This window comes from Primulina eburnea, chromosome 1 (assembly GCF_022965805.1).
Source record: "Primulina eburnea isolate SZY01 chromosome 1, ASM2296580v1, whole genome shotgun sequence".
NCBI classification, from domain to species: Eukaryota; Viridiplantae; Streptophyta; class Magnoliopsida; order Lamiales; family Gesneriaceae; genus Primulina; species Primulina eburnea.
The window spans coordinates 52275340-52347428 of NC_133101.1; the positions used below are offsets into that span (position 1 = coordinate 52275340).

The following is a 72089-nucleotide window of genomic DNA, read 5'->3' on the forward strand; positions in this document are numbered from 1 at the left end:
CCGAGTCTACACGGACCCCTACACGGAGGTAGGCACGGGGTCCGTGTCCCTTCTTCTTTCCGAGTGTCACTGCACCGCACCTATACGGACCTGTACACGGACCCGGGGTAGGGGTCCGTGTACTCACTGTTTGGGAAAGAATTGTAAGTATATTTTGGGATTTGACGTCATGGTTTAGTGCAAGGATTTTCAAGGTCGTGTCATGGGAAATGTTAGAACGTCCTAAGTATTGATTGGACTTGAGAGTAAGTATGATTCCTACGTTTAAGTTATGCAAATTCATGTTAGTTGGTGCAGCAACGGCCCCGATCGAAGTCCAACGAATCCCTCAACGCCAAGTAAGTATGTTGACGTGCAAAGAAAATATGTCAAGTTTTTGAGGTATGCTAAATGTCTTGTGACCAAATTATGTTAGGATTGGAAAGCGTTAAATTATGAACGGGGACCAATCCGCCCGTTAAATTATGAACGGGTTAGATCATGGTTGGAAAGCGTTAAATTATGAACGGGGACCAACCAGCCCGTTAAATTATGAACGGGGATCTTATGTATGTGGCAGTGGATACGTCCCTGTCAGCCCAGTACTGTGGTGTGTCTGATCAGGCGTTTATTATGTTATGGGTCACTTGCTTTGAAACATGCCTCTACGCAAAATGATGAAGTTACGTATGTTTAAGTATGCAGTATGTTTATGAAAGTTTATGTTGATGGCACGTCTACTTTATGTACGTATGTATGTTCAAGTTTACTATAAGTTCAAGTTTCGAGTTATGTATGTCCTATTTTTAAAGTTGCATGTGATTTTATTACGTAGTACTCGTTATTCTAGTTTATACGTGTTGAGTCTTTAGACTCACTAGACTTGATCGATGCAGGTGAGTATGTTGATGAGGAGGCAGGAGGTGGTGACCAAGGGACAGGCTTGGAATGAGCGGCAGGCTAAACCCGAGGACCGCCCATGTTATTTTACGATTCTTTTTATGCAAGTTTAAAATACTCTGATGTTATGTTTCATTTCAAAACTTTTGGAACATTGTTTCCTTTTAGCAAATTTTATTGGTGATGCTGATTTCAAATATTTTTATTGATGAAGGATGTAGTGACGACCGTATTTGATTTCATTTCCGCATTTCATTTAGTTTAAAAGAAAATTTTTAATTTTTCCGCAAATTTTAAGTAGTAAAGAATACGGTTCGTTACACTTGTGCTCTCAACTAGCTGATTTCTTCATGCTAACTGCCCATACTTTGAATCATCTTCCAAAGCTCTTGTTTGATCTTCAATATGTTGTATTTATAAGCCCTAACAATGATATATACGTTAGATACAAGAATATGACCGTTGGAAAGTTTCTGTATTGTTTCTGGAATTGCAACGGTCAAATTCGTCTTGCTGGACATTTTCCCGACTGGTCAACTCTGGTCAACTGGTCAACTCTGGTCAACTCAACTGGTCGTTCCGTTCAGGTGGTCAGCAGCTGGTTCAGTTCAGCTGGTTCAGTTTCAGCTGATGTGCTGAAATCAGTCTAGCTGATTTCAGTTTGTGCAGAACCAGTAGCTTCATCGTCATTTATCAGAATCGTAAGCTTCGATTCAGACTTTGACTTCTCATAATGATTTGTAGATCTTTGTCTTATCTTTCCAACGCTTACTTAATCGCTTTGTTTCGATAAACGAGCTGAGAGATATGACCAAAATACGGCAGCTGCTCAAACACAACTGATTGCTGTTTTCGTGTGATCAGTTCGGTAATTGAGCGATCAGTTAGACCATGATAAATTCCGATTTTGCCCAACTGACGTGAAATACAACTTGTTCCAAATTGAGTTTTCTAATCAGTCCTATTGGAGGATTGTCATTGGGATAATCCAGTTGAGAGATATCATCAAAATACAAAAGGTCGCCAGAAATTCAGTTTGTGCAAAATTCAGTTTCAGCTAGCTTCTTGTGTTTGCAACTTCACACTTGAGTAAATATGTTAGAAACACAATAACAAGTTTTGTTAACATCAAAATCAAGATTGCGAACTTGAAAAGTTCCAACAAACCACACAACTCGCAAGCAACCCCTACATGAGCCCTAACGAATGCATGCAGCGTATGCGACTCCAGCCGGTTTGCCGTCAAACCAGGCCCTAACCTATACCAGGCTTACCCAGGGATCCTAAGACCTTGCCTAGATCCAAGCATGAGCCCTGATCCAGCCATGCAACCAAACATGATGGCCGAACCCTCGACAACCCAACACACATGCTCGCGCAGCCCTCGGCTTCTTGCTGTACCAGGAGCTTATCGACCTATCTCAGACCACCTAATAACATCTAATTACACTCCCTAACATGACCTTATGTAGCAGCAAGCCTACGGATCGGTCCAGCAAAGCCGAAATTAAAAAAATTGAGAAAACAGAGAAGTTCTTACTTATTATATATCGAAAAAAATTTCGGTAACAGTTTAGCATTCATAAAATCAAACCAATGAGTTTTCATACATAATTTTGCATCAAAATATAATAAGTAAGATGATCGATGCGTCAAAGAAGGGTTTAGACATGTCTTTGTGTTTTAAACGCACGAAATATCGAATATCGATGCGGGGGAAACGAAGGCCGAAAGGAGAACGGATTGCTGCATTTTCTTGCTTCAAAAAGGACTAAAATAATCTAGAAATGAAGGGTGATAATCGGCTATGGCTGCTGCCAGGAGAAGAGAAGCCAAAAATCCAAGCCCTAGTTTGGAGATTTCGGCCGAGTGTGTGTGTGTGTGTTTAGTGTGTGTTCTAGGTGTGTGTTGTGTGAGACGTGTGTTGTGTATGAATTTAGGGTAAGGACTCTCCCATATACTTAAAAATATTTATTAAGTGTTTTAGTTTAATTACCCAAAGTTTTAAATACTAACAATAATAATTAAGTTCTCCAACTTTTAAAATTTGACAATTTAAGAATACTTAAAATCCTAAATTCTACACATAAATTTAAATACTAATCAATTTACTTAATTAAGACATAACATAATTATTAAAAATATTGTATCTCGAGTTAAAAGATTTAAATCCCACTACTATTCGAAATTTATTAACTAAAATGCTTAATGTTTATTTCACTCGATAAATTAAATTTGACCCTTAAATGGAAAAAAAATAAAAAATTCTTTAAAATACCTAATTTCTCAGCTTAAAATAAAATATAACATTAAATTTTAACACATCAATCATCTCCGTTCTCTTTTCCCGGTTCGAAATCGAATATTCACTTGAAAAACTAAAACTGGAGAAAATATTTTAAATTTCATGCACATAAATATATACATTTAAATAAATTAACATATAGCATGCATCACCTATATTATTAATTAAATAAATAAAATATTTCAATCACATATTAGGTTACGTGTACTGATTTTTCAACATTACAACTAGTTTTGTAATTTGGGTAATTAGATTTTTTTAATCAACATCAAATTTGTTGTGTCAATAATTTTATGTATACTTACTACGTGTCCGTACTTTATTATTAAACTTAAAATCCATATATTAACAAATTTTAGTGTCATGGTTAGGGGCGGTACGGTACGGTATACGGTACCGTAGTTGGTACGGTATACCGTACCGAACTACGGTACCATATACCGTACCAAAAATATCGGTATGTAATTTTTTCATACCGATACCGAAAATTCGGTATACCGCACATTCGGTATGGAAAAAGTTCATACCGGTACTGTACCGACCCCGAAATTTTTTTCGGTATACCGAACTTAAATTTTAAAAAAATAATAATAAAAAATTATACCGAAATACCGAAAAAAAATATTCCATACCGATACCGAAAATTATACCGTACCGAAATGTTCGGTATACCGATTTTTTCGGTAAATTCGATATTTTTTTCGGTACGATTTTTCGATATTTCGGTATTTCTTCCGACTTCTAGTCATGGTCCATCACTTTGTTTAATGAATGACAATTTTATTCTTATTTGATTTAATATTAATTTTTGTTAAAAAATCGATTATCGTAAATTTATCAACACACGATAATAAAAAGCAAAAATTTTATAAAAAGTAATCTATACAAATATTTTATTTTAAATAAATATTTTATTTTTTTACACAACTTTTTTTTTTCCGCTATGCGTGCATCAAGTATAGATTTTATTAATTTTTATTTTTATGATATTTATAACAAATTCTCCATGCTATAACAAGAGACCGTTAATTCTACATCTCCCATTACCAAATTCAAATAACCGTTCACTCTCTGCATCCTCCCACCTCTCTCCCACACCCAGTAAGTTTCGAAAACTCGCCGCCGTCATCTCGCCTCGCCACCGTGAGTCAGAAATTTTACTTTCTTCCTACTTATCGTATTTGATTTTATTCTCTCTTTTTTCTACTTATTTGGGTTTCTTAATTCACTTGCTGTTACGACTTTCACCCAAGTTTAAACCCTAAACCCTAGAGTTTCTGCCGAAGCCTCAATGGACTATTTTTGAATGAGATCGAGAAGGTTTCTTTGTCAAAATTGTTTCAGTCCATTCTTATTTTCTGGGTTCTCTTTCCGCGTTTTCTTCAATGGCATTGGCTAAAGATTTAAACCTCCAGAGTCCCGCCCCTAAATTGTATGTGGAGACTTTCAAGTTTATTTCGATATTTAATGATTTGGCGTAAATTCAGAATTTGATTAATTTTTTCCCATATTTTTTAGCGGGTAATTATCCCTTTTAGAGTGTGTTAATTCGAAATGTGATTGAAAATAGTGTTTTCTTCTATTCGTTCTTGATATTTGATCTTGTTCCTTGTAACTTTTAGGGTCTCTGGTCTGTGTAGATAGAGATGAAAGAAACTTTTGTTTTATCAACGATGGGGTTTTATGGTAATTTGTGCCATAATTAGTAGGACACTAGTCATTCTTTGTACATGGTTAAAGGATTCATCTGGATGATTCTTCCCTCAGTTTGTGGGATTGCTTCTTGTGTTGTTCACTGTCAAGATGGTATGCGAATCTATTGATCTATTAGAATGTTTGTTAAACACTCTATTTACTTGATCCTAAATATAGTTATTAAAAGCCTACAAGGTATGTGCCTAGGCTAAAGGCAGAACAAGGCTTAACCTTTGGGCCAAGAAACATGACAAAGGTGCTGCACCTTGGGCATAAAGCACACATTATACTGTACCTTAAATCCCAATGCACAATAATTGTGTATTCTGAGTGAAATTTAATGTAAATTTATATTTTCTTGAGATAAAATGTATCTGGTTATTTTTGTTAAGCAGCTTATAAAACTTAATTCAAAAGCTATGTAAGTCAAATGCTATGATTGCGACGCTTTTGTAATGAAAATGCTAATTGTTTGTTGTTATGTTAAGAGGGACACTCTTTTGCTTGATGTGCCATTATGACACCTTTTGTTTTCCCTTTGACATGAACACCATTTCTAACTTTTGCAGAGAATAATCATCTGCTATTAAGTCAGTGGTCAAGGCCATGCCTGCAATGAAAAAGGTCTGACAAGAGATCTTGCATTTGTTCTTCTCTCTTTACTGCAACTCTAATTTTTCGAATTTTTATAGGTCGATTTACTTGCAGTTGCATCATGTTGTATTAGTTTTGTAGTTTTCTTAGGCTGCTATATGGGCATCGACGGTGTAACTAATACTGTAGAATCAAGATAGTGGGGCAGAAACGAGTTTGATTATTAGGAGAACTTATTTTTGCCTCTGACTATTTAAGATTTTACTCAGAATTTTTTCTCACATTTTCTGTACCATTACTATTAGTCATTATTTGGTGTGGCTGTATTACTTTAATAATAATACGTACTGTGATAAGGAACAACCATTTAATCTGCGCTGTTTTTTTATGTGCTTGAATTGTTATTCCCCTTTCACGTCACATTTCGAACTCATCTATTGTCTTTCAGTGAAGTTATACTCAGTACATTTGATTTGCACCAGGCTGTGTTTTCCTCCCATATTCATTATTTTTATCCATGGAACTCATGCAGGTGTGATTTATTTTTTTGTATACTTGTGATTTAGAGATATTATATATTTAGAGTACAAATTTTTCCTATCTCGTACACACTCTCTCTATGTGATTGTTTGTGTGTGCTTGTATTCATTCTTATTTTCTTACTTTTAATTTCTGTAATCAGAATGCTGAATGCGTCGGATTTGAGCAAGTATTCAGTAAATTGGTGGAGGAGATTGGAGGTCCAGTTGATTTTGAACTTCCTGAATGGTTAAATAAACGGAAACCAACATTCTCCTTTATCAGGCGTAGTATCCACGAGAAGTTTCTATTTTATTTTCTTAGTTCGTGTTTGCCATAATATTTGATATTAAGAGTTCTTGCATAGGTTGGTATTTTTATTCACCTATAAAGTTGGTGCCTTTCATTTTCTGTGGTTTGCTAAAACCTGCATTTCATTGTTTTTAATATGATCCCCTTCTGCTATCATGGCTGCCATTTTTGTTGCTCTTAACTACATTTAGATGTTTACCTGACTAAGAAGATAAAAAGGCGGGATGATGGCATCTTTTGCTCATGCAGCTCAACTCCTGGATCTTCTGGTGTTTGTGGTAGAGATTGCCTCTGCGGGTAAGTACTGGGAAATGGGAAGTAGTCTCTTTCAATTTAAGATGGTGAAATGTGTTTTAGCAAGGGGTGTGAGATCTATGACTCAATCGATTCCGAGAATACTACACTCGCACCTTCCCTCGAGTAGTTGTCCGTTCATTTCCTTTTTTTGATATTGTTATATGTTTATTATTTGTGAAGGATCAGTCTTTAATTGCATGTGCTCTCTTTTCATGCATTTTTTGCCGAACTCAAGAATGTCTCATGCTTTGAAAAAAAAATTTGGATTTATTTTGACGGATATTTTTGTTTTTATAACATTTTTTCATTCAAGGGATTTCCCTAATAATTCCTGTTTATGCCCAGTGAATGTGAGTCCTCTGTTTTAGGAAGTTTTTAATTATTCTCCTTGCTGCGTGATTTAATATTCTTGGTAAGTTGTTTGTGTTTTGATTGGTGCATAGAGTTTGCAAGTTCTCACATGGTATCAAGGAGTATGTGTGTCATGATCAGTATATTTTCTTTCACAGAATGCTAAGGTCTAGCTGCTCTTCAGGATGTAATTGTGGGAGCTCGTGTCTTAATAAGCCCTTTCATCAAAGGCCTGTGAAGAGGATGAAAAGTGTTCAGGTCATGCTTCTCTTTGATTATAACTAGAGAACCTGATGCATAGAAACGTTTTAGAGAAATTGTGAATCCTACTTCATTATTTATTCATTTTCTCATCACAATTTTCAGTGACTCGCTAGCTTTGCAGTTGTAGAGTTTAATAAAACCAAGAATATGTGCTAATACCATTGAGCTAAAAATGTTTATAACTTTTGGAGCTCAATATTGTTCTCAAAATTCTTGATACTTTCATGAATAACTGCTTTGGGAGGACCACCAGTTGGTACTGCTTGTTATAAATTTTTATTCCGTTTCCAATATTATGGCGAGGTACATTCATTGTGGATTTGAAAATACACTGTGTTGGAGACAAGGGGTGCAACCAAGAGTGGAGGTTTAGGGGTTACAATTTAGATGGGAAGAACCTTTATTTTGCATGTATTTTCTTGAGAATTTTTTTTTTATAGTTGAAGTGGGCCATTTAAACCTGCTCGAGCTTCAACCTTGCACAATACAATTGCTTCCTTGAACTTTAGAGGTTTATTGCATTTTTTTGAGTTGGCATTACTACTCCACTTGCAACTCATGTTCCTTTCGAACTTCTCTCTTTACACACTTCTGAAATCCCTCATCTTCCAGGAAGAAACTCTTAGCCTTTTATCTTCAAACGGCATTTGTTTGCATCCTACTTGGTCTCTTCCTTTAAGTTGAATTCTATTTCTAATATAGGTGTTGAATGACTCCAATTTTTGCTTCTTTTTAGTTATTTTTGATACAATCCATGGTGATTCATTTTTATGTTCACTTTATCAACAAGGGTTTGGAAAATATTTTTTATTTTAAAAGAAATTAGGCTACAAACTTGATTTTGGTGTGTAGTGTACACCTTAAACACTAAATCTTGATTATGTTAGAAATTAAGTCTTTAACAAGCTTCTCGCCTTATTTTATTCATGCATGGTTCAATTATTATTCTGTTTTTGATTTTTTTCATAATTATCATTTAAAGAATTTATTGTATAAACTTTAAATCAGGTTTGATCATATTTTCTGAGCATTCCTCTTTTGTCCAAAACGCTAACTATGCTGGCTGTCTCATTTTTTACTGTTTGATGGCAAATAGTCTATTCTCTTATATGTGTTCTGTACTTCCTGAACACAAAATGTTTGTGCAATTGCTCGATAACATGTTTGCTGGCATGGAATTAGAATAAGGTAATCAAGATTCATGGAATATCAAGTCAATTGTAGACCATTTTTTCTCGTTACGCTCTATTGATTTTCCTAATCTTTGTTTATTTTGGTCTATCTAGTGACAAAACTTTTAGTAATCATATTTAGGTTTTAGTTTATGAGATCAGGCCAGGGATCGAGTTATGGGTCGCATGAGTAGTTGATCGTTAAGATCAGTTAGGTGTTATTCTTCGGCATGCGTTGGACGAATTGACACATCGTTTGTGTAGGTTCGTGGGTAGGGGCTGGTTAAGAAGAGAACTCCACGACCTTGCACACTATATGTTTGAGAAGCAAATTCAAGTTGTTCTTTATTCCATCTAAATACAACCAAATGTCCAAATCCCTATCCAGAATATTCAAAAATCAAAAGATAAAACCACAAAGGATTATCACATGGGGGATAAGCTTTATTTATTTAAAAAATCCCTAACTGAAAGTAAGAAATAAAATCTGAAGCCCTATCTAATTTGAAGCACCCTTCTTCAACCTTCTGTGTGTGAATCTGTTGTAGACCACCGTATTTTTATTCTGCGGGCTGGCAGTAGATGCATTGGTGGTGGTGTTGAATGGAGCCCGTAAGATCACTTCCTCCTCGAACACGAAGGACGGGTATTGAGACGCAAAACTGGACGCACCTCTCTATAGAGATGGTTGAGTGACACTGAGGCAAGGGACCCAGAACTTCTTGAGACAAGACACAAGGAACACTGGCTGAAGACAAGAGTATGAAGGCAGCTCGAGCTTATACGCAGCCATTGTGTAAGTTTGAAAATTCGCTGGGCGTTAGTCGGGCGTCAGACCAGCGCCTAACATTTAGGCTGGAACTAGGCACAGCTTGTTGGATTCCACGGTATCAACGTAATAAGATGAATTTTGGTGTGTTAGGGCAAGCAAACAAATCACATATTTTGTTGGATTTTGGTTTATCGCCTATAAAAAAATTATTTCGTATTTTTTTAATAGGGCTTTTAATTCAGAAAACTTTTCAAAAATAAAAAATCCCTAAAAAAAATAATTTTTGGCCGCCTAAGTCCGCCTAGGCTAGCCGACCATCACTTTTTTGGTGCAGTCGGCGGGCTCCTAATGCCTAAACTGCATTTAGGCGGTCACTTAGACCAATTTTTAGAACACTGCGGTTTCGTGTATCATTAAAATGATCGGAGTAAGAACGGGAGAATGCGGCTGAAGGTAAATGCGTCCCTTGAAGAAAAGGACGTCATCTCGGTACTCCCACGAGGAAGTGGCGGTACCAATAAGAACTCACTGAATCGATTGCTGGATTGTGTCAGATGAGAGATGCTCTTGTTGGATGGCCTCCTGGAAATCTTTATGGGGTTGGGAATAGCATGGAGCAGTCCAAAATTCTCTCGTTGTCCGGAAAGTGCATCTGCTGCTACATTAGATTTTTCAGATTTATACTCCACCCGAAAATCATACACCCAGGAGTTTGCTGATCTATTGCTGCTGCGGGGACGTAGTGACACGTTCAAGCTGAAACTGGAGGCTATGGTGGTCCGTACGAACGATAAAGGGATGACCCCATAAATAAGCATGCCAACGACGAAAAGCTTTGGCCAAACCAATGAGTTCTTTTTTGTAGGCAGACAGATTCTTGTGTTGTTGGGCAAGGCCAAAGCTAAAAAAAATAATTGGGCGACCATTTTGTTGGAGCACCACGCCCAGCCCGACACCCGAGGCATCGCTTTCGATGATAAAAGCAATGAGAAATCGGCGAGAGCCAACACCGATGTTGACGTGAGAGCGTTTTCCGTCTCTATTTAGGATTTGCACTGAGATCAATAGACCGATTTGTCATTTTATAGAGGTTGTCGAGTTAGGAGTCAATCAAAATTATCGATGGGATGTGCGTTTTAGGAGACAACTGAATGATAACGAGATGGGGAGTTTGCTACTTTAGTGGGGGTCTTAGATATGGTCAGAGTAGAATTGGGTTCAGATGATTTCAGGGTGTGGTTGGGGGATTCTTTGGGGTTGTTCTCTGTCCGATATTTTTACGAGTCTTTCTTTCCATTACATAACTTCCCAGTTTTCATTCCTCATCATCGTATATAGAAAGTACCTATCCCGCAAAAGATTCAAATTTTCTCGTGGATCGTGGCTTTGGGGAAACTACCAACATCAGACATGGTGCAAAGAAGATGGCCGACTTGTGCTTTAAGTCCACATTGGTGCACATTATGTCATAAACACGAAGAAAATCAGGATCATTTACTGGTACATTGTTCTTTCTCTAGAGACATTTGGTCTAAGGTGATGCAAGAGCTGAGATTTTTTTGGATTTTTCCGAGTAGGGCACAAGATATGTTCATTATAGAGCTGGTATTTCACAAGGGGACAACAATCAACACATTCTGGTATATGATCGTTCACTTCACATTCTGGACATTATGGCTCGAGAGGAACGACAGAATATTCAACGACTATTCGGCTTCAATTGATAAAGTATGGGAGATGCTCAAATTCAGGGTTGCGGCGTCGATAAAAAGGCTCAAAGGTTTCAGTCATTTGGCTATATCAGATGTAGTTAGGGATTGGAAGTTTGTAATGTCTTGATGAAAGTTGTTTAGTGTCTTATCCTACGCGGATCACTCATCCGCTCTCTTTGTATAACTATCTATTTTTAATAAAATTCATGTTTCCTATAAAAAAAAAAGAAATACTTGCTGCTCCATGACGGTCGAGAGGACCAGTCGGAGGTGGTGTAGATGTCCATCCCAAGAGGTAGTGAGTTAAAATATCATCAACGAACACCAAGACGAACTTCTGTAAGAAATATTTGAAAATAGAGTTCCTTAGAGCCTGGAAAGTGGATGGGACGTTTGTTGAGCCCAAAAGGCATGACTACGAATTCAAAGTGCCCATGGTATATAATGAAAGCAGTCAAGGGAACACTATCATCGTCCATCAAAATCTGATGGTAACCAGCCCTCAAATTCAGTTTTGATAGGTAAAGAGAACCGTGCAACTCGTCCAACAATTCGTCAATAACCGGGAACGACAATTTGTCCTTTGACTGTCTTGGATTCAAGGAGCTATAATTGACACAGAAGCAGCATGTGTTGTCCGATTTTGTAACCAGCAGGATTGGTGAAGAGTAGGGGAGGCACTGTGGCGGATGATTCTCTTAGCAAGCATTTCAGAACAATATCGTTCAATTTCATCTTTCTATCCATTAGGTAACGGTAGGGTTGGACCACAATTGGGTTTGTTCCCTGTCTAGGACTATTCTATGGCAGAATTGTCGCGATGGTGGCAAGACAGAGGGATCGGCAAAAATAGGAGCGAACAGATCTAGTTGACATTGAAGATGGTGCTGCTGATCATCAAGTAAAAGAGTAGTCAAGAAATTGCATGTTAAAGGAGACCCATTCTGCAGTCCATTGAGGTTAACGTCAAGGCCCTTGTGAGGGAATGGCATTGTCATTGTGGTGAAATCCCAGTAAATGACACCAAGAGTTCAGAGCCAATTTAATCCTTGAACTGCCCCCATGCTGCCCAATTTGAGAAGGAAGAGATCCATGCTGAACGTAAAATCACTCATGCGAATTAGAACACCGGGGCAGACCCCCTCATACATTAAGTGTAGAGCATGGTTGAGGTCGTAAATCCATGTGTCGATGAAGAGGTGTCCAAGAAACAGTGAGTGATTCCCGAATCAGTCAAGATCAGAAAAGGCGAGTGATTGATTTCCGCAAGACCTTGCTTGATTTGAATATTACAAGAGCCCAAGATGGCATGCAGAGAGATTTCTGGGTTCTCGATGAATGGATCTAGATTGTCATTAGGTGGGTCATCACAACCTTCCAACCAAAAGAGTTTCTTGCATTTGATGATGGTGTTAGAATCGGTTAATGAGTGAAGTGTTTAGAAGGGGGTTGAATAAACAATTCGGCTTTTTGAAATCTTTTTCAAACCCCTTCTATCTCAAGGATAGAAATTCACTAAAAAACTTTGATTAATTACAATGAAATGTTATAACCCACTTCAGTTGGACTTAAACATAGTTGTCAAAAGCGCGAGGCGCAAAAAAGCGCTCACGTTTCTTGGGGCTTCAAGCGCAAAGCGAATCACATGCTTTACGGAAAAAAGCGCAACAAACAAATTATTATCCAAAAAATCAAAATAAAATAAAAAGTCTTTGAAAATGTGATAGATGAAATATCAAATGTCATTATAATCGTCATCTTCATCTTTCAAATCTATGTCACGCCACAATAAACAAAATATTATCAAAAAAATCAAACTAAAATAAAAAGTCTTTCAAAATGTGATAGAAGAAATATTAAATGTCATTTTAATCGTCGTCTTCATCTTCCAAATCTACGTCATCAGCCCCATCACTTGATTTGTATCCATCGATATCTTCTTCTTCAGTTTCATCATCAATGTTGATCTCTTCTTCATTCACTACTAAGATTGCTTTGTTTTTGCTGAAGTGGATGATGACGCTCCTTTTGAAGTAGATTCATTTCGAGATCGAAAGTCATATGCACTTTCACCAACCCCAACCGCTTGTGCTACATCACTCCAACGCAAATCATCATCTTCAAAGACCAAATCGTTATCATCATTCTCTTCATCACTATCATCCAACTTTCCCAACAACCATTCGTTTCTATCATCTATTTCTGACAAAGAAATAGGATCAATCTTATCTCGCATGGCATATCTTCGCCTCAACGCTCTGTTGTATTTGATATATACCAAATTATTCAATCGTTGTCCCTATTTCTTTTTTTAGAATGTATCTGTCAAACAATTAGAAAGTAATAAGTTAGGTTCATACTTCATACTTCATAATATAAAATTTAATATGTAAAAAAAACTTCTAACTTACATTTTCGAATACACTCCAATTACGTTCACAACCTGATGAAGAGCATGTGAGGTGCAAAATCTTCATTGCAAATGTTTTCAATTCAGGTGTTGATGCACCTTAAGAAGACCACCAATCAGCTTGAAAGTTGAAACACAAAAAAATATAAGATTAAATTTCTTATCATTCAAAGATACTATAAGTAATGTTTGAGAAATAAATTCATATTGCACTGAACATTATTTACCGGGTGATTTTGAAGCTCTTTGTCTAATAGCCATGGGTAAACCAAAAAGTCCTGCTTTTTTGTATTTATCCAATTGATTTGTAATCTTATCTTGTAAATCTTCACCTCGCACCAATCTAGCCATGCATTTGTACCGACCCTCCAACACTTTTTCATCATTTTCTATGTCATGATTTGAGTAAAAAAATTCAGGATTTAAGAAATATCCAGCCGCATGCAAAGGATGATGGAGTTGAACGTTCCATCTCTTGTCGATGATCTCAAAAATACCACGATATTTCTCTTCATTATTATTAAATGATGCAGCGATAGCTTCTTTGGCTCTGTCCATTGCCTCATAGATGTAACCCATTGGAGATCTTTTTTCACCGTCTACTAGCCGCAATACTTTCAGCAATGGGCCGCCAACTTTTAATGCAAAAACTGTAGTTTTCCAAAAAGAAGGCATCGATATCACTTTTGCAACACGTTTTCCAGCTGCCTCTCTAGAATATCTTCTTTTTGACCACTTTTCAGATGTAAACATCTTTCTCAGATTTGCTTGTTGAACATGAAACCGCTTTAAAGTCAAAAAAGCGGTTGCAAAACGAGTCTTTGCAGTTCTTACCATGTCTCTCTGTCCAGTAAACTCCCTCATCATGTTCAACAATTGTGGTCTATTGTAAATATAACCGTTCACCATCAATGCCCGTTCATGCAATTTTTTGAGGTTAGGAATTTTGAATATTTCCTCAAGCATCAAATCTAATCAATGAGCTGCACATGGAGTCCAATACAAGTGTGGAAAATTGTTTTCCAAAAGACGACCTGAAAAAATGAAGTAAATTTACTTTAAAAATTGAAAAATCAGAATTTTTAATTCAATTTGCAATTTAAAATATTACCTGCTCTAACATTACAGCTGGCATTATCTGTTACAACTTAAACCACATTCTGCTCTCCAATTCGATTCACAAATTTAGAAAGTAACTCATACATCTTATCAGCAGTGTGAGAATAACTTGAAGCATCCACCGATTCAACAAATATGCTTCCTTTAGGACCATTTACCAAAAAATTTATAAGAGTTCTACTATTTTTATCCGTCCACCCATCTGCCATGATTGTACAGCCATACCTAGCATGATCTTCTTCGTGGGATTTGAGAAGCAGGTTCGTATTTGCCAAACCCTTCTTCAAATACTTAACTCTTACTTCATGATATGATGGAGGTTTCATTCTCATTCCAAAAACCCCAATAGCATCAATACAAGGTTGCAAAGAATCATATTTAACAGCATTAAAAGGAATTCCGGCATCATACATCCACGTAGCAAATTTCTGAACCGCATCTTCTCTTAATTTCTTCTTATTTTCATCATATTGGCCTTTATTTTTCTCACGTCTCTGTCTGACAATTTCTTCTACATCTTTCGAAAAATAAAGATCAATAGGCCCTGCTTGTTTGCACCTTTTACCCTGCACCGTAGGGCCGGACATTGGTCGTTTCCATTTCATTTTAGTTTGAACATCATCCTCATCCTCGTCTTCTTCTAAATCAACAATATCATCTAAATGAGGAATATCATCCATTTGATTCTTCAAAACACTCTTTTTTTGCATGAAATTTTTAATTTCTTCTTTAACATGCTCCGGACACTTCGGACAAGCTTTCACATTTCTATTGCCCCCAATTAAATGCAGCTTGTGCCGATAAATCCCATAATTTGTTATTTTACCACAAAAAGAACAACATACAATATTTGGATTTTTAGGATCCGGAAGTGTGGCATAATTCCAAGCAATGTCCTTTCGATTTGATGGAATTGGTGTGTTTGACATGTTTAAATTCTGAAATATTAAAAACAATTCATCTATTATATTATTAAAAATAAAAAACACAATTTGTAATTGTAAACAAAAATTCCTAAAATTAGGGTTTAGTGGTTTACCAATTGGGTAGCAAATGAGAAGTGTCGGCGGCGGCAGGGTCGTCGGTGGCAGGGGCGGCGGCGGCGGAGGAGAAGTGGCGACAAGGCAGAGGCAGAGGAGATTCACGCACAAATGCAAAGGCAGTGGACTTGAGCAGAGGCAGAAACACTAATCGACAGAGATTTTAATATACATGGGCTGGGCTTTCATTTGGAGCTGGACTTGGGCTTGGACAGAATTAAAAAAACACATTTGGGCTGAAGCGCCTAGCGATATCGCTCAGAAATCCAGGCGAAGCGCACTAAAGCGTGGGCTTCATCAACCTGCTGCGCTTCGGGACAATCTGAAGCGCAAGCAGGCCGCCTCGCCTCGCCTCGCGCTTAAGCGAGCGAGGCGAGCGCTTTTAACAACTATGGACTTAAACAATGTCAAACTGAAACTCTTAGCCTTTCTTTTTACTTATCAATTGATAAATGAATAGCCCGAAAGAGTAGCCTGAATGCTACAAATATATCAATGAAGTATGAGCTAGAATTTGCGATTTACAAACTGAATAGAAACTTGAAAGTAAATCACAACTGACTGATTGTTTTCGTTGTTATTGTAGTTCGTGATTGTTCACATTGGTTTACACCTTTCACAACTGAACTCATCAGCTATATATAGTCTTCGATTCTAACGGTCACATGAAATGCATTTAATGATTAATATACGTTGAATCGTCTTTTAGTCCAGGTAGATGACTTTTTCTGATAGAGGTACGATGTATCAGACAGTTATGTTTCATCTGTTCTGCTTTGGTACGAATTGTCAGTTTGTCTGCTGAGATTCAAATTGTAACTGATCAGGAGTCAAACTGGTCGACTAATCAGTTCAGCTGGTCTATATCAGTTCTAACCGATGCATAGTTGTCAATCGCGCGTAGCGCCCCGTAGCGCAGAGGTTGCCAGTGGCTATATCGCATAGCGAAGCGCGTAGCGAGAGCTATTTGAAAGTAAAGCGCCACAAACATATAAATATATAATATATAGCATATACTAACATCAATTCAATCTTTCTTTCTTAAATAACAAATATATAAGTTCAAAGCATATAAACCTCAATTCTTAAACTAGAAAAACATAATTTAAAATTCATCTTCTTCATCAAGATCGAGACCATCTTCTTCATTTGAAATTGCATAACGTTCGGCGTCGTTCTCTTCTTCACTTTCTTCATCAAAGTCAAATTCATCATCATATATAAAATTATGTGTGGTAGATGTTTCTATTGGCCTTTTCCCTCTAGACTTAGATGTGGCCGCCTTCGAACTTCCTGTAGATGTAGGGGTCGCCTTCGAGGCTCCTTTGGATTTCCTCAATGTATAAGGAGCTTTATCTACTCCAACAACATTTGCAACATCTTGCCAAGTCAAATCATCACCATCATGAACAAAGTCAGGCTCTTCATCCTCCAGTCTCCCTAGCAACCATTCATTGCCATCATCCACTTCAGTCAATATGATAGGATCGATGGTATCACGACTATCGTATCTACGCCTCAGAGCTCTGTTGTATTTGATGAACACCAAATCATTCAGGAGTTTTTGCTCCAATCTATTCCTCTTCTTGGAATGGAGCTGCATTTATTTATATATGTTTATCAAGGCATGTGGCACGAGAACAAATTCTTAAAACTTCACAGTAATAGAAAATAAAAATTGTAATATTATAAAAACTTACATGTTCAAACACACTCCAATTGCGCTCGCAACCAGAGGAGCTACAAGTGAGACTGAGTATCTTTTGGGCAAGTTTTTGCAACTTTGGTGTCGAAGCTCCATATGAGTTCCACCATGCAGCTAGTTAATAACAATAGTTATATTAATATTTCTCATTGAATTTATTTCAAAAAAATAAGGAAAAACTTGATTTTCATACCTGGTGATACAACCATTCTCATTTGGATTGCAACTTCCTTCCCAAAAAGACCTTCGGCTTGTTTGTATTTTAACAGCTCTGTATGTATTTTCCTCTCTGTCTCACCATCAAAAGTCAATCTACTGATTGCATTGTACAACCCCGTAACTACTTCCTCATCTTGTTCTATCTCAAAATTTGAGTAAAAGAACTGAGGGTTCAAGAAATAACCCGCCGCATGCAAATCTTGATGGAGTTGCAACTGCCATCTATTGTCGATTATCTCAAAAACCTCTTTGTACCTATCTTCGTTATTACCAAAGGCTTTTGCTATTTTCTCCTTAGCCCTATCCATTGCCTCGTATATATAACCCATGGCAGGCTTCTTCTCCCCATCCACCAACCGAAGTACCTCCAATAATGGGCCACCAACTTTCATAGCATAAATGATAGAATTCCAAAATGAAGGCATCAAAATAATTTTCTGTGCTTGTTTACCAGTCTGTTCCTTGGCAAATTTGCTTTTACTCCAATTTTCTGAAGTAAACATCTTTCTCAAATGTTGCTTATGCTGCTGAAAGCTTCTCATAGTCAAGAAAGCGGTGGCAAAACGAGTTTTAGCTGGCCTGATAAGGTCTCTTTGGCCGGTGAACTCTCTCATCATGTTTAACACCATAGTTCGGTTGTAAATATATTCGTTAACATTAATTGCCCGCTCAAGTGCCCTCTTCAAATCTGGTATTTTGAATATGTCCTCAAACATCAAATCCAAACAATGTGCTGCACACGGGGTTCAATACAAGTTTGGATATTTATCCATCAACTTCTTTCCTGTAAAGAACAAGAGAATAAAATGATAGTTAATGAAAATGAAACTAATCAACGAAAGTTAAAAGACGTTGTAACTTAGTATATTAGATTTTCTAACCCGCATAAACATTATTTGATGCACTGTCGGTGACCACTTGAACAATATTATTCACCCCAACTTTTTGCACGAACTTGTCATGCAACTCAAACATCTTCTCACCCGTGTGAGAGTAGCTAGATGCATCAACTGATTCAATAAACATGCTGCCTTTTGGGGTATTCACCAAGAAATTGATAAGTGATCTCCCCTTTCTATCTCTCCACTCATCAGCCACCAAAGTACAACCATTCTTCGCCATCTCCTCTTCATTTTGTTTCAAAATCAGCTTTGTATGGTTGATCTCCTCCTTTAAAAGTGGTTCTCTCACCTCATGGTACCTAGGTGGTTTCATCCCAGGACCATATTGTCCAATAGCTTCGATCATTGGCTTCAAGCTGTCATATTTGACCACATTGAATGCGATCCCTGCATCATACATCCACCTTGCAAATTTTTGAACTGCATCAGACCTCAACTTTTTCTGAACTTCATTAAATTGTGGTGCTTTACCACCTTGATTCTTTGCGTCTAGCTTAAAGAAAGCATTTATAGGACCCAACGACCGTGGTTTTTTGGGCATTAACATTGACGAGTTGCCCGAGGAAGAAATAGATGCCGACCGCTTTCCATGAGAAGATGGATCCCCGTGTGGATGCGGGCCAATCTCAATGATATATTTTTCAACAAACTCAAATATATAAACCCCGGTGTGTGCCTCCATGGATTCTTCAATAGAACCAAGGAATGAAGTGCCTAGCTTGCAATTAACACATATATTCATAATGCTTCTCCTCTTGCGATCGGTCCATGCGTCGGTCATTATGGAACATCCATTTTTCATCCACTATTCTTCATGTTTTTTTAGAGAAAATTTGGTCATCTCAACTTCTTGTTTCAAAAGTGGCTCTCTTAAAAGATTTTGACTTGGAGGTTTGTAGCCCGGACCGAATTGGCCAATCGCCTCTACAAGTTGTCTAAAACTTTGATTGTCAATTGAATGAAAAGGAATCCCCGTTTCGTATATCCATCTAGCAACATACTCATGCACATCATTTGTAAACTTTAACTTCAAGGCATCATTTATGTTTTGTTGTCTTGCCTTCGTTGGATCGATTGCGGATGTCCACTTATCAATAGGACCGAGATTCTTTGGCTTTTTTTTTGAATTATCTCCCATCACTTCACAATCACCATCCTCTTCATCAACACATATATTTACCTCCGCCCTTTCTTCTTTTAATTCTTCCACCCTTTGACGCTTTTTATTCTTGCTATTTTCAAGATAGCCTCTCACTCTTTTTTTGTCCTCATCGGATGCTTTAGGACATGCTTCAACTTGTCCTACAATACCCGCAATATGATGCTTCATCCTATAAACTCCTCCTTTAATAAGCCTCTTACACAACTTGCATGTAATCCAATCCTTTTTCTCTTTATTATACAACACCCCATATTCCCAAACAATATCATTAGACTTTGGCTTAAATTCCAACTCCGGTTGTTTATCTTTTTCCGCCATTAATCTTCAACAATAAATCAATAATAAAATAATAAATTAATAATAGTAAAAAAATTGATTTTTGAAATCACAAAATCTGAAATCTTATAAAAAAAAGTATGCTAAACAATAAACATGCGATGTCTAACCTAAAATCTATATATTCTGACTTCCGGCGGCGGCGGGCGGGCGGTGGCAGATTGTGTGTGGACTATGGTAGTTGAGAGTTGAGAGTGGAGAGTTGTAGTGAAAACATAAAATAAAATAAAGAAAGAGGTGTGTTAGGGTTTTAGTTTTTAAAATTGTTGACTTTGACTTGGTTTTTAAAATTGTTGACTAAGTTTTAAAAATTGTTGACTAGGTTTTAAAATTGTTGACTAGGTTTTCAAACTGTTGACTACTGCCTCACCCGCCTCGATGCCGCCTCGACGCCGCCTCGCCCGCCTCAACCCGCCTCGGCACCCCTCGACCCGCCTCGACAGCCATCTCATGCTGAGGCGGTGCGGTCGAGGGCCGCCTACCGACTAGGCACCGCCTAGGTGGCCGCCTCGACCGCCATTTAGAACACTGAGATATAATCTTTTTGATAATAAACTTTGAGAAGTTATAACTTCTTTTCTGCTGAGTGTTACTATAAAAGTGAGTTATTTCAACACTTTTTGTTAATACTAGAAGATTTTCATAAAATACTCTTTTTTTGAAAGAACCATATACATATGATGTATTGGTCAAATATCTTCTATGGGAAGAATTAATTCGCAATATTTGTCTCTATGTAAAGAGCTGAATCACCTTCATCATCTTTAATGATTTTAGCATATGATGCTTGTTTCTCTGTTTCTGTTAAAAATATTAAACAAAATGTTAAAAATCTTCTTTGTCTTAAAGTTAGCAAATCCTCAATGGGATAAAATAGTTGAAACCGATGCTTCACATATATGTTTTGGAGGAATCTTAAAACAAATAAATCCTCAAATAAAATAGGAATATCTTATTAGATTTTATTCTGGAAAATAAAATAATTCACCGAAAAATTATTCTACAATAGCAAAAGAAATTCTAGCTATTGAAAGATGTATTTTAAAATTTCAAGATGATTTATATAATCAAAAGTTTATTATTGTAAATCTGCAAAATTTATGTTTAATAAATATTTTAAACTTGATGTTTCTAAGCAAATGTTTGCAAGACGGCAACCTCATTTAACTCCTTCTCGTCTGGATTAACCATCCTCCCATAGTTCCATCCAATATCTTTTTTTCTCAATTCTTCTTGTAGGTTTTCCATCTTATAAACTCTGAAATTAAGAAAAAAAATTGATTATACATTGAGGAAATCCAATAAGCAAATGGCAATAATCAAATGGCCAAATGTCCAAAAAAATCAAATGGCAGCAATCAATGTCCAAAAAGATCAAATGGCAGTAACTACCGAATGTCATTTTGGACAGTAATCAAATGTTCAAAAAAATCAAATGGCAGTAACATATAAGAGCAGTAACATATTACCGAATGTCCAAATGACAATAAACAAATGACAGTAATCAAATGCCCAAAAAAATCAAAAACCAGAAAAAAAGGAAAAAAGAAAAGAAAAGAGAAGAGCAGATTATTACCGAAGTGGGGCGATGCAAGCGGTGGCCTGAAGTCCGGCGGTCGGTGGTCGGTGTCCAGAAGTCCGGCGGTCGGTGGTCGGTGTCCAGAAGTCCGGCGGTCGGCGGTGCAAGGGAAGATTTCTTGAGCGTGTTGTTGATGCTTGGAGAAGGGGAGAAGATACGTGCTGTTTCTGCTTGTTAGGGTGTGCTGAATGGGCCGAAAATTGGGTGGAAAATGGGCCGAAATTTGGGTGCCCAAGCTTTTCTTCAACATAGCGCGCTATTTACTCGCTATAGCCATACAGAAATAGCGCCGATAGCGACGATAGCGCTCGCTATTTGAAAGTGGCTTGCACATAGCCCCCTGTAGCGACCGGGCGTCGCTACGCCTCGCTACACGCGATAGCGAGCGCTTCTATTAACAACTGTGAACTGATGTCCTTTCATTTTGAACACATCAGTTCAGTTTTCGGTTATGCTATACCAGTTCCGCGAGTAACACATTTAGTTCTTCAAATCTAGTGTCGGTTAGTTCGTCAATCTTCAATTCATCAGTTTGAGACTTTATTAATTCCTTTGAGAACTTTAGTTTGTTTTCTTCAGTTCTACTTGGTTCATTAAGTTTGATAAGTCTCCTTCAGTTCAATTGTGTTCTTCCAGTTCAGTTATAGGTTCAGTTCAGGTATTCTGATATGTTACTGGTCAGTTTATTAAACTCTGAAACTTATAAATTCCAACAGATGGGGTGCATATGCTTCGTCGCAATTAAAGCACAACCTATAGAGGCGGTGTTCCTCCATTTCAGCCCTATTTAAGAGCTTGAAAAATTGCTGCCGAGGGTTGGGTGAAGAGTTGGGGCGCAGAATCTCACTGCAGGAAGGGCCATCCATCCCTTCATACGGTCGGGCAAGGCACATAGCATTGGTCAAAGTGTCTGGTTGGTGGATTGAAATACCCATAGTAATGTAGTCTTGAAGCCCAAGGAGGAAAAGTTGGATCTCTGTTTGGTTGTCAAGGGATCCACGCGTGCCAGCAAATTTTCAAAGCGCTGTTGATATTCATTGACTGTGCCGGATTGACGAAGTTTGGACAATGCACCCAAGTGGTTGCAACTGAGTAGAGGGCCAAAGCGGGTCGGCACTGTTGTTTAAAATCATCCCATTTGAGATTAGGGCAGTCGGTAGTAAGTTTCAAGAACCAAAGTTGGGCATCGCCATCGAGGCGGAAGGAAGCTGCGCCAAGAAAATCAGAATCTGGAGTGTTATGATGGCAGAATAACTGCTCCCAGTGGGTGATTCAACTGGGTGGATCCGCGTTGTCTCTGAATCGCGGATGGTCCAGCCTCGTGGGTTTGGTTAAACATGTTTGGTCTCCCCTTTCACCACTAGAACGCAGTCCTGTCACTAGCGAGTCCATAGAGTAATGGCTATCATTATTGCTTCTGCCAGGAGCAGAATGTTCCGTGGAAACCTGTAAAGAAAGTTCGTCCAGGCCTGCTGTCAACACTTCTTTGTCGGCTTTGTATAACGCGATAAACTCGGACAGCTATTTTTGCACAGCTTGGAAATCTGCCGTAACTCGTCTCTGATACCAAAATGTTCACATGAATGGTTGGTTGTTAAGATCAGTGATGGTGTTCTTCTTCGGTGCGTCGGCCAAATTTACCTATCTTTTTGTGTAGGTTTGTGGGTAGGGGCTCGTTAAGAAGAGAACCCCACGATCTTGCTCACTATCGTGTTTGAGAAGAAAATTCAAATTGTTCTTTGTTCCATCGGATTGCCAAATAAATACAACCAAAGCCCTATCCGAAATATTCAAAAAGCTAAAGATAAAACCACCAAAGGATTATCACCTGTGGGATAAACCTCATTTATTTGAAAAATCCCTAACTGGAGATAAGAAATAAAATCTGAAGCCCTATCTAATTTGAAGCACCCTTCTTGAACCTTCCGTGTGTGAATCTGTTGTAGATCACCATATCTTTATTCTGTGGGCTGGCGGTAGGGACATTGGGCTAGTGTTGTTGCATAGCCCGCCCATAACATGATGCTTATATTCTGTTATTGATTTAATGTGCTTTCATGACAGACTGAGAAATGTGGAATGGGCATTGTGGCTGAAGAAGATATCAATCAAGGGGAGTTTGTGATAGAATATGTTGGAGAAGGTTAAACCATTTGTTGTTCTAGTTTATCTTTTATAGAAATTCTGAAATATGAATGTAGTTGATCTTTTTTGCAATATGTTTTGCCTTGCAGTTATTGATGATAAAACATGTGAGGAAAGATTATGGAAAATGAAACACCGTGGAGAAACAAATTTCTATCTGTGTGAAATCAATCGAGACATGGTGATTGATGCCACATATAAGGGAAACAAGTCAAGATACATAAATCATAGTTGCTGTCCCAATACCGAAATGCAGAAATGGTTGGACTGATTTTTCTTGTTTTAACTCCAATTTGCATGTCTTTGTAACTTCTTTCACAACTTTCTGTGTCAGGATGATTGATGGTGAAACAAGAATTGGTATATTTGCTACAAGTGATATTAAAATGGGCGAGCATCTGACCTATGACTACCAGTATGATCTTACCCTCTATATTCCTTGAGCTTATTGGACTATGAGTCTCTCAGAACGCTTTATGTCGATATTCCAGTCTAACAAGTATAGCAGATTTGTGCAATTTGGTGCAGATCAAGATTGCCACTGTGGTGCAGCAGACTGCCGGCGAAAACTGGGTGTTAAACCAAATAGAACAAAAATGACATCTTCAGATGCTGCATTTAAAATAGTGGCATGTCAAGTGGCTGGAAACTCTCCTAAGGTGAATACAGTTGAATCATACAAATTTGCTTGTTTCCTTGTTTTTATATTATACTCCTTCATAACTATCATTTGTATTTTGGTAATGCTTAATTTGTATTTTTCATGGTGCAACTAAGAGAAGGTATTGGTGTTTAATTTTGTGTGTTGAAAAGACACAAACACAACTTTATATATTCTCTTCTTCGATTCTCTTATTTAATTTGTTCTGAATAATTTATTAAGTGGGGACGTTGTTTTTGTATCAATTTTTTTGTAGGTGTATTCAAATGGGGTTCCGGATATAGGTGGGCTGACCTACTCAGTTTCTTATCTATCTTTTTAATGCATAATTTTCAAGAATGGAAGTTTGTGAGGTGCGTTTGGGTATAATGTGGTTGCTTTTTGTTTCTTTTTCAGGAGGTTTACTTGATACTTCCTCTCAGAGAAGGAAAAGGCACCGTAATTGCATTGGCTCAGTTATAAAAATATTTAATTTTTCTGATAAAAGGTGTGAGTTATTCCATTGCATCAGGCATTTTTTCGTCGAATAGAGTTCTGTGTGTCTCTTCTGCTGAAGTATTCTTTATTTTTTCATTGATCTCATGTGGGTGCTTATAACTCTGCACATTCCTATTTTTGAATGGTCTCGAGTATATTTAAGATGCCGAACTTAATTCAGCATCCTATAATTTTAGTGTATATGGTGAAACTAACTATTTGATACGTGGGGAATAGTCATTTTTGGTGAGAGTACAATTTAGACAAAATCATTTTAGTCCAGTGCCAATGGAAAAATGCCTCCCATGTACTCTCCGAATGATAGCTCTTAGTCAGCTCTCCTTTCTGTTCTTTTCGCTTCTCCTGTGTTCTTAATGTTTCTTCTTGCTCATTTTCATCTTTATCAGGTCATTTGGGATAATAAGACGTTTTGATAACACCACGAGAAAACATCTGGTGAGGCAGGAATGTTCTAATGTTGTAATATATTTTTTACAAAAGTTCTTTGCAAATTTACTCATTTTTGTTTACAGATCGTTTTTGAAGATGGAAATTCCGAGTTCCTGGACTTATCCAAAGAAGAATGGGAATTTTGTAAATGCTGAATGTACTTGTTTGGTAACTCAAAATTTCACTCCTTATCACTAAGGTACTCTAATGTTTTATGATTTTCTCCTTTCGTACAAGTATCACGTTCATAGCCAGTGAACTTTAGGGCATGCTTGAATTAATGGATTTGAAGACATTAATTTAAATTTATGATTCCAAATCTCTTTAATGTTTGGATGAATTGATGTCGTACGAATATTTCAAATCCATCAGTTCATTGATTTATGTGGATTTAATGGTGATTGTGATGAATTTGAAATATATCCTAGATGATTGTCATACAAAATCCACTCTTCAAATCCTTCCTACCAAATCGAATTCTTTCGTCCGAGTACGACCTCAGTGATGCAGAACTGAAATAAAAGGAGAAACAAAGTAGAGTGCCATTCATTGTTTTGCATGGTTTAAAATTTCAGCACTCCCCACTGAAGAACCAAGATGTGTGTGCTTTTACTAACTTTGCAAGGAGTTTTCTGCTTGCATCTTTTTTCCATTTTACTAAATTTCTATGAGTCATAGTTGAGATCGCGGAATTTCTTATTCCGTGCACTGTGTATCCAAGCTGCCTGTGTTTTTTCTGCAATACATTTTTACTTTTTGCAATGAGTTTGGGTCTATTTTTCTTTTTTTGTTGCAGGTGTAACAGAGCTGGTATAATGTAAATGACCATGCCTTTGTTCAATCAATTACACACAAGATATATACATTTTAAAGTTCTAACTCTGCTCTGTATAATTGTCAGAAGTGTAACATTAGTAGAGAATGTGTATGAATTCAAAAAATGTAAGGAAATGAATTCATTAGGAATACTGATAACGCTTATTTCTATTTGATAGTGTATCTTAATTTGTCTGTGTCAACTTTAGTGTCATTTTTTAAATTATAGTGTCATATTATTATTATCGAAGAATTTTGTTGCTGCCTCACTGACTATTTTTTTAAGATGATCTTACACTTGACACTGTCTTACAAATTTTATTTGGTAAATTCTCTTATTTGAACTCAAATTTGTATTAGATCTTAAATTTAATCGGGCTGGCTAAAGTTTGAATCTCATCGAGTTTTATAAAGTAAAAAATTGTATTAAACTTCTCCCAACAAGGAAAGTTATGAGTTTGAACCTGATTAAAAAATAAAATTCCCACCAAGAAAAATATAATAATTTTCAAAAAAGATTATAAGTTTGTATCTGTTGATTTTTTTTAAAATAAATTACTTTCTTTTTGATTTTTAAAATTCATGGATAATTTATGACCTATCGAACACGAAAATAAAATTAATATGATTAAAAACAATAACAATTTTCTTCCGTCAAATTTTTTTCCCAAAATAAATTTAAATATTATTTTTTGCCTTACAGATAAAAAAAATAATTTATGTTTTCTTAATAAATAAAATTTAGTGTATACTATTGGTTGAAACATGTGTAAAAATTAACAAAAAATTTAAGACCTAGAGACTTTAGGTAATGATTATTTTTATTTAGTTGGAAAATTGAAAAATGATTTGTAATTATTGTTGGAACAAACCGGTTGCCTATGCCAACCCCTCTCCCGCCAAATTGCCTGGGAATTTCCCTCTTCCCGTCTAGGGTTTGAAAGAACCAAAAATTCCAGGTAAACATCTGCAATTTAGAGCGAGTAGAAATGTCGGCGCTCAGCTGGAGACATCATACACTCGTACAAGCACTACTCTCGCGCGGCCCAATCAAGGAGGATGATTTTCGCTCCATCTTCTCTCACGTCAGCGGGAAATCTTCAGGTTTGTATAATTGCTTCTATAAGTGCTGGTGTTGCTGAAGCTTGTTTTGATTGCTTTGATCTGGTGGGGATTTGTGTGATTTTGTAATTTCGTAGGTAAAAACTATAATTTAGCAAATGGTTTGGCGATTGTTATATGTTCCATATCGAGAACGCGCTGTTTAAGTCTTATGTGTATTATATGTTGTTTTGCAGGTACACAGAAGCAGCAGCAGCAGCTATTTAATGAATATCTTCGAAAAATAAATGCGGAATTAAACTATGTTCAGTTTGAGTTACGAGCATGCAGAAACCAATATGATGGAAATGTTTACTATGGAGTTGTAAATAGTGTTTCAGATGATCAGTCCAAACTTGGAACAAAGTACACTGTGCCTCAGATTACTTTTTACAAAAGCATTGTAAGCTTCTTTTCTATTCCTGCCTGAGCATCTTTCTCTAGGATTAAATAAATAAAATAGTTATAATAATTATAGAAAAAACTGAGAATTGTCTTCCTTTGTCTTATTTTTTATGTTCAACAGTGAGCATAAATCTTGTTTTACCACAATGAAACAAAACAAACGGTGAAATAAAGTAGATAATGGTTAGAGGGAAAGAATTAGGAGCTATTATCTGTTTTTTCCTTTTGATAAGTTCCATTTTTTATAAGTCGCTTTTGCATGTCATCTGAATTTAATTTAGTCAATAGAGTATTGTTAATGTGAATGGTTTTGTTTGTAACACATTTGTCTCTCTTTCCTTATTGCTGGAGGAGTTCAATTATCTGCGCCATATTAACTCCCATGCGTCACAATATAGGAATTTCATTTTTATTGGAGTAGGTAAAATATTTTCAGTCTGTCTTGCAAGGCGTTGTCAATTAACTAAGGCGGACATTTCCTCGTTGTTTCACTGAGTGGATAAAGTCGTTTGCTACAGGTTTTGGGTAATTGGATGATATGTATTATTTAAACTTCTAAATCAATATTTAGCTTAGGCACTTTCTAATCTTGTGATTTAAGGTTCAGAAGCCGAAGAATGCTGCTCATCTTTGATAGAAATACTGCAAGGTCATTGTCTCGATGAGAGTGTATTTTTCAACATATTTGATGTGAATGAATATTATAGCTTTTGTGTACAATGTACCACTCTTTACCTACAGAATGGTTCGAGTCTTTTTACATCAATGATGATTTTTCTTTGCACTTTATGGTTAGTGATTACTTTGTGGTTGATATTCATTTTAGGTCGAAGCTATTATCCAAGATGCAGAAGCCACTGGAAGCATTTCCAATATCGATGCTCTGAACACACGGTTGGAGACGCAGGTTGCTTGTCTTCTTTGTAACCCACTATTTATTGCGGAAAGATATTTTATTTGTGTTTTCATAACTTTTTCGGGCAACCCACTTGGATATGCATACTAATAGAATTTGGTCCCTAGGTATCAGACATGAATTTGGCGCTCTTTTGGTTTCCTTTATGCAATATGTGATAGAGAAAAGAAGCAATTAATTGGGGTCGATAGTACCTTGTACTTCGTTAAAACAGTTGCTAGTCTCTGTACTATTTGGAACTTCTGTTCTTTGGATTGTTTGATTAACGGAGTCGCTGCCCTTCATTTTCTTGTCTCTATAATCAGTTCTTGCACCAGTCTGTTTTATTTGGAACTTTTGTTTTTTGAACGATGATTCATGGAGTTACTGATTCACAGTCACAGGGTGGTGCGGTCCAGATCCCTCCTGCCTTGAAGAATTTCTCTCTGTCACAAAAGGAAAAAACTCTGGAACAATTGGCGAAGGATCAGTGGCTTTGTTCCACAGCGGAAGGAAAAATTGGTCTCGGAGTAAGATCCTTTCTCGATCTTCGAAGCTGGTTCCGGAGTAACGAGGTTCCTGCATGTGAAGTTTGTAATGAAGCTGCGGTTAAGGTTTGTGTGTCCTGCTGAACTTTATTATTATTTAATATGTGTATTCATGCTGCTATTTGACAAAGCTTTGAACCATAAAAACCACCAAATTAACTCCTTGTGCTAAACTTCCGCCACATTAGCATTTGCAGTCCAGCTGATTTATTTTCTTCATTTACATTGATCAAACTAAAAGTTGCCTATTACATTATCCACTAGAGGTCTTAACGTGATAATTGAACCCACTTTTATTAGTTTTTTATTACATAATTATTCCACGATTTATATTCCCACTGACCTGTGCGTTAGACTTCTCAAATTCATTCTTTTGATTAGATACATGATGACATCAGAAAACTATTTGTGTGCTATCATTTTGAGCAGGCTGAACTCTGTCCGAATGAAGCTTGTAATGTCCGACTGCATCAATACTGCCTGCAAAAGAAATTCTCACAACAAAGGGTACTATTCACCTGCCATGGTTCCTTTATTCACTGTTTTGCACGAGGGCGTGGATTTATATAATTGTCTATGAAATGCAGATCGAAAAAGTATGCCCGGGTTGTGGTACGAAATGGCCCGGCTTTATCTCCAAATCAGAATCTGTAGAAGAAGAAGATCTTCCTCATGTTACCTCTCAGAACTCACAGCATCCTGAATCTTCCACGAGAAAGAGGAGTCGAAGAGTCCACCTAGAAGCCGATGCTGATGTCATAGGTTCCAGTTCTTGTCAAACCGTCTCAGGTCTTTCTGACACGAAGAGGATGACTCGAAGGTCTGCCCGACTAAGTGCCAGTTAACACGTGACACCTCCAGGCTATTTTCTGATTGCATGCCTTCATTTTTTGGAGAAACAATTTGGAGTTAGGTCTGGATTGCTGCATTGCCGTGTAACCGTGTTCAAGTTTGTGGGCTTAGTTTGAAATGTGTTTCAACTGTTTGCTGTAGATAACTGTGAACTTTATGTAGGTCAAACGTGCCTGTTATCTAAAGAGCACTGGTGTTTTTTTTTTATCGTATAACTAAATTTATTGATAAAAAGTAGATGCACACATTATGATGATATTATACAACATTTAAAAGTATCACTCAGGTAGATCCGTAGATAGATATATGGGGATCCATGAAGTGTGTGAATCATTTGTTGAAATCATAAATCCGACTATTTTCATGTAATAATACAAGTTTAAAAGCATTAGATTATTGGGGATGACTAAGCAAAAGGCAATTGGAGCATGAGAACTTAATGCGATATTTATTGATCACTATCGCTCACTCGGGATTTCACTGTATTCGGGTGGTGTTTGTAAATACTTAAAAAGTAATTATGGATTTTTTTTTACAGAGTTTTGCAAATTTGAATAGGAAACGTACATAATATTTTTTTTTAAATCATTTGTAAATACTATCTCAACATTTTCAAGAGAATAGATATCATGCTATCTGCATAATTCAAAGCACATTGTGTAAAGGATGTGAGCTCCTAAAGTAGTCAAAGAGACAGCTGAGTCGGCAATGCCACATGAATTCGAATCCATTACAGCTATCTGGCCATTTTTAACTTGAACTTTAGTGTTTTCTTACCCATGTTAGTTAAGGAAGACATGCCACACAGGTACAATGCTTGAAAAACACTGAGAATGAGCACATTGTGTAAAGGATGTGAGCTCCTAAAGTGCTCGAAGAGACAGCTGAGCCGGCAACGCCGCCTGATTTTGAATCCACAGCATCCGGCTTCCTCGACGCTCTGTCGACCGTTTCCAGAAACAAAATCAAATATGAAGAGGAGCAGCTATACTGTGTAACTAATCAATAGGTAGAATTCGTCAAATCCTTCTCAAAGGAAACTTTGAGAAGCTTCTCTCTCCCCGGTATTCACTCTTAATTATCGTCATTTATCACTATACGTGTTAAATGTCCCACATTGGTTGGATAATTAACCTGAGAGTTGTATATATTGGTTTGGACAATCCTCACCCCTTGAGCTAGCTTTTGGTGTTGAGTTAGGTCCAAGTTCCAATCTTAACAGGTATCAGAGCCCGAGTTCCACAGTTATGTGTTGGACTGCCTATAATTAAGCCACCCGTTCTACCTATAATTTGGTCATTTGTAAACTCCACGCTCCAGATGTTCATTCCTGGGCGTGAGAGGTGTGTGTTAAATGTCCCACAGCGGTTGGATAATTAACCTGAGAGTTGTATATATGGGCTTGGACAATCCTCATCCCTTGAGCTAGCTTTTGGGATTGAGTTAGGTCCAAGTTCCAATCTTAACAATACGCATTATATATTTGTGCTGATTCCGCCAGTGTGGGTATGGCGAGGGAAGTGTTGGTGACGATGAAAACTAAAGTGATCTGCGGAAGGATCTTTCTGATTGGCAAGAAACGCATGCAATGCTTATTTTTTCCAGAGTCAAGGTTTCTTTTCAATGTTAAGGTGATTTACAGGCATTTGATTTGTAGTTAAACTTGCTAACTGGATTTTCCACTGTTATCAGAACAATAATTAGCAGCGGAAGTATAATATAAAAATGCTTTTCAATCTATAATCATGGACGAACGATTGCACTGGATTTATATAAAAATGCTTGTATAATCGTGATAATCTTACATATCTCCCACATTGTTCACAGTCAGCATTAAGAGTTAAGGAAAATGAATTTCAGCCTTATCAGAATCAGGATAAAAAAAGGTGTTGAATTCACCACCAACTCCGTATTATTTCGAAATTTCTTTCATCCGAATGCTTAGTTGCTCTATCTGCCCGACCTGTAGCTTTGTTTCAAGATTGCTTCGACTTTTTGGGTTTATCTCCTACTATTGAATACTAATTTACTCTTATAGCAATAATTTTTTATAAGGGGTATCATCGACAAAGACGTGATTGTGAATAAGACGTAAATACACAAGGAAGTGGATAAATTTTGTTGGTTGATTGGTTAAAGATTAAGTGCTTTTACATTATGTTCAAATCATATAGTCGCAAACAATAATATACATGATACCCATGCGAATTGATATATAATTTTCAAGAAACAAAGTGTAAAGAGATTATTACAAGTTTCTACAATGAAGGAAATAAATGCCCTACGTGTTTATGGTTTGTACTCAAGTTCATTGAATTTGTATTTCATTTACTAATCATATGGCAGAAACATTTATGCTGCTTCTGCCATGGATGGAGAAGATTATTATATCCAAGATGCTTTTGTTTTATATCAAACGGTGATGTGCTCATTTGTGTTATTGAGTCTTGTATCATGGTATTACCAGAAGCGCATAGCACCACGTAAGCGTAGGTGTGTCCGAACAGATATTTCATACAATGTGGCAGAAAGAATATGTACTCAAGTAAACCACTTGCATATGATTATTGAAGCCAGTGATGTGCATTGTGTTGTCGACTTAAGGATGTGTCGAAACGTGTTCGGAAGGCTATGTTACTTGTAAGGCATGTCAGTGGGGTTTTAGATTCTCGATATATGAGAGTCGAGGAGAAGGTTGCGATGTTCTTGTCAATATTAGCGCATCATAAAAAGAATAGAATAATTAGACACGACTATTTACGAAGTGGCCACACTGTAAGCACTCACTTCCATGAAGTACTTAAAGCAATTATTATGCTACACACAATACTTCTTACGAAGCCGATTCCTGTGGATGAGACTTGCTCGCACGAACCATGGAAATGGTTTAAGGTATGTATGCTATTATTCAAAGACATTCTATATATGTTTTATATCGATACACCTTCGAGTGAATTTTATTTGCACTGTTAGCAGGGTTGTCTAGGCGCTCTGGATGGTACATTTATCAATGTTCACGTACCAATCATGGATAAGCCAAAATATAGAACAAGGAAAAGGACGATAGCAGTTAATGTTCTGGGTGTTTGTGATCGTGATATGAAGTTTGTGTATGCATTAACTGGATGGGAAGGTTCAGCAGCAGATGCGAGGGTTTTCCGAGATTCTATGAATCGACAAGATGGGTTGAAGATTCCGAGAGGTAATATTCAAAATTTTATCGTTGCTTCTACCATCAATACAAGCAATAATATTATGATAAAAATAATAATTATGAAATTATAAAATTTACAGTGAGCCCAATCTCATTGTTTACACTGATGACAGGTTGCTACTATCTATGTGACAATGGATACGGAAACGTAGAAGGATTCTTAACCCCATATAGAAGAACCCGTTATCATATTAATGATTGGGTGAATTCTAATAGTGGACCACAAAATTATAAGGAATATTTCAACTCCAAGCATTGTCGTGCATGCAATGTTATTGAGAGGCCTTTTGGTTCAATGAAAAAACGATGGGATGTTCTTCGGAGTCCCACGTTCTACCCTCTTCAGGTTCAAAACCATATGATCTTGGCCTGCATGCTTCTACATAATTTTATTCGATCTGAAATGCCCGACGATCCACTCGAAGAATTTGAAGATGCATCAGGAGCTTCTAATGAAGACATAAAAGATGATTTCATTGAAAACATGGAGTCTTCAGTAGCTTGGGATATGTGGTGAGATCACTTAGCGATGTCGATGTATCACAATTAACGAATGTCATAATTATGAACATGTTGTTTGTTTTCTTCTGTGAAGAATTTGATGAATGATTGTGAGATACTTTGTGGTTTGCTTTTTGTTATACAAGAATTGTTTGAATAATGGTTGTGAGAAACTTTGTGTTTTGGTTTTTGTTGTAGAAGACATAATCTGATTTTATTTGACATTATTCAATTTTCTATGTTATTTTTGTTATACTGAATATCATAATGCATAAGGCAGTATAATTTATTTCGAAAAAAAAATATGACCAGCATTTCTGTTCTCATTTCAGGGCATTGACTAATATTGTACAGAGTCATGGAGTTTGGAGCATCTAGCAACATTGGAGCTTGAAAAGTGAAGAAATCGGACAAAAGTAGGCGTGTGTGGAATAGCCGTGAAGAGGAATTCCTTATTCAATCTTTGAAAGATGCAATGAAAGGAGGATTTAAAAGTGAAAATGGTTTTTGAGCTGGGCACTTGGTTTTTCTTGAGGAAGCTATGAGAAAAGTGTTTCCCAACACTGATTTACGAGGCAACCCCCACATAAATTCTAAAATCCATGTGTGGAAAAAGACTTATGGTACTCTAGTGACTATGCTTAGCCGAAGTGGAGTTGGGTGGAATGAAACAGAAAAAACGATTGATGCGACTGATGAAGCATGGGACGTCTTGTCAAGGTTATTGTATATATGTAAATGTTAGTTTTATGTGTTTCTTTCCAATCAAATAACACTAGTTTTACAAACCCTTATATGCAAATTGTTTCTTACATAGTGCAATTGAAGAATACAAGTTTATTTAAGTTTACATATGATATTTTATGCCTCGTCATTTCATATATGAAATTTAGTTATTTGAACAGTAACATTTTGTTTTCCTTTTAGATACAGAGTGATAACAATGCCCGTACAATGCGATACAAGTCATGGCCTTATTTTAATGACTGGTGTGAAATTTTTGGTAATGATCGTGCCACTGGAGAGCGATCTGTGGGGTTCACAGCTGCTGTACAAGCTATTTTGAACATGAGTACCAATCCACCACTGCAAATTGACCCACCTCAAATAAATACTACCATGGAAAATATGTTACATGGGATTGAAGAAGCTGCAGAATCTATTTCTGCAACGAACCATCCATCGGTGAATGATTTTGGTAGCAAAAAGGTTAGCGGCAAGAAACGCAAGCGCCAATCACAAAGCGAAGATCAGTTTGTTGATGCCATTAATAATTTCACAGAGAAATTGGTTGAAAAACTATCAGAGTTAGGACAGCGAGGTGGCCGAGATGATGGGAAGTCAAATGGAAATAAGGAGGTGTTTGATGCCTTGGGGAGGAATCCCGAACTCGCAATGAACGAAAGAGTTGTAGCTGCAGCAATGCTAGTTGACAGACCAAACTACTTAGAGTTATTCTTTAGTCTTCCAGATGAGGCCAAAATTTCTTTGGTGTGTTGGCTTCTCAACACTGTCTGAATTGTAATTGCTCAAGACAACCTTTTGGTAGCTACTCTTCCACCATGCAATGATATTCTCGAAGTTTGTCGCGGCTTAGTATGACATGGTATTTTGGTAAGGTTTGCATGCAGTAATGTTTTGAAACTGCACAATATTGTGATTGTGAATGTATTATGTTGAACAAACCATGTAGTTTTGGAAATACTAGATATTGTATTTTTGTGGCACTCTTAAAAGTAAGTATTTTGTTTGCAATTTGTTGTTTTCTTGTGTCTTCATTTAACCATATTTATATCTACATATGTATATATATATACACACACACACACACATATATTTGTTTGCGGGAATGAAGGGCTTGTTTTTGTTGGCCGCTTCATCCTGTTTAACTTCAGTCTGCATCTCATTTCTGATAACAGCTTCCAGGCTCTAGCCAAGAATATTTTAACTATGATTACTGCGGTCGTAAGATCTCATATTTAACTCTCTCTTTCAAGTGTGCATCTGTCTGAATGAGTGGGCATACTAAGACTTCTTTTAGCAATGAACCAATTACTTTCTTGATGAACTTATCTTCTTAATGCCCTGGTTGGAGCAAGCATATAAACGCGATCTTTGAGTATGGTTAACCACTAGTTATTACAACAAATTCAAGTTAAAGGTTTTCTTTGATCGATGAAATTTAAATTTTTTGACGTATTTGAATTTTCAAAGTTCATGGAATGCCACTGGAAAGATGGATCAAGAGAATCGAATGCCACCGGGTAACTTAAATTGTGTTAAAAATATGTCTAGGATTTTATTATATTCCATAATATTTATTTTGATATTCATCTCTCTGTATCTTTTATGCAATATTTGAAGAATGGGGGATCATTCAAGAACAAGAACGCAATGAAGGAATCAAGGCACAATAGCAATGCTTCCACCATAGGTTCATTCAAGAACAAAAGTTTCAATAGCTATGTGACAGAGTCGGGTTGAGATAGCTAATAAAAAACCCATAACGATTTCACTGCAATAGTAGGTGAACCATTCCACTTTTGTTTCGAACCACTTACAGGGGCAGTAGCTTCTTATGAACTAAGGCATACAAAAACAACAAACATATATTACAAACCTATCCACACATCCAAATTACATAGATAGGGTTACATTACAAAGCCATATGAAAGCCAAAAGCAAGGTTCGAAACACTAATTACATACTTAGTTCATGTTAACTTTTGCCTACGAAAATTAGGGTTACATTACAAAGCCATATCTGAACAAATCTTAAACAAAAAACGGTTACTCCCAAAAATAATATTTCACGTCAGAGAAGAATTTTTTTCGTTGGTGAAAAGATAGATTTGGTGGTGGTGTGCCTGTGACAAGAAAGTTAGCAAAATTTGCATACCACGGACAATGTTTCATCTCAAACAGTTGCTCGTCAGGAAACCAATCATTAATAGCCTTATCTACACAGTCATTACTAACAAGCTCTAGTCTAGACAAATGATCCGCCACCACATTCTCAACACCTTTCTTATCTTTTATTTCCAAATCAAACTCTCGCAACAATAAAATCCACCGAAGTAGGCGTGGCTTTGCATCTTTTTTAGCAAGTAAATATTTCAGTGCCAAGTGATCTGTGTAAATAATGACTTTGGACAAAACAAGATATGCATGAAATTTTTCAAGCGCAAATACTACTGCAAGTAATTCTTTTTCAGTTGTCGCATAATTCAATTGAGCCTCGTCTAAGGTTTTACTTGCGTAGTAAATTGTATGAAATACCTTGTTTTGCCGCTGGCCATGCACAGCTCCCACCGCAGTGTCACTGGCATTGCACATGATTTCGAAGGGCAAATCCCAATCTGGTGCCACAAAGACAGGAGCCGTCACCAAGCGCTCCTTCAGATTCTCGTATGCCTGTAAACAATCAGTATTGAAATCAAAGGGCACATCTTTCATAAGTAAGGAAGATAGAGGTTTGGCAATTTTAGAAAAATCTTTGATAAAACGCCGATAAAAATCGGCATGACCTAGAAAACTTCTAACTCCCTTAATGGATGCCGGAGGTGGTAAGTTCTTGATAACTTCAACTTTCGCCTTATCCACCTCCATTCCATGCCCTGATATCTTGTGCCCCAATACGATTCTTTCTTGTACAATAAAATGGCATTTTTCCCAATTCAGCACCAAATTCGTCTCCTCACATCTCATCAATACCACCTTCAAATTCTGCAAACAGTCATCAAAAGAAGAACCAAAAATCGAGAAGTCATCCATAAAAATCTCAAGAAAGGTTTCTATCATGTCATGAAATATAGCGGTCATGCATCGTTGAAAAGTGGCAGTGGCATTACTCAAACCAAAGGGCATCCGTCTAAAAGCAAAAGTGCCATAAGGACAAGTGAAAGTGGTTTTCTCTTGGTCCTCGGGCACAATCATGATTTGGTTATACCCAGAATCCCCATCCAAAAAGCAATAAAACTCATGACCCGCTAGCCTCTCAAGCATTTGATCAATAAAGGGAAGGGGAAAGTGGTCTTTACGTGTGGCATCATTTAATTTCCTATAATCAATGCATACACGCCATCCCGTAACAGTCCTAGTGGGTATTAATTCATTATTTTCATTTGTGATCACAGTAATCCCACCTTTTTTCGGCACACACTGAACAGGGCTTACCCATGCACTATCAGATATAGGATAGATAATACCTGCATCAAGGAGTTTGATAGTTTCTGTCTTTACTACCTCTTGCATCTTTGGATTCAATCTTCACTGAGGTTGCACGAGAGGTGAGTACTTTTCTTCCATCAATATCTTGTGCATGCAGACTGATGGATTGATCCCTTTAATATCCGCCACTTTCCACGCAAATGCACTCTTTTGCGCTTTCAAGACTTTCAACAGTTTTTCTTCCATCACGTCTGTCAAAGTAGCAGAAATAATGACAGGTAAAGTGTTATCCTCACCTAGGTACACGTACTTTAGGTGCGGAGACAATGGTTTGAGCTCAAGCGTCGGTGGTTCCTCCAGGCTTGAATTCTGAGGGAGCAAGTCTCTTCGATCTCCCAAATCTTCTAATCTCATCCTTATTGGCCTCTTCCATGGCTGGTTGGCATTGAGGTATGCCACTATTTCGGCTTTCTCTGCATCCAATTCATCTTCTCTCATTTCAGTAGTGAGAGTGGCCTCCAAAGGGTCCCTAAGAGCATCCTGCACATAGTTAGACACAAAGGCATCAAAAACATCAATTCTATAACAACTATCAGAATGCAGTGTGTGCTTAAGTGCATTAAAAACATCAAAAGTAATCTCTTCCTCGCCCACACTCAATCTCAACTTCCCTTCTTGAACGTCAATCAGGGCCTTGCCAGTCGCAAGGAACGGTCTCCCCAAAATCAAGGGCATCTCCATATCCTCCTCCATGTCGAGCACCACGAAATCAGCAGGAAAAATAAACTTGTCTACTTTCACTAGCACATCCTCAATAAATCCCCGTGGATACTTGACAGATCAGTCTGCCAGCTGTAAAGACATCCTCGTTGGCTTAGGTTCCCCCAAAACAAATTTTCTAAACACAGACAAAGGCATAAGATTAATACTTGCACCAAAATCACATAGAGCTTTGTGAAAAACAATATCACCAATCATGAAAGGAAATGAAAAAACTCCCTGGATCCTTAAGTTTCGGTGGGATCTTGTTTTGCACTAAAGCGGAGCAATTTTCAGTAAGATTCACCGTCATGTCACCCTCCAACTTTCTCTTGTTTGCTAAAATATCCTTCAAAAATTTAGCATAACTAGGCATTTGCATTAAAGCATCGGCGAAGGGAATATTGATATGCAATTTTTTAAATACCTAAAGAAACTTACCGAATTGTGCATCTAGTTTTGCTTTTTTCAATGCTGCAGGGAAAGGTGGAGGAATAACAATTTTTGATTGTGCAGTGGGTGCTGGTGCAGTGTTAGAAGACTTACCTTTAGATGTCTCAGTCAGGTCATCCGGCACTTGATTTTTTCCTTTTTCTCTCGACTCTAAAATTTTCCCGCTCTTCAACTCGATGGCCTTCACTTGCTCTTTTGGATTTGTCTCTGTGTTACTTGGCAAGGTGCCTGGCTCTCTACTTGCTATCATCTTTGCTAACTGCCTAATCTGATTTTCAAGCCCCTTTATCTATGCATCCTGATTCTGTAGTCTAGTCTCGGTAGACGAGATGAACTTAGACATCATCTGCTCCAAATTGGACTTCTCTTCTCTAGGAGGATCAGATCTGTACATCAGTTGTTTCCCATATGATTGTCCTCCTTGTGGTCGATTCTGGCTGTTTTGACCATCCCATGAGAAGTTTGGATGTTGTCTCCACCCCGGATTGTATGTGTTCGAATAAGGGTCATTCCTTGGGCGGTTTTGGACTCCCACTTGATTTATTGGTGCCCCTTCTTGCACATAAAATGGATTGTCATCTCGACAGTCCTTCACATAGTGTTCCCCTCCACACTTTTCACAAAATATATCTTGAAGACGCATAGCTGTGCCACCCATGTTCAAGCTGTCCAGTTTCCTGTTCAACACATCAAGTTGTGCAGTAATAGCAGAAAGATCAGTTACCTGGTGAACTCCTGCGCTTCTCCGCTGGTTGTTCCTGTCAGATTGAGGATGATAACTGCTAGCAGTCATCTCCTCCAACAACTCATACCCTTCTTCTGCAGTTTTTCTCAATAGATTTCCACAAGCAGCAGCATCTATCATAGTACGGTTAGGAGTAAGCAAGCCATAATAAAATGTTTGAACGACTAACCCAAGTGGTAATTCGTGATGTGGGCATCTTTGTAGTAGATCCTTGAAGCGTTCCCATGCCTCATATAAAGACTCCTGATCGAATTGAGCAAATGTTGTAATGTCTACCCGCAGCTTCATGGTCTTTGATGGAGGAAAGTATTTAATGAGAAATGCTTTCGCCATGTCTTCCCATGTAGTGATCGAACCTACAGGCAAACAATTTAACCATGCTTTAGCACGTAAAGAGAAAGGAAACAAACGCAACCTAACAGCATCATCAAAAACTCCATTGAATTTAAAAGTATCGCAAATTTCAAGAAAATCTGCGATGTGCATGTTTGGGTCATCTATTGCAGATCCTCCAAACTGGACTGTGTTCTGAATCATCTGAATTATAGCTGGTTTGATTTCGAACTGGTTTGCTCGCACCATAGGCCTCACAATGCTGGGGCGTGCTCCATCCAAAGAAAGTTGGGCATACTCCAGCATCGGTATGCGGCGTGGCATCTCAACACGTCTAGCCTCATGGTGTTCCTCATCTTGATCATTCAACTGCCTCTCCATCAGTTCTTTTAGTCTCTGCTGCTGTCTTCTCCTGCGGAAAGTTCTTTCAATTTCAGGATCAAACTCAAGCTCAACCTCCACGTCAAGTGACTTTGGCATGCATTGGACGAGATATCTCTGAAGAAATCGAAGGTGTCAAACAAAGTAAAATAGAGAATATTAAAGGAAACAACTAAAAATAAAATTGTGAATTAACAATCCCCGGCAACGGCGCCAAAAACTTGATCGAGCAAAACTTGCACTGTGAAATCCTTAATAAAAATATGTTTTATATGTTCAAAATTAATCGCAAGTGCACGATGTCAAGTAATAGTATAATGTACCGGAGTAAGAGTATCGTTCCACTGAAAACTGTATTTAACAATTATTATTTTCAGTTATTAGATCTTTAGCAAGGAAAAGTGATTGGGTGTTGTATTACTACTAAAATCAAATAAACATGCAAAAAAAATTATTCGAAATCAAGTAATGAAATATAATGTCTAAAATGGTTGAGTAAAATTCAATAAGAAATGAATTTGTTGGGAATATCGGTTCACCTACCCCTCGTTAATTAATTAATTTATTTGATAATGATCAAATGCTTCCGACAGGATCACCTATTCAATTGAACACACTCTCTCGAGCTATGCCAAAATAATTCTACTCAATGAAGTAATTAAATGTCTTTAATTATTTATCAAGAGTGAATCGCATTTCGATTTGTGAAATCCCCTAATTTTCGACCCTTAGGACTATGACTATCGGCGCGTATCAAATATCATATATCTATGTAAATTGTAGATCCACGGATTATACTACTCGTTCCTATCACAAGTTATTCTCTCGAAGTCACTCGCAATATAAAAACGTTGTTAAAGTTAGCTACGCTCTAACAACACGATAAAACAATAGTATAATCAAGAACAAATCAAAAATTGATACGTAAATTAATTTAAATCAAATTTTGGGGTAGGATCCCCTTAAATCCCAACAAACTTGTAGAGTTTAGCTACTAAAATTCATAGCGAAAATAAACAAAACTAAGTTCAAATGATAAAAACTAAATAAGAAATACTAGAGTTGACAAAAAACACGAAGAGCGATGCCCGAAAATCCTCAAATCTTCAATCCAAGCGCGAAAATCTCTCCAAAGCTTGTGGCGGCTCTCAATAGTGGTCCCGAAAGTCTGATTTTCGTGCCTCTTCCCCCTACCATATCTTCCCTTTTTAGAATTAAGGGAAGAAATCGTCCATTATTTTTTTTCCAAAAATACGAATGCGCCCGGGCGGATGGTCTTCGCAAATTCAGCATTTCAGTTTTCCTTTGGCGCGCCCGGGCGGATGTAAGTTTCCGCCCGGGCGGATGACTCTCGGAGATCTTGAATTTCTAACGCCTTGGATGCGCTCGGGCGGACATAAATGTGCGCCCGGGCGGAGGTCTCTCGAATTTCCCTCCTTAAATCTTCAGTTTCTTTCACGAATCTCCTGCATTTTTGCCAACTAAACACATGAGCAACACGAAGATATAAATTATTCTAAAATAACACAAAATGCACGAAATCTAAATGATAAATGTAACACAATGCGACATAATATGACACGCAAAACACGTAAAATCCACCTCTATCAGATGAAAATGACTGGGAGCTACACTGCTGAATCGATGGGTTGTTACCGTCTGGAATTTCAAGCTGCTTCTTTTTGTTGGTCAGTAAACCATTCAAATTGCATTTCAGTGTCTTCGAAGAGTGAAGATTCATATTTATCTTCCCTTGTGCCAAGTTTATATCCACCTTCCCTATACCATCACCTAACATATTAGGGCCAGAATGATGAGATGCACAAGCAAATACATTACCTTTCCCAAGAGAGCTTACTGCCGCGTTTATTTTCACCTCACACTCAGCCTCTTCATCGTCCGATGTAAGGTCTATGATTTTGTTATGATCCGATGTGAGGTCTATCACTTTGTTATTGGCCTCGCTGTCACTTAGAACAACATAATACTTGCTTGTAACAGTAGCCTCAGAGAAAGTATCCAGGTTCATAGACATTTTCGAACCATAAACAGCTGAGTACAATTCTTTGCTCTTTGTCGAGGGATATGATATGTATGGTATCAGTAAAGATAATGCAACATGGTCTTTAAATAGAGAAATTTTCTAACAGAAAAAAATTGTATCGGTGTGAGCATTCATGTCTAATACACCAACCACATTTATGCACAAAATATACTTTTTTATCTACAAATATGTCAAATTGCAAATAATTGATCATGATAGAGGTCACACATCTACAGTGTAGGTCATGTCGACATAAATTTCAATAAGAGATTTTAATGTAGACTCTTACCTCTTCAGAATGAGTACAATGAAGGGTATGCATATTAAACAAATTAAACTAATTGAATCACATATCATTCGGGAGTAGTAAAAAGTAGATAGCAAACCAAATTTATATTAAAATTATGTCTCATACAAGCAACATAAATAAAAAACTTACATAATACCCAAATTATACAACATACCATGTACATTACAACAAAGAATATCATACCCCAACTGATGGTCATATGACATAGAAACACCTGATATGCATGTTTTTATTTTGACACAACAAGGCACAAAATTAAAAATAATAATACGCAGAGAAAGAAACATGTACAACCAAAGCAGCAACAAATTTGTTCTGTGGAAAGCCTTTGGGAATTGGGGACAGTAAAGGGTAAGTTTGATGACGAGAGTGATGTGTGTTTGTTGTTAGATGTATTAGTGTCGACCGTGGATGACGAGTACTGCGTGGGCCGTTTGGAACTAAATCCAGCTTTATTCATGCATGTTTTGGTGGTATGACCGCTTGTTTGACTCATGTTTTGCACCTGTGTCTGCATGTTATCATTGTCACAGATTGTATGATATTCATCGTACCAAATAAATTTGTTAGGTTGCTTCAAAGAGGCCGGGCAAATGTAGTAATGCTTCCCTGGACGAGTAGCAAATTCACCTGACTGGTGCAAAAGCATGACACCATCAGTCATTGTGGTGGCCTTCTGAATTCCATTACAACTACAATATCAAACATGACGAAGGTGTCATTCATCATGGGCAATAACCTTATACACAATAATTAATTCTTACCAACACAACATAATATATTGTTATGCTAACATCATTTCACATAATTCACATTACTGAGATATTGAAACAAAACAAAAATCGGATTTTAATTTTTTATATTTACAGGGAAACACTACTTCATTTCAATGATTAGGTGAAAAGAAAATCAAACAAAAGAAAAATAACAATCATTTAGTTCCAGTTACAAGATATTATTTCTAATACACAAGAGTTATGCCTCTAGATTAACATTATTTGGTAAATAACACGAGCAGTGAAAATTTTGCGGAAATCGGTATCCAACAACAAACAACAAACGTATTGCAAATGAGGAAATAAATTAAGTTATCGAAAATCAAGGATTTGCAGTTAAAAAAGAAGGCAAAAATAAGGAAAAAATAGACCGTGAAATCGGATGACGTTGGTGAAGTCGGAAACCGTCTCCAAATGAGTAGATGTTCTGCAGAAATTGAAAACCGTGAAATCGGATAAAGTTGATGAACTCGGCTATCGTCTCCGAATGAGAAGATTTTTTGCACAAAATCAATTTTTTATGCGAAGCTTCTTGAAGAGGCAGTGAAGTTTGTTTTGGAATTGGAGAAACGTGAAGGGTTAGGCAGTTTCTTGTGGGTAGATATGGGAAGAAGCCATAAATGAGGGCATTTTTGGAAACTAAGCCATATTTGTAAATTTTTTACTTTTATAATCAATCACAACAAACACTAAATTATTTATCCTAATTTTGTAATTATTCGTACCAAGCACTGTATATTTAATCACATTATATCAACAATCTTTATATTTTTATAAAGAATCATTTATATATTTTTTTACTCAGTTATCCCATCACACAAACCAAACGAAGCCTTATTGTATTCTGCTGGATGATATCTTTGATTTAATTAATCATTATCTTTTATTCTACTTTAGTTTGAAAAAATGGAATGATTCTCAAAATTTTATAACTTTAAGATATGTGATCTTTTTATGTTAGGTTAGGATATAATTATATGTAGAATGATATGGAAAAGATTATGTAAATATTTTATCAACTAGTTTTGATTTGATAGGATTGTCAAATATGGTAGATATGATAGGATAATATTTGGATTTTGGTATGATGATATTTAGTCTTTTGATTTAGTGATGTAATTGTATCCATGAAAGAATACAAAACAATTATACAAAATAGTTATCTCCAAAAACTTTATTTATTTCTGCATGGTATCACAAGCCCTAGGGTTTGAAATTCCCTTCACCGTCTAACATCTTGTATGCAAGCTTCATTTTAAAAAATTTCATCGAACTCATCCAAAACTTCATCCTTCTCCAACGCATCCATTGTTGAGAAATCGTCAACTACCTTTGATCCTATTTACGAGAGCGATATGTTGTCTCTCGAAATCAATGCCCACGCACAAACTTGACGGACACAATTATTTACAATGGGCACAATTTGTCCAGATTGGAATATGTGGTCATGGTAAAATGTGCTATTTCAATAGAAAACTTGCATAACCAAATAATTCGGACCCTTATACCAAACTTGGGTTGCTGAAAATTCAATTATCCTCGCATGGCTCATCGAGTCCATGGAGAAAAAAACTCAGCCATTGCTATTTGTGGTTTCAAAAAGCAAAAGAAGTCTGGGACATTGTCCGTCGTATGTATTCCGACTTTGGAAATGCCTCACAGATTTTGAGCTTCGATCAAAACTTAAGGACTAGGCAACATGGTTCTAATTCCATGACACATTACTTCATGGGCATTCAAAACTTGTGGCAAGAGTTGGATCTTAATTTTTGTGGACAACACTCAAACTTTTGCTAAGTGCAGTGTCAAAATTAGTCAAAATCTCGAAAAAGAAAGTGTCTTTGATTTTCTGACAGAACTGAATCAGGAACTCGATGGTGTTTTGGGAATTGTGGTTGCGCGAGACCTATTTTCATCTTTTGAGGATGAGTTTGAAGAATTTTAACGTGAAGAAATGTGCCACAAGTCACGCTTCCTTTACCAGCCACACATGCTGCATCTGAGTCTTTTTCCTTGATATCCAATCGGCCTAATAGCCAGGTTCCGCGTCGAGTCAAACCCCCTGGTGCGAACATTGCCAACGTCTCATACATACAAAAGACAAGTGTTGGGAGAACCATGGCAAACCAGCAGACCAGCAGCCACGAAAATGTCCCAATGATCGTGGCTTCCAAGCCCAAACAGCCCATTAAAAGCCTCTTCCTCTGACATCAATACACCTTTCACAAAGGAACAAATAGAGCAAATTGAAAAATATTGTTGTCTTCTGCGTCAGTCCTCCATCAACCCATCTCCAAGCTTGCTTGTTGCGTCACGCTTGGTCACCAAATTTTGTAATACCGTTCGGCCCAAAATTCTTGTGTTACAAAATCTTGGATTTTCGATTATGGTGCCTCTGATCATATAACAAGAGACTCTAATATTTTTTTGCACCTATATTACAAGCCCTAAACATAACACAATTAAAATAGTTTATGGTTCCCTAACTCATGTTGCATACATGGGTGACATTCAATTGTGTAGTGATATTATCGTTAAATCCTTATTTCATGTTTCCTTATTGACTTGTAATCTAATTTCTGTCATTAAGCTGACTAAGGATAATAATTGTGTTGCTAGATTCTTACCCTTCTCTTACCTTTTTCAGAACCTGCTATCGGAGATGATGATTCGCATTGCTATGATTCGACATAGTCTTTACAACTTTGAGTAGAATGTTTCGTCCATTAGCAAGAAGTCTTTTACATCAAGTGTCAATTTTGTGTCTGTTTCGAATATTTCAAAAATCATGGTACGACATAATAGGCTAGGTTATCCCAGTTTTTTTTTATATTTGCAATGTTTGCTTCCTTTATTATTCAAGGATAATAAAGATATTGATTTGCTTTTATGTGACATTTGTCATATTGCTAAGCATACACGCATTAGTAACTCTCCCAAGCCGTATACATTGTCGTCACTATTTTTTTTTTAATTAACGTACGGTGACATCTGGGGACCCTTACCGGCTACTACACACCTATGGAAATGTTGGTTTGTAATATCTATTGATGATCACACATGGGCAACATTGGATTACCTCTTCAGAAACAAATCCGACATATCCACAACCTTCAAAATCTTTAATCAAATAACTCAAACCTAATTTAATATTTGCATCTTCAACCTACGAACCGATAATAGTACAAAATACTTAAATACAACACCCTAAGTGACTATTTGAAAGCTTGTGGTATTATCTTCTAGAGCTCCTATATATAAACTAAATAGTCCCAGAAAAACGGGTATCCGAAAGCAAGAATTGTCATCTTCTAGAAATTGGCTGCGCCTTTATGTTCACTATGAATGTTCCTAAATACCTACGGGGGGATGTTGCACTCACCGCTGAATTTATCATTAATTGTTTACCTAATCGTCCACTTAATTTTCAGACTCCATTGTCTGTCCTCATTAAACAATTTCCCCACGTCCATCTCTCAACTCACCTACCACGTAAGACATTTGGGTGCCTAGCAATTGTGCATGTCCATAATCATAATCGCAATACACTTGATTTTTGAGCTAAAACTGTATTTCTGAGTTATTCTCCTTCCCAAAAAGGTTACAGATTGTCCCAGCACTCGAAAGATGTATATCTCGTGTGATGTCACATTCTTTGAGCACACATTTTTTCTCACAATCTTCACTTTAGGGAGAGACATCTAGTGAAGCTGATTGGGACACTCCTCTTCTCCTTGGTATACCCTTTTACACTGTTTTTTTCCTGACTTATCCCTCGCCAACCTTTCCATACATGGAACCAACACTTTTGTGTTAGAAGCAGAAACAAACCAGCACCACAAAAAAAACTATATGTCTACTCACGACGGGACAAGTCTCAGGTAACTAAAGATGTCGTAAATCATAGCCATAGTCAAGAGCATGAACCGACAGCAGATACTCACCCGTTAGGTACGTCCACTCATGATCTTAATGTACCTATAGCATTTAGAAAAGGTGTAAGATCTTGTACTCAACACCCTATTTCAAATTTTGTCTCTTGCTCGAATCTTTCCTCTTCATTTAGTTCCCTTACTTCTAAATTGTGTAGAGTCACTGTTCCCAGGTCAGTTCAAGAAGCTTTAAATGTTCCTGAATGGTAGCCAAGTGATTTACACAAATTTATGATTTAGAATACATGAGTATGTGTAAAAAATTGACACTGTAAGAATACTTGTGTACTTAACAGCCAATCATGATTGGCCATTAATTACATCGTTTGGACATTAAAACTGTTTTCCTTAATGGTGAACTAGTCGAAGTTTACATGAGTCAACCCCCTGATTTTGAGGAAAAATTAAGAATCCAGATTGTATGCGAACTCAACAAATCTCTTTATTGGATCAAACGATTCTCACGTGCCTGGTTTGACAAATTTTCCAAAGTCATCAAGAAGTTTGGATATAGTCAAAGTCAAACAGACCATACACTTTTTGTTAAACACTGGAGAAAAAGAAGATAATAGTTCTCTAGTGTACGTCGATGATATAATTGTCACAGGAGACGACGGTCAAGAAATGAAGAATTTTAAGCTAATGATGGCTAAGGAGTTCAAAGTTAAAGACCTTGGGACAATGAGATATTTATTGGGAATGGAAATTGCTAGGAGTAAGAAAGGGATTTCCATTTCTCAAATAAAGTACACATTGGACCTATTGGAGGAAACTGGTGTGTTAGGGTGCAGGCTGAGCCAAACACCGATTGAGTTGGGGAATAAAAGACATGTTTGAGGGGAAGCTTGTAGATAAAGGAAGTTGTCAACGACTCGTTGAGAAGCTCATCAATATCTCACATTCACGTTCTGAAATTTCATTTGCAGTTAGCCTCGTAAGTCAGTACATGCATTCACATAGTCATAAAATAATACACAACAAAAGTCTTGTTTATTTCTGAATTATTTTTATTTTAAATCATTGTACTCTCGTAAATATCGATGGATTGAATCATTAAAGAATATCAGAAAAATTGTTCACAAACTTGTGTCAAGAGATATATGGTTATCTTCCAACGGACCTTAAAACCAAGATATCGAGATATTCTCTATAACAAACCTCAAATTCACAATAGTCCGTACTCCAGACGAGATCCATAATGTGGGACCATGACAATTTAGTATCAGAGCCGGTCATCATAGAGAATTTCAAGGTATTGCAGCAACAATCGAAAGCATTTATTGAAAAAATATCAAGAGGACATGGCAGCCGTAGAGAAACGAAAACAAGCCATTTATGATAAGTTTGATAAGATATATAAATGTCTTATCAACCATGTGCTTGCAACAACAAGATGAGAGTAACGAAAACAACAATAAAAGAGCACCGCCAACCAACATTTCAAAGGACATCAAGGGAATGATTATGGCTATTCATATAAAAATAAGAAACATCATTTCCCAATTACAACAGCCATTCATATATGTAACGTCCGAAAATCAGTTCACTTAGATCGCATGTATGAAAATTATTAAATTGATAAATATTTTAATTAAATGAATTTGGATGCATAAATGTTATATTTTGAGTGACAAAATGATTAATTGTGTAATTTTGCACGATTTCATAATTTAAATATTTTCAGACGAATATCGGATGCTGGCCCCGGGGACGGAGGACTGGAGACAATTAAGGTGTTAAAGATTTAAAAGCTTAACTTTTATTTTTAGTTAAGAAAATATTTATTTTAAATAATTTAAGAATTTTCACATTTTTAATGTCAAATTTAAATTAATTAGTGGGAGAAAGGAAATTATGTATTTTATAAGGGATTTTTTAGGAAATAGATATTTTAAAATCTTTTAATTTGAGGCCTAATAATTTTATTGATCTTAATGGACCTAATATATTAATTAAAAACTAGTTAATTTAGCACATTAATTAAGTAATTAGAAAGTATTTTTGTTTTTTATATATGATAAAAAGAGTCCTAGCCCTAAACACACACACACACACACCTAAACACCTACACACACACACACACACACACACACAATTCACGTGAATTGAAGGAGGAAGTGGCCGAAACTTGAGTTCCTTGGCTTTTGAGATTTGGAATTTTTTTTCTCCTTCGTTCTTCGATTTTCTTCATCATTCTTTCTTCCAACAACGACACCCGACTCCCTTGCATCATAAGGTGAGTTTTTGACGAGAAAAAAAGGGTAGAAATAATCGTCCGTTCGTCACCGATGTTCCATCATTTCGGTATTCGTGTTTCGAGCGTTTTAAACGCAAATGCCTGTTTCCAAACATTTCTTTATGCACCATTCAATCCATAATATTGCATGTATTTGATTTTATGTGAAAAGTTCATAAGGATGATGATTTTAAGTTTTATACATATGCATCACATTTTTTCAAAAAGAAATTATTGACGTTTTTTAGAATTGTTGAAGGATGAATGCAAACCATGGGATTCAAGTGGAGATTTAAATATTTACGCAACGTTTGATTGAAATGATTAATACCTAAATGATTAAGTATATGATATACCGATATTTGTATTGTATGGTTTGCTTATATCACCTGTTGTGTTTAGTGAGATTTTTAAGGGTGTGAATGAAAAAAATAAATTAAATGTGTACTACCAAAAATACAATTTTCTTTATTATTATAATTTTTTAATTTCATACCTAATGTTTTCATCTACCCCAACATTTCATCCGCACAGTCTCGCATGAAAACCCTAGCCGTCAACACAGTGCATTGAACTTCGAATTTCTGTCAAAAATGTGTGGATCTTGATGTGTTTAGTTGATACATCATAAGGCACGCCACGTACTTTTATTTCTGCATCATATACGTTATATATATGCTGTTAAATGTTGCTTTGTGTCTGAAAATCTCGATCTAACTCCATGCTTGAAGATTTAACGGGTTGGCTGCATTTTTCCATTTTCTGAACTATAATGTTGATCCCACGTGCGGAATTTGAGATAATAAAACACGAAAATAAACAATAAACTGGACACCGAGATTTACGTGGAAAACCCCTAAAAATTATTAAGGTAAAAACCACGGGCAAGATGAAAAGAATTCCACTATAATATTTTGTGGTGTACAACTCACTCACTGTGTTTCCAAAGAGAACACACACTCTCTTAATACAGGAGAACAAAACACCTCACAAATATTATAGAATTAAGCACTTAAATGCTTATAAGATGAGAAACAACTCGAAGAAGGGATGATTTGAAATGAAATAATGAAGCACCTATTTATAGTAGAATTCCGAGGTGTGAAACCGCGTATAAAACGCGTTCAGTCTAAACACACAATTTCATTTCAAAATTCTCGACATTCATATTTAATGTGCAGCAGGCCACCGGCCAACTTGCATTAAATAAATGTCTTGCCGACATTTCTCCCACTTGAAGATTTGATTGAGAATCAAGCACATCTTCACACATCCTTTCAATCTTGCCATTACCTGCTGCTTACGTCTCTGCTAGACCACTTGAGAATCTGCACCACTCAAACTTATCAGTGTTCACTGGCTTGGTCAGAAAATCAGCTATGTTATCCTTTGTATGGATCTTCTGCATATCCACACTTCCTTCTTCTACTACTTCTCGCACTAAATGAAATTGTACTCCAATGTGTTTCGTCCTGGAATGAAAGGCTGGATTCCTTGCGATGTGCAAGGCACTCTGACTGTCACAAAACAAAGAAACAATTTCTTGTTTGTGCCCGAACTCCTCCAATAAGCTTTTTATCCATATTGCCTCCTTGCAAGCTTGAGTAGCTGCCATATATTCTGCCTCCGTTGTAGATAACGCCACAACTGTCTGCAGTTTTGAAACCCAGCTTACTGCTCCCGCTGCAAGTGTAAACACATAACCAGTAGTAGATTTCCTCTTATCAGGATCACCTGCATAATCTGAATCGACATAGCCCTTGAGTGTAAAATCCGATCCTCCATAACATAATGCATCATTCGAGGTACCCTTAATGTATCGAAGGATCCTCTTAACAGTGCTCCAATGCTCTCGTCCAGGATTCGCCATATACCGACTAACTGCTCCCACTGCTTGAGCAATGTCCGGTCTTGTACATATCATAGCGAACATCAAACTTCCCACTGCTGATGCATATGGTACTCGAGACGTCTCCATCCTCTCCGCTTCACTGCTAGGACACATCTTGGAGGATAACTTGAAGTTAACAGGAAGAGGGGTCGATATTGGCTTACTATCTTGCATGTTGAAGCGTTGCAAGTCTTTCTTCAAATAATTTTTCTGGGAAAGCCAAATCTTTCTGTTACTTCTTTCTCGGTGAACTTGCATCCCTAGAATCTTGTTTACTGGTCCCAAGTCCTTCATATCAAATTCCTTAGTCAACTGTGCCTTCAATCCTTGAACCTGATCTTTGTTGGGGCCTGCTACCAACATGTCGTCCACATACAACAGCAAAATGATATAATCATCACCAGACCTCTTGAAATACGTACAAGGGTCTGCACTCAGTCTGTTGTATCCAAGGCTCATGATATAGGAATCAAATCTCTTGTACCAACACCTCGGCGCCTGTTTGAGACCGTACAGAGATTTCTTCAACCTGCAAACCAAGTTCTCTTTGCCTTTTTCCGCAAAACCTTCTGGCTGGAGAATATAAATTTCTTCTTCAAGATCTCCATGACGAAACGCTGTTTTCACATCTAGCTGTTCTAGATGTAGGTCAAACACTGCACACAATGCCAACACTACTCTGACTGTTGTAAGCCGAAACACAGGAGAAAATATCTCATTGAAGTCAATGCCTTCTTTCTGAGCATATCCTTTTACCACCAATCTAGCACGATACCGCTCCACTTGGTTATTGCCATCACGCTTGATCTTATAGATCCATCTGTTTCCAATGGCTTTTCTCCCTCGTGGTAGTGTAACAAGATCCCAAGTTTTATTTATGTCTAATGCCTCCAACTCTTCTTGCATTGCTATCATCCACAAGGATACATCCAAGCTTTGAATAGCCTCGTGGAAACTCGATGGCTCACCATCCTCTGATAATAGACAATATGCAATGTTGCTTTCAGTGACATAATCTGAAAGCCAACCTGGTGGTCTTCTGTCTCGAGTTAACTGCCTCACATTGGAAACCTCAGACTCAACATGTTCTTGTTCTTCGTGCTCTGGTACTGCTTCACAAGAAACTTGACCTTCGTCTGTCTTATTTTCCACCTGAAAAATAGTAGTTTCTGAATTCAGTGTGCCTTTGTCTCCCTTTACTTTATCTTCCTCGAAGATAACATCCCTACTGATGACAAGCTTGTGAACAGTAGGATCCCACAAGCGAAACCCCTTTACTCCATCAGCATAACCCAAGAAGATATATTTTCTGGATTTCGAATCCAACTTCGATCTTTCTTGCTCATTGTACAGAACGTACACAGGACTTCCAAATGTATGCAAATGAGAATAATCTGTCGGCTTCCCGGTCCACATCTCCATCGGAGTCTTCAGATTAATCGCCACTGAAGGAGAACGATTGATAATATAACAAGCGGTTTTAACTGCTTCCGCCCAAAATGACTTTTCTAGACCCGCAGTCCTCAACATAGCTCTTGTTCTGTCCAACAAGGTTCTATTCATCCGCTCCGCCACTCCATTCTGTTGAGGTGTGTAAGCCGTCGTGAACTGTCTCTTGATGCCCTCATGTTAACAATATGCATCAAACTCGTCACTGGTATATTCTCCTCCATTGTCAGTCCTCAGACACTTAATTTTCTTTTCTGAATCAAGTTCAACCCGCGCTTTGAAATCTTTGAAGACCTGGAAAACATCTGATTTCTTCTTGATTGGATACACCCAACATCTCCTAGAGAAATCATCAATGAACGAGACAAAGTATCTCGCTCCTCCTAGGGACACAACCGGTGCTTGCCAAACATCCGAATGAATCAGCTCCAATATGCTTTTGCTCCTGGCAGTAGAAATGCCAAACTTTAATCTGTGTTTTTTACTGGTAACACAGCGCTCACAAAAGGGTAGTGACACTTTTGTAAGTCCCGGCAGCAGCTTCCGTTCTGAGAGAATTTTCAAACCCCGTTCTGACATATGCCCGAGCTTTCTATGCCATAACACTGTTAATTCTTCTCCTGAACCATTTGATGCAACAGCTAGCTCCGCCTCTTTTTGTGTTTCTCCCAAAAGTACATACAGATTGGCAGCAACCTTTTCCGCCTTCATAACCACAAGCGCGCCTTTCACAATTTTCATTATCCCGTTCTCGATCCGAGTTTTGCACCCGATGTCATCCAATTGCCCCAAGGACAAAAGATTTTTCGTCTGTCCTTTCACATGTCGTACCTCCTGTATGGTGCGAATGGCTCCATCAAACATTTTTATTTTGATAGTACCGACCCCAGCGATTTCCAAGACATGATCATTTCCCATGAATACAGATCCTCTTGAGACTGGTTCATAATGATCAAACCATTCTCTACGAGACGTCATGTGCCACGTCGCTCCTGAATCCATAATCCATGTGTCACAAAATTTGTGTCTGCCTTCTGCAACAGTTGCTGCTTCGCTGAATAATATTTCACCACTGTCTGAAGTACTGGCCACATTTCTTTGAGAACTTTTATCAATACTCGTACACTCTTTCTTGAAGTGCCCTTTACCGCCACATTTAAAGCAGTAAATATTTTTCTTCTTACTTCTTGACTTTGATCTACCTCGTCTTTGGCTCCCACTGGAGTCACAGTCCATGAATCTTCCTCTTATCATCGGCAAAGCCTCTGCCTGCTTCGAAGTTACCAACCTGTCTTCCTTATTCTTGCGCCGACTTTCTTCTCTGAGAACCGCAGTTAAGACATCGTCGAATCTTAGAAAGCCCATAAGAATATTGTTGGTAATGTTGATGATAAGTTGATCGTATGAATCTGGTAGACTTTGAAGTAGAAGCTCCGCACGTTCATTTTCCCCTATTTTATGCCCCATGGAAGTGAGTTGGCCAAATAGAGTATTTAGTGTATTTATATGGTCGGTCATCGACGAAGATTCCGCCATCCGAAGAGTATAAAGCCTTCTCTTTAGGAAAATCATGTTGTGTAGCGACTTGACCTCGTACATCTTTGTCAGAGTATCCCAGATAACTTTGGCTGTTTTTATCTCAGAGATACTTGACAAAACTTCGTCGGCTATAGCCAAGTGTAAATTGGCAACAACATTATCATTCATCTCATTCCACTTTCCATCATCTGTGATCTCCACGGGTCTATCTCCAATAGCCGCCAAGCAATTCTCCTTTCTTAAAACTGCTTGTATCTTTATTTTCCACAGCATAAAATTGCTTCCGTTGAACTTTGTTATCTCGTACCTTCCCGCCATTTTGTCTACAATAATTTTAGTAGACTGGACAAAATAATCCCGCCTTATAAAAAATCTCAAAAAATCTTTTCTGATGTGGAAGATCAGTCTAGGCTGCAACCACAGAGCATACTCAGAATTTTAGGAAATTTTAAACAAACGCTCTGATACCACTTGTTGGTCCCACGTGCGGAATTTGAGATAATAAAACACGAAAATAAAGAATAAACTAGACACAGAGATTTACGTGGAAAACCCCTAAAAATTATTAGGGTAAAAACCACGCGCAAGATGAAAAGAATTCCACTATAATATTTTGTGGTGTACAACTCACTCACTGTGTTTCCAAAGAGAACACACACTCTCTTAATACAGGAGAACAAAACACCTCACAAATATTATAGAATTAAGCACTTAAATGCTTATAAGATGAGAAACAACTCGAAGAAGGGATGATTTGAAATGAAAGAATGAAGCACCTATTTATAGTAGAATTCCGAGGTGTGAAACCGCGTATAAAACGCGTTCAGTCTGAACACACAATTTCATTTCAAAATTCTCGACATTCATATTTAATGTGCAGCAGGCCACCAGCCAACTTGCATTAAATAAATGTCTTGCCGACATATAACTCACGCTTTGTTTTCTGTGGTGCAAGGGGCTGCTGTTTTTAGTTGTTTAAGGGCTGTAATTGGTTTCAAGGTGGTGTTTTGGGGTTTAGAATTGTTGCTGGTGGTTGCAAGATGATTAGCCGAGATGAGTGCTTCAAGGGGATAGCTCGTTTCTTGGGTTATTTAGCGTGCAGAGGTAACTAGCAACACCAGGACCTAGCCGAGCCTTAGACCAGATCCTGGTGGGTCCGAGACAAGGCTTGAAAGGGTTCAACACGTGCTGGAACCATCTTTAGGCGCGGTGTGCGAGAAGGTAGGAAATAGGCTACGGGTTAGACGCTTTGGGAAGACTAGCGGTTGTCGTGAGTTGCTGCTTACATGGGAGGTTAGCCGTGAGTTCATGGGGTCCAGTAGGGTCCTAGAGTGGCCTTAGTGTGGTCGAGTCATGGCTGGTCGTAGGTGGTGCGGTCTAGGTTGGTGAATAGCTCGAGTAGGTGCATAAGCTTTAAGTTGGGTGGCTTGATGAATTTTTCCAGCAGCTGTTCCAGGAGGGTTCAGGTGTTTAAGAGCTCGGTTTTAGGGTTGTTAGGACCTTTTAAGTGTTTTTAAGATATGCTAAAAAGTTGGGAGAAATTTGGTTGAGTTTAGAGTCGATTCGGGTTAAAATCGGGACCCCGCTCCAAGTTTTAAAATGAATCGGTTAAGTTGTAAAGTGGGCTCGGGTTTACATCTAAGAATGTTTTAAATATGTTTTGGGACATTTTAAGGAGTTTGGTAAGCGTCAGATCAAAATAATGAGTTTTGGATTTATCCTGGATTTAATCGCCGCACGAAACGTTAATTAAAGGATTAATGGAAACATCTAGATTTAAGCTTAATAAAATTATGGGAAATTTTATTTAAGCTCAAATAATAATTAGAAGTCTAAGTTTTTAATTTGGGAATTTTATGCTAAGTTTTGGTTTAATTCGAGAATAAAATGCATTGATATATTATATCTAAAGATTAATTTAAAGGTCATCGATTTAAGTCAAATAAAAATATGAGAAAATTCATGTAGGCTTAAATAATTATTTGGGACATGTTAGTGTCAATGGAATTAAGAAAATGTCAAAAACATGGAATTTTACGTATAGGGGCAAAATGGTAATTTTTGGGTTTCCAGGGGGCAAAATGGTCATTTTGCACTTAGGGTGAGATTTTGGTCCTGGCAGCACCCTGAGCACAAATTTATGATATTTTAAATGTTCATGTATCATGATCACGATTTTAAGATTTTATAAAGATATACGTCGCATGCTTGGATTTAAGAAAAATTGCATAAATTCAAGATTTTTATAAGTGATGAAAATGATAATGTTTTGAATGATGGGAATTAGTTGTGGCTATCGAAGTATATGTAAATGGTTAAGACGTATATGTAAATGCTGATGATGATGCCTAGGCACAGTGGATGGGTGAGCATGTCACTGATGTCTGACAGCCGCCGGGTACCGCGGTTCTATGTATGATGGATCCATCGTAAATGATGAATGATGTACAATAGTCACCTCTAATGAACTGAATTCACCAATGATAAATGATGAAAGATGAATGATGAACGATGAATGATGAACGATAAATGAATGATGAATGATGAACGATGAATGATGAACGATAAATAAACGATGAATGATGAATGATGATTAATGATGACATGCTTTGGCACGACATGATTTTACACGAGACGTTGATGTTCATGCTTTTAAAGTTCATGAAAGATATGTTTACGTATATGATGATATGAGATGACATTCTTTGACATGACATGATTTTACACAACACGTTTACATTATGCTTTTAAGTTAATGAAAGATATGTTGAGTATGATATTTTTCACTGTTGTGTGCTAGATATATGTACTTGTTATTAACGGTACAGGTGTGTTGAGTCTTTAGACTCACTAGGCGTGTGTGATGCAGGTGAGCTTCATGATGAGGAGACTGGAGGTGCCGAACTCTGAGTAGGCAGAACTGGTGCGGTGACACGACCTGATGACCGCATGTTTTCCGCATTATGATTTATGAGATTTGAGAAGAGATGAAATTTTTTATACGTTGACGATTTTAAGATTTTTATTCGTTTACGTTTGATTTTGGAGGAGTTTGGAAATTTTAAAACTGCGCTATTTTTATTGTCAAATATTTAAGATCATTTTTAAATGTTATATTTTTCTGTGCAGCGCATGCATGCAAAACGTTTAAATGATATTTCGACAAATGCGAGCTTTTATTCTAGAAAAAAAAATGTCCAGTAGAATTTTAAAAAAAAAGTGAGACGTTACAGAGCACATATTGCGTTGAAGGAAAATCGATATACAACCATCTTACTGCACTGAACGTGAGTAATTCTGAAAAAAATTTAAGAGTTTTTTATGTACGAACATGTGATGATTTTCGTTAACTTTTTTTAGAAATATGTTGAGAAATACTTTTTCCAGTATACAACAACGTAGATGGGTTGCAAGTTGTATGGGTGTACATTGTACATGTTAATCAACTTTCACTTCTATGGTTGTCGGTGGTTATCGATGTCATTGTCATCTTCTCCATTGAAGATCAAACTTGTTTACAAATTTTTTGGTTTTCTGAAGTTTCAGTTGTTGAGAAATAATTAATTCCATTGCAAATTTATTTTAAACAGATATGTATAGATATGTAACTCATTTAGAAAATCATTGAATGATTCTTTAGTATAGCTTTTATGGATGTGAAGACACCACCACAGTGCGAGTGAGGCAATGGCTTTATGGTATTACGTGAAGCTGGTCCACATTCAACACGACCCGGCCACTATTACTTTATATGTCCAGCCGGTTTGAAACATCAGAACCGATTCTTTTGGTACGATGAGTATCAAAAAGTTTCTTCGAACAATGAACCAACATCCAAAATTGAGATGGGTTCAAATTCGTCACAAAATCATACTTCCCCCTTTGTAAAGCGTCGATACACACAACCATACAATGCATCTTGTGACACCTTTGACCCGTTTTAATAAAATAGCAGCGGAATTTAAAATTTTCTTCAAAATGGAGGAAGGATTCAAAATACATTTCATATATAATCAAAAGTATACACATGATCAATGAAATTATACAACAAAATACAAAATATCATTTTTATGATCATGTCCAAAATGCTAGCAAAAGTAGCCGTCTTCCTTCCATCTTTGGTGTGCATATGACTCCGGCCCACAATCAACGTCCCGGCCCGTCGCTTTAATCTGCATCACATGAAATAACTGAAATGAGTATAAAACTCAGCAAGTGGAACTCTTACATAGCAATGTACATATCATACTCTGAAAACATGACTTTAAAACATTGAATACCATCAACTCTTGAAATATGAATAACATAGCATAATATAACAATAAGATGGTATTTCTGTTTTCTCTGTTGGATTGATATCTATATAGTATCTCTGTCTCTGTACCTATATCCCATCGATATAAATCGATAACTCTGATGGATATAAGCCTATGGTCGTTGATCAAGTAATTGCATGCAATCTCTGACTATGTATCTATCAATCCATAAATCATTTTGAACTCTCTCTTTGGCATTTCATCAAACACTTTGAAGACTCTATCTCTTGTATTCCCCTTTTTCACAATTGAGACATCAAATGCCTCCATAATATACAAAAATATCAATACATAACATGAATCAAATGAAGGGAATAGCACATTAAAACCTTTGAAACACAATACATATAATATCATGTGAGCACAAGGAATGAAATTCCACTTACAACCAATAGAAACCTTGAATCTAAACCCTTGGTACACCACCTACAACAGTAAACCATAAGTTGCACCATCAACATCTCAATAATCATAAACCCATATCAATAATCCATAAAACCAACACCATCACCAAACCCATGATTTCTCCCAACACCAAAACTAAGAATAAACTAAATCAAAAGCTTACCTTAGCTTCCTTGATCCCAAAATAACCTTGATCTCACAACAAATAACCAACAAGGAACTTGAATCAAAGAAAGGAATTGAAGGAAATGAAGAAACCCTAGTCTCTTTGAGAGAAGAAACCGAGAAAGAGAGAAAAGAATGAGGGAAAAGTGAGCAACTCATCCAATTATAATACTTAAAATCTGAAACACGCTTTCACTATTCATGCACCGCGGGTGCGCTCCAACATGCACCGCGGGTGCGGTGTGCCCTCGGCAACACATCCAAAAATCTGAAAATGTCGACCGCAGGTGTGCTCTGAAACTTACCGCTGGTGCTGTGCCTCCACCGCGGGTGCGGTAACTATCACACCGTGGGTGCGGTGTCTGTTCGGCAATCTACCAAAAATGCTGCAATAAAGACCGCGGGGGCGCTGCTCAAATTACCACGGGTGCGGTCTGGTCTCGGCCAAAACAAACTCTTATGCAACTAAAATCGAATCGCAATGCTGATACAATACAACTACCATCAACTAATATCAAAAATGCCACAAAACAATAATAACCAACAATACTACGACCCATAATCACAACTCTTAACATCTAAACCAAATAATCCATAAACATACGAAAACTTAAACCGTACCATTCACCAGGCTTGGCTATTACAATCTCCCCTCCTTAGAGGAATTTCGTCCCCGAAATTGACGTCACTGCGCAAACAACTCAGGGTACTTCTCTTTCATCTCATCCTATGGTTCCCACGTGGCCTCTTCAATCAAATGATTCCTCCAAAGGACTTTAACAATGCCGATCTCTTTGTTTCTCAACACTTTAACTTTGCGATCCAGAATCTGGACCAGAATCTCTTGGTAAGTCGAATTCGGCGTCAAATCCAATGGCTCGTGGCGAAGAACATGGGAAGGATTCGCAATATACTTCCTGAGCATGGAGACATGAAAAACATTATGAACTCTGTCAAGATCTAGCGGTAGGGCTAACCTGTAAGCTCGATCACCAATTCTGTCCAAGATCTCAAATGGGCCAATAAATCTCGGACTCAACTTTCCCTTCTTGCCAAACCACATCACACCCTTAAGAGGTGCAATCTTCAAGAACACATGGTCGCCAACCTCAAACTGCAACGGCCTACGACGCACATCAGCATAACTCTTCTGTCTTGACTGTGTTGTCTTCATCCTCTCCCGAATAACCGCAACAACATCAGCTGTCTGTTGGACCAACTCTGGTCCCAACATCTTCCTCTCACCAATCTCGTCCCAATACAAGGGCGATCTACATTTCTTGCCATAAAGTGCTTCATACGGTGCCATGCCAATAGTTTCTTGGTAACTATTATTATGCGTGAACTCAACAAGAGGCAATTTGGAATCCCAGCTACCAAGATAATCGATAGTACAAGCTCTGAGCATATCCTCTAGAATCTGAATAACTCTCTCTGATTGACCGTCACTCTGGGGGTGATAAGCTGTACTGAACGCTAACCGTGAACCCATAGCTTTGTGCAAACTCTTCCAAAACTCTGAAATAAATCTAGGGTCACGATCAGACACGATCGACACAGGAACACCATGAAGTCTAACAATCTCTGCTATGTACTCTTCGGCATACTGGTTCATGGAGTACGTCTTCTTGACTGGAAGAAAATGCGCTGACTTGGTCAACCGATCAACAATAACCCAAATAGAGTTAAAACCTTTCTGCGTTCTGGGAAGACCAGTCACGAAGTCCATCGTAATATGCTCTCATTTCCATTGAGGAATCGGCAATGAAATCAATGTCCCAGCAGGTTTCTGGTGCTCGATCTTTACCTGCTGACAAGTTAGGCACTGAGAAATAAACATGGCAATATCTTTCTTCATACCTGGCCACCAATAGAGCTTACGAAGATCCTGATACATTTTGGTGCTGCCTGGATGTATCGAGTATGGCGCGGCATGTGCCTCTGTCAAGACGTCTCGTCGAATATCATCACCAGTAGGAACACAAATACGGCCTCTGAATGTCACCAAACCATCTCCATTCAAGCCAAACTCTGAATTACCTCTCTCCTCTGCTCTGGCTCTCAACTCTGTCAACTGAACATCAATGGCCTGCTCTCTACGGATCCTGTCTGTCAAAGTAGCCCGAATGATCAACGCTGAAAAGCGAGCAATGGTTCCTGGGACTACCAAAGCTATCTCCACTCGCTGCAAGTCCAACAACAACGGCTGCTGAATCATAGAACTCAAATAAGAACTCGACTTACGGCTCAAAGCATCTTCTACAACATTCGCTTTCCCTGGGTGATAACTAATCGTCACATCATAATCTTTGACAAGCTCTAACCACCGTCTCTGTCGCATATTGAGTTCTTTCTGAGAAAACAAATATTTCAAACTCTTGTGGTCCGTGAAAATTTCACACTTTTCGCCATACAAATAATTTCTCAAGATTTTCAGGGCGAAAACCACAGCTGCCAGCTCCAAATCATGCGTAGGATAATTCTTCTCATAGTCCTTCAACTGACGAGAAACATAGGCTATGATTTTTCCACATTGCATCAGCACTGCACCAAGACCTTTCTTCGATGCATCGGTATAAACAACAAAGTCCTCTGAACCACTGGGCAATGCAAGTACCGGAGATGTAGTCAACTTAACTTTCAACTCTTGAAATCCACTTTGGCAATCATTGGACCATTCGAACTTCACAGTCTTCCTCGTCAGATTGGTTAACGGCAAGGCAATATTTGAAAAATCTGAAATGAAACGACGATAATAACCCGCCAAACCAATAAAACTACGTACCTCTGATATAGTGGTAAGGATAGGCCATTTCTGAACCGCCTCGATTTTTACTGGATCAACAGCTATACCATCCTTCGAGACAACATGGCCTAAGAAAGAAATCTGCTCCAACTAGAACTCACATTTCTTCAACTTAGCATACAACCTCTCCTCTCTCAACAACTGGAGAATAACTCTGAGGTGCTCTGAATGAAGCTCTCTGGTCTTGGAATAAATCAATAGATGAAAACAATGACAAAGCTATCCAAATACGGCTTGAACACCCGGTTCATCAGATCCATGAAGACTAAAGGAGCATTAGTCAGACCAAAAGACATCACAAGAAATTCATAATGACCGTACCTGGTCCGGAACGCCGTCTTAGGGATATCAGACTCCCTAACCTTCAACTGATAATAGCCAGATCGCAGATCAATCTTCGAAAACACGGTAGCCCATTGCAACTGATCAAACAAGTCATTTATCCGTGGCAACGGATATTTATTCTTGATAGTCACTTTGTTGATCTCTCTGTAGTCAATACACAGCCGCAAAGTCCCATCTTTCTTCTTGATGAAAAGAACCGGAGCTCCCCAAGGCGAAGAACTCGGCCGAATGAAACCTTTGTCCAAAAGATCCTGCAACTGCGTCTTCAACTCTTTCATCTCTGAAGGGGCCATTCTATACGGAGCCTTAGAAATAGGAACCGTACCCGGAACTAGATCAATAACAAATTCCACATCTCTGTCCGGCGGTAAACCCGGAACATCATCCTCAAAAACATCAGGAACCTTTCTCACCACATCAATATCATCAATATTCAACTCAACCATTCTATCCACATCCACAATCGAAGCCAAAACCCCATCACATCCTCTAAACAACAACTTCTTAGCCTCAAGACACGAAATAAAAGGAAGGACCAGCGAAGTACCTGCACTGGCGAGCATACCTTCCCTATTGCCATCATCTGTAAATTTCACCATCTTAGCAACGCAATCAATCACTGCACGATAGGTCGATAGCCAATCTATGCCAAGTATAATATCAAACACAACCATCGGGATAACAATCAAATCAGCAAAAACCACTCGTTCATCGATTTGAACAGAGCACGCATACACAATAGATGTCGGGCACAACACATCCCCCGAAGGCAATACAACATTAAACTGGAGGGTAAGAACAGAAGGAACTATAACCAAAGATCTCAAAAATAGTTCAGACATAAAAGAATGAGTAGCACCTGTATCAATCAATGTCGCAGCTACTCTGCCTGAAATTAAAATAGTGCTAGAGATCACAGAAGAATCATGGTTTATACCTTCCTTCGTCATGGTAAAGATGCGACCCTGCACCTTCTCTTTATTCGCTCCTCTTGGACAATCCTTGGCAATATGGACTGTCGTGCCACATATGTAACAAGTATGAGTACCAAATCTGCACTCTCCCCGATGATGTCTACTGCACTTGGGACACAATGGCTTCTCAGGATCAAATGGAACTGCCGGTGGTTTAGGACTCGGCTCTAACTTGTCTTTCTCCTTGAAACGATCATTTCCTCTTTGATTCGAACCATGGCCTCTTTGAGCAATGGCCTGATGCATCGCCTGTCTCTCTCTAGCAATGTCTTTATCGTCTTGATCGGCCAACAAAGCCTTAGCCACAATCTCTTTGAATGTCATAGCCTTCGACATGTTGATGTCCCTCCGGATCTCTGCTCGAAGGCCTCTAATGAAATGAGCACCTTTATCTTTGTCATTGGAGGCAATGTACGGGGCAAACAGACAGCCCTCCTCAAAATTCAGAATATATTCATCAACATTCATACCTCCATACTGAAGCTCCAAGAACTCAGTCACCTTCCTAGCTCGAAGTGCGTCTGGGAAGTACTTATCATAGAAGAGATCAGTGAACTCTTGCCACTTCAGTGCCGGAACATCCACACTTACCTTAGTAGCATTCCACCAAATGCGTGCAGCTTTGACTAACATGAACACTGCACAACTGACTCTGTCTTTGTCTGCATAATTGAGATGATCAAAAATCGCCTCAAGAGCTTTGATCCACTCCACGGCCACCAATGGATCAGTGCTTCCTGCAAATTCTGGTGGATCCATTCTCTTGAAAGCAGTAAAGATGCCATCGGTACCAACTGCTTGAGCCACTTGGCCTCTCACTTGACCTCTACCTTGGCCTGTTCCTTGCAAACGTAGCAACTGCTGGATCTGCTCACTATGGACCTTAGCTTGCTCTTTCAACAACTTGTCGAACTCATCGACAACTCTAGAGGAAAAACTATCCTCACCCTCTGCAGCCTTTTCTTAGAAGGCATACTCCTACAATGTGCTCACACAATACATATCAATAGATAACAATGAATAGATGTAGAAGAAGACATACCCGGACAGTTGAAAGTAGACGAAGTCATATGCATTGGTCCGAAGAATGGTGCTCTGATACCACTAAATGTGATACCTCTGACCCGTTTTAATAAAATAGCAGCGGAATTTAAAATTTTCTTTAAAATGGAGGAAGGATTCAAAATACATTTCATATATAATCAAAAGTATACACATGATCAATGAAATTATACAACAAAATACAAAATATCATTTTTATGATCATGTCCAAAATGCTAGCAAAAGTAGCCGTCTTCCTTCCATCTTTGGTGTGCATATGACTCCGGCCCACAATCAACGTCCCGGCCCGTCGATCTAATCTGCATCACATGAAATAACTGAAATGAGTATAAAACTCAGCAATTGGAACTCTTACATAGCAATGTACATATCATACTCTGAAAACATGACTTTAAAACATTGAATACCATCAACTCTTGAAATATGAATAACATAGCATAATATAACAATAAGATGGTATTTCTGTTTTCTCTGTTGGATTGATATCTATATAGTATCTCTGTCTCTGTACCTATATCCCATCGATATAAATCGATAACTCTGATGGATATAAGCCTATGGTCGTTGATCAAGTAATTGCATGCAATCTCTGACTATGTATCTATCAATCCATAAATCATTTTGAACTCTCTCTTTGGTATTTCATCAAACACGTTGAAGACTCTATCTCTTGTATTCCCCTTTTTTCACAATTGAGACATAAAATGCCTCCATAATATATACAAAAATATCAATACATAACATGAATCAAATGAAGGGAATAGCACATTAAAACCTTTGAAACACAATACATATAATATCATGTGAGCACAAGGAATGAAATTCCACTTACAACCAATGGAAACCTTGAATCTAAACTCTTGGTACACCACCTACAACAATAAACCATAAGTTGCACCATCAACATCTCAATAATCATAAACTCATATCAATAATCCATAAAACCAACACCATCACCAAACCCATGATATATCCCAAAACCAAAACTGTAATGCCCAAGAATTTGGTTACCGTAATCTGAGATGATTAACGTAATCTGAGGTGATTTATTGATGATGAACTGATATGATTATAGATGCATTATGCCGAGACCGAACGGGGCCAAGTATATGACTTATACAAGAATTGGACAGAACTATTGGCGCCCGAGCGGTAGTTTTTAACCGCCCGAGCGCCAATGTTCAATAAAAGAGGCTTCGGGCAGAAAGCTTGGCGCCCGGGCGGTAGTTTTTGACCGCCCGAGCGCCATCGAGTAGTGCAGGGAGACAGAGCGCCCCGCGCCCGGGCGGCAGAGTTTGACCGCCCGAGCGCCGAGCTCGCGCCCGGGCGGAAATTTATTACCGCCCGAGCGCGAGGCGTGTCGCATGAAGGATGTGCCACTTGCCTTGTTGCATGCACGAGATATATATATATATATATGTATATATATATATATATACATATATATATATATATACATATATATATATATGCAATTCAATTTTAAGAATTCAGACGGAAAGAAATCGGGAAAGGGTTTCTGGGAAAAGAGTGAAAAATCCTTACGCCTTTTGTGAGAAATCCGTCTATCCGATTTCGAATCCGACTGCGGTACTGAGTTCCTAGCGACGTAGGCTACAACTGGACGTAAGTTTGATACGTTTTGATATGTTTTGAAATTATGGTATTGTCAGAATCTGATATGATTCATATATGATGTTCTTGGCATGTTAGACATCGTATAATCGAAACTGGATTGAGAAACAGATACCATATGAAATTGTTATGATTTTCGGAATAGTTTTGGAATCAATTGATATCCAGATTGAGTGATTATCGATTATGAGATGTTAGAATTGATATCTGCCTGATATGGTATTGCTGGATATTGAGATTATGATGTTATGTTGTTGAAACAGAATTTGATTAAATTCTGATTATATCCAGTATTGATTGAGTGATGTATTGATACTGTACCCTCGATATCGTTATTGTCAGACTGAGTATTGACAGGCTTGGGGTTCGAGACTTCGACAGAGTCAGAGTAGCAGAAAGAAAGGTATAAATTAATGTTGAGTTGGGATTGCACAACTCGAGGAAGGTTTGACTCGAGTTTCTCTAAATCACATACTTAGTTTATTACATTGATTCTTGTAATTGATGAGATTGATGTTGGTTGTCTATTGATTTATAGCCACTGCATGTAATGACTGCTGATTCGCTAGTCATTGATTGATTTGCTTAGATACTGACGGTATGTATTGATTACTGAGTCGTGGAGTCACCGGCTGATTCTTCGGGTTATTGACTGATTCGTCTTATTATAGGCTGATTCGCCTAGTCACCGGCTGATTCGTCAGGTGATTGACTGATTCGTCTTATTATAGGCTGATTCGCCTAGTCACCGGCTGATTCGTCAGGTGATTGACTGATTCGTCTAAACTTGAGCTGATTCGCTTAATTACAGGCTGATTCGTCTGGTTATTGGCTGATTCGCCTAATTCTTGACTGATTCGTCTAAACTTAAGCTGATTCGCTTAATTACAGGCTGAGTTGTCTGATTATTGGCTGATTCGCCAAATTATCGGCTGATTTGTCGGGTTATTGACTGAGTCGTCAATTCTGCGGCTGATTCGCCCAGACACTGGAGATATTAATTATATCGATGCCGTTTAAGGATTGATTCATTCCTATCGGCTGAGATTCGATATAATTACCTATATCCAGACATCGGGATCCCTAGGATAGAGTTGAGTCGAGTCTGAGACGACGCGTCGGTTGAATTGAGTCTGATATGACTTGTTGATTTACATTGTTTATACCATTCCTGATTATTGAATGTTTGATATGGATATGTTTATGTTTCTGATTTGAGACATATTATGAGTAATTCTTATATGCTTTCGTATATGCTTTTATATGATTGCATGTGTACATTGTTTATACTGGGATATTTATATCTCACCGGAGTTATCCGGCTGTTGTCTTGTTTTGTATGTGTGCATGACAACAGGTGGGGCTGGATCAGGGTCAAGAAGAGGATGAGCGAAGATTAGTTAGCGTGGAGATCCGGGCTTCGAAGCAGCATAGGATTCAGCACTGATATGTAGTTGAACCTAGTTGAATTCTTGTAGATAATACAAGATTTGTATATTCATGTTAATATGTAATTTGAATAAATTACATTACGTTTCCGCTTTGTATTTTAAAAAAAATTTAGACCCTGTTCTATAATAGATTAATTAGTCCCAAACATGATTAAGAACTTGATTAGCGTCCGGGTCCCCACAAAAACTAAGAATAAACTAAATCAAAAGCTTACCTTAGCTTCCTTGATCCCAAAATAACCTTGATCTCACAACAAATAACCAACAAAGAACTTGAATCAAAGAAAGGAATTGAAGGAAATGAAGAAACCCTAGTCTCCTTGAGAGAAGAAACCGAGAAAGAGAGAAAAGAATGAGGGAAAAGTGAGCAACTCATCCAATTATAACACTTAAAATCCGAAACACGCTTTCACTATTCATGCACCACGGGTGCGCTCCAACATGCACCGCGGGTGCGGTGTGCCCTCGGCAACACAACCAAAAATCTGAAAATTTCGACCGCAGGTGCGCTCTGAAACTTACCGCGGGTGCGGTGTCTGTTCGGCAATCTACCAAAAATGCTTCAATAAAGACCGCGGGGGCGCTGCTCAAATTACCGCAGGTGCGGTCTGGTCTCGGCCAAAACAACTCTTATGCAACTAAAATCGAATCGCAACGCTGATACAATACAACTACCATCAACTAATATCAACAATGCCACAAAATAATAATAACCAACAATACTATGACCCATAATCACAACTCTTAACATCTAAACCAAATAATCTATAAACATACGAAAAATTAAACCGTACCATTCACCAGGCTTGGCTATTACACATCTTCTAGTTCACAGTCTTTTAATTTGAAGAATGCCGATACAGTTGACACGGAAAAAGACGTTCAAACCAAGTCAGTTATCGCATCCACCACATCAGCTCCACCAAATGATGCAGTGGAGCACGCACATTTATCTGTCGAACAAGTTTGTTGCTGCTTTGGTTGCATTTTCTCAATATTGTGTTTAATGATGTTTTTCATGCTTGTTATTGTAACTTATAAGTAATTAAAATGTTGTGTGTATGTTCCTGTATGTTCCTTATTTTGTAATATCGTCGTGCGAAATGTTGTTGACGTTGGTGTTTGATATCGTATATGTCGTTGACTCTTTGTTTTTATTTTGTCACGAACTAAAAAAAACACTTGGTTTTGTAATTATTAGCTGCATGTAGTCATATAGTTGTAATAGTTTACCTTTTTGTTATTGTAGATGTTAATGTTCAATATAATTTAGAATGTATTTTCAGCATTACATTTGTCTTCATAGCTGCATAAGTCAATGTAATTTCATTTGGTTGCCTAATATACACACAATGCAGTGAAGCAATGCTGATATGACAGTAAGAACCCCATTCTCACATTTTCAGATGTTTAGACTCTTTTTTTATATGCATTGTATATTGATTTGAACAACTGATTTAACTTGAATGTCCATAGGGAAGAGGACAAATAATGGCAAGGGCTTAAGGTGCATGAAGCTTTTTGATTTGGGCTTCTTTCTTGGGATGCAAAGTAAAGTGAACCTTCCATGTTGCTGCATGCGAAGGGCAATTAGGTTAATATTCTAAACATTTTTTACTTGTTATGTTAGCTTGTGGACATATGAACATGTAGAAATAGTTTAATTTGTTGTCTGCGCATTTGTCCTTGGTATTTGAGAACAATTGGTTCGCTTTATGGGATCGGATTTAAATGCATTTCTGAGTAATAAGTGTTATTTTCGGTCCCAATTAGATATTTAATAAATTTCAAGGTAATATATTGAATACAAATGCATGTCTATGTATAGTGGTTGACCTATATTGCCTGCTATAGCAAATCAATTAAATTTATGTATCTTACAGGACATGGCATTAATTTTGGTAGAACTGTGCGCATTTAAATCGTTTTCTCTTCTACTTAAGGGCATTGTTGAGTTATAATTTATTTGTGCAATTTCTTTCACTGAACATAACACGTTTTTTGAAAGCTAAGAAGCTGTCTGTGACTTTCCCTAGTCGGTCTCATGATTCTGTCACCAGCAGGTATGTAGTACAACTGATATCACGGTTATCAGATGAAGAAGACGATGGTCATGATCAACCTCCATCAACATCAAAGACCAAAAATATGGTGGGTTTTTCTCCTTCACCTTTGTTTAAGGAAACAACAGCAATCAAAAAGCCTTTTGACCCTGTTGCACACATGTACTACAAAGAACTAATGAAGCATTTAACAACCAAGAAGCGTGGTTGTATTGCAGAGGCTGGTGCGATGAAGAAGCGTGTTGCAGAAGATAATTGTGTACCGGTTGTTATCATCGATACGTTAGGCGAGTCAAGTGGGTAAACAAGTTACTTTCTTCAGCAAGTAATGTGGTCTTGCAACCGCCCTTTTGTTTATTTTGCATTGTATTATAGTTCTATATGTACTCGACGATTAGGTGGTCAAGACTACTTCATTAGTTTGATGTGGAACTGTAATGAAATGATGCTTTGTAGCTGTACATTTAATATATTATTGTGTTTAACAAATTTCCAGCCCAACAGACTTGTTTTATCCTAGAGTTCAATCTTATGAGATTGAAAGAAACAATAATGTAAAGATGATTAATGTTGTGTTATCATTAAGAAAGCTTTTTTGTCACAATAACTAGATGGAATGAGAGAGTTCGTTTAGTTCTGATTTGCGGATATCAAATTTAAAAACAATCTGGGGATATGGAAGTACATTTTTCCTCAAATGACGACATGAAACAGATTTCCATGCGTGTGAAATTACACATTTCTGAGAAGTTTACCAATTCAATGACCTTTCTCGGTAAACAATTTATTTCCGTTTTTAATTCACAAAATGCATTTAAGGAAATGAGTTTTTTAACTAACGTACGATATGTTTTTATTTAAGCATCGTTCATAATTGTAAAATTCGTACTAGTTCATCAGAAGAAAATATAAAAACATCCATTTAGCAAAATATCAATCAAATGTAAAAATAATTGTTACATCTTTGTTCTCTAAAACCAACCCCTTTAAAAAATAGCAAAACCCCACAATTCAATTCGATTCAGAGAGACGAGTTTGACGCAGAAAAGGTCATGCAAAGTTTGATATGCACACAAGTTCAACACTTCGACAAAAGAATTACAGCAAAACCTAATATTACGCCCAAACGTCAACCTCCTCTTAGCAACCGTCTCGCTAAGCTCAATCTTCCGGCATGACCCAAGTGCAAGAACAATGATAATTTCGCATGGTTGTCCACCAATTCTTTAATAACAATAACTTTATCGTCTTCGGTCAACTAGGGAGTTGTTTCCATGACCTTTAACACATTGTCTTGGGCATTGTGCATCTTCTCATCATCTGCTTCTTTTTGTGTTGCCAATTGTTTGATGAGGTCTTTCATTGTATCTTTGGTGATGGCGGCGAAATTATTTTTGGCTTCCACTATCTCATCATCAGCATCGTCTACATGTTCCGCTTTTTACCCTTTGAATTCGCAGCAGATGTCGGTCGCGAGGATGGTGTGACAGATACAGACATTGACTCATCAGCTCCCTCATCAACATAAAACAATTCGTCCAGGTTCATACCTGTATTGTTAGGCACTTCAGGTGTCATTGTAAGAACCTCTTGAACTGTGGCAGTAAAATGTTCAGCTTTTTCTTCGGTAGCCCGATCATTACCGAAGATTCCGCACCAATCATGGTAATATGTCCACCTTTTGTGTCTCATTGACAGTGTGTTGTTGTCTGCCTACGAGTTTAATTACACATAGTACCGACCATCATCAAATTTCTTGAATAACAAAAGTCAAGCATTTTTCAAACAAAAAATACCTTAATTAGTGCATCCCATATGTCGTTTGAAGCTTCAATGGTCTTCTCTATGTCGTTCCATCCTACTCCACTTTTACTTAGTAATTTCACCAAAGATCCGTACAATTTCTTCCACACAAGAACTTTAGAATTAATATGTGGGTTTCCACGTAAGTTTGTGTCAGGAAATGCAACTTTCATTTGATTTTCAAGAAATGATAAATAGCTTGACCGAAATTCATTGCCGCTTTTTCAACCTTCTACGTACGTCTCTTTCAGTGCTTGTATCAGAAACTCTTCTTCACGTTCACTCCAACTACGTCTTGTCTTATCAGCTTTTTTGGCTTTCCCAACAAAACTCTCGGAAGTTGCTCCACTATCCATAATTAGGATGTTGCCACTGCCGTTGTCCTATTCTTGGTACTAATACATCACACTGGTTAACCATGTAAAATTAGTTCATTTACTTAAAATCACATTTAATAATAAACAAAAAATAAATAATTGGGTGGACTAAATTCAAACACAATAACATAAAATGCAATCAAGTTCTGTAGATTTAAAAAATAAATAACATCAAATGCCACAAGTACATGGATGCCAAAATCCTAACGAAAGAAGTACAAAAACCAGAATGATTTAGGTTAGATTCATCCACATAGACAT

The 72089-nt window shown here is 37.6% G+C and overlaps 3 protein-coding genes and 1 non-coding gene across 8 annotated transcripts; 3 read left to right on the plus strand and 1 right to left on the minus strand.

Annotated features, from left to right (window-relative positions):
- Positions 1–4202: 4202 nt before the first annotated feature.
- On the plus strand, positions 4203–26113 carry LOC140830771 (histone-lysine N-methyltransferase ASHH3-like). 4 transcript variants are annotated; one of them, XM_073194263.1, is made up of 15 exons: positions 4262–4327; positions 5449–5503; positions 5922–6005; positions 6156–6282; positions 6496–6601; positions 7111–7210; positions 23409–23487; positions 23579–23750; positions 23824–23904; positions 23998–24148; positions 24407–24434; positions 24547–24637; positions 25035–25083; positions 25161–25276; positions 25874–26113. In XM_073194263.1, the coding sequence occupies exons 3-14, from the start codon at positions 5991–5993 to the stop codon at positions 25230–25232; spliced, it is 1071 nt and encodes a 356-aa protein (XP_073050364.1). In that variant the 5' UTR covers positions 4262–4327; positions 5449–5503; positions 5922–5990; the 3' UTR covers positions 25233–25276; positions 25874–26113. The 4 variants fall into 4 exon arrangements, with proteins under 4 accessions (XP_073050350.1, XP_073050356.1, XP_073050364.1 ...); XM_073194273.1 differs by having other exon boundaries at positions 4305–4327; positions 5956–6005; XM_073194249.1 differs by lacking the exon at positions 5922–6005 and having other exon boundaries at positions 4203–4327; positions 25874–26112.
- LOC140830763 (uncharacterized) lies at positions 16334–18871 on the minus strand. The gene is made up of 3 exons (XM_073194238.1): positions 17340–18871; positions 17142–17260; positions 16334–17038 (listed from the first exon to the last, which is right to left on the minus strand). Exons 1-3 carry the CDS (start codon positions 18079–18081, stop codon positions 16547–16549), a joined length of 1353 nt encoding a protein of 450 aa, XP_073050339.1. The 5' UTR covers positions 18082–18871; the 3' UTR covers positions 16334–16546.
- A 630-nt stretch (positions 26114–26743) lies between the features above and the next one.
- Positions 26744–29892, plus strand: LOC140830794 (uncharacterized). 2 transcript variants are annotated; one of them, XM_073194289.1, is made up of 6 exons: positions 26744–26997; positions 27192–27397; positions 28226–28306; positions 28699–28908; positions 29272–29349; positions 29430–29892. In XM_073194289.1, exons 1-6 carry the CDS (start codon positions 26883–26885, stop codon positions 29685–29687), a joined length of 948 nt encoding a protein of 315 aa, XP_073050390.1. In that variant the 5' UTR covers positions 26744–26882; the 3' UTR covers positions 29688–29892. The 2 variants fall into 2 exon arrangements, with proteins under 2 accessions (XP_073050390.1, XP_073050384.1); XM_073194283.1 differs by having other exon boundaries at positions 26746–26997; positions 28693–28908.
- Positions 29893–39713: 9821 nt separating this feature from the next.
- On the plus strand, positions 39714–39819 carry LOC140814856 (small nucleolar RNA R71). Its single transcript, XR_012114184.1, has one exon. It is a non-coding gene; the product is annotated as a small nucleolar RNA R71 (small nucleolar RNA).
- Positions 39820–72089: the final 32270 nt, after the last annotated feature.

Excerpts from the sequence above, each read along its gene's own strand:
- LOC140830771 (XM_073194255.1), top strand. Across the intron at positions 23,905-23,997 it reads CATCTGACCTATGACTACCA|ATTTGTGCAATTTGGTGCAG; the intron begins GTATGATCTTAC and ends CAAGTATAGCAG. Across the intron at positions 24,638-25,034 it reads TTTAATTTTTCTGATAAAAG|GTCATTTGGGATAATAAGAC; the intron begins GTGTGAGTTATT and ends CATCTTTATCAG.
- LOC140830763 (XM_073194238.1), bottom strand. The coding sequence starts at position 18,081 with ATGTTTGAGGACATATTCAAAATACCAGATTTGAAGAGGGCACTTGAG. Across the intron at positions 17,261-17,339 it reads GAGAATGGTTGTATCACCAG|CTGCATGGTGGAACTCATAT; the intron begins GTATGAAAATCA and ends GTTATTAACTAG. Across the intron at positions 17,039-17,141 it reads ATTGGAGTGTGTTTGAACAT|CTCCATTCCAAGAAGAGGAA; the intron begins GTAAGTTTTTAT and ends AAATAAATGCAG.
- LOC140830794 (XM_073194283.1), top strand. The coding sequence starts at position 26,883 with ATGTCGGCGCTCAGCTGGAGACATCATACACTCGTACAAGCACTACTC. Across the intron at positions 27,398-28,225 it reads TTACTTTTTACAAAAGCATT|GTCGAAGCTATTATCCAAGA; the intron begins GTAAGCTTCTTT and ends TATTCATTTTAG. Across the intron at positions 28,909-29,271 it reads GTAATGAAGCTGCGGTTAAG|GCTGAACTCTGTCCGAATGA; the intron begins GTTTGTGTGTCC and ends CATTTTGAGCAG.